This window comes from Pipra filicauda, unplaced genomic scaffold, assembly GCF_003945595.2.
Source record: "Pipra filicauda isolate LSUMZ 115617 unplaced genomic scaffold, ASM394559v2 scaffold19_size4547281_pilon, whole genome shotgun sequence".
Classification (NCBI taxonomy): Eukaryota; Metazoa; Chordata; class Aves; order Passeriformes; family Pipridae; genus Pipra; species Pipra filicauda.
Genome location: NW_024104309.1, coordinates 3,345,084 through 3,406,384, shown reverse-complemented (window position 1 = coordinate 3,406,384; position 61,301 = coordinate 3,345,084). Strand labels below are relative to the sequence as shown.

At 42.1% G+C, this 61,301-nt stretch overlaps 1 long non-coding RNA gene across 2 annotated transcripts; it reads left to right on the top strand.

Annotated features, from left to right (window-relative positions):
* Nucleotides 1–1,696: 1,696 nt before the first annotated feature.
* On the top strand, nt 1,697–15,255 carry LOC114002681. 2 transcript variants are annotated; one of them, XR_003545957.2, is made up of 5 exons: nt 1,697–2,277; nt 2,959–3,043; nt 4,158–4,243; nt 9,721–13,817; nt 15,193–15,255. It is a non-coding gene; the product is annotated as an uncharacterized LOC114002681 (long non-coding RNA). The 2 variants fall into 2 exon arrangements; XR_003545958.2 differs by lacking the exon at nt 4,158–4,243 and having other exon boundaries at nt 9,721–15,249.
* Nucleotides 15,256–61,301: the final 46,046 nt, after the last annotated feature.

The following is a 61,301-nucleotide window of genomic DNA, read 5'->3' as shown; positions in this document are numbered from 1 at the left end:
TGAAGTTTGGAACAGGCATGATTCTTAAGAATGTTAGAATTTAGACATTAAAATACAAATGCATGACCAAATCCCAACTAGATGCAAAATCCTAATGCTGGAAGCAGATTAAATCCTCTTTCAATTTGTATTTAATAGGGAAAAGTCACTTTGACTTCAATAGAGTGGAGATCTTGCCATCCAGAATGGAGATTTACTCAGCTTCTGTGAGGTAGTCTGCGGTACTTTAGTGAGTAAATCAGAAAGCAAGGAAAGGTCCCCATATTGCTGGAGCACTAATGTAGAAGTACTGAGGCTTGTTCTAACCTCAAACATGGAAATTTCTCAATTGTTTTTTGAGTGGTATCATCTTGGGGAAAATATGGGTAACTGCAATGTAGACAAATGCAGTTTTTGAGAGCTGCTCAGTTTTGTGTGGCACATGGTTTGAGTAGAAAGTAGGAGAAAGGCTCTGCTACTAAAAATATGCAAATATTAAAAATAGCCCTTGGTTTAAATTTTATGTCTCTGATTTTTATGACTTTAAAGTATTTTTCCTTGCATATGTCAATGGGTCAAAATTCCAGGGACCTGCTTAAAGCAGGATGCCTAGTACAGTTTGCTTTTAGCCATGAGAAATGCTCATGTCTGTGGGTATGAATGGGTTAACACACTTACAAACAGTATCTTGCAGGTCATTGCCATTTCTCTCTGCTTCAGCATGTCACCACAGTAATTCACACTCTGAAATCTTAAGGCTATAGCTGAAAACGTGCTGCAAACAGAAGCTTCAGCTGAGCTGTCTCTGAAATAATGCTGATCCTGAAAGAGCAGAGGGATCCTTGCTGGTCCTTACAATCCATGAGATACCTGACTGATTTTGTGTTTGGCTTAAACTGAGGATTATGGTGTTGATTATCCCAAAGCTAAAAGATCTGATAAACCAATCATGGATGGCTGGATTCATAATTCCTGGCACCCCTTTAATCTGGATCCTTGGAGATGACAACAGTGATGTGCCTAAAATAGGGTCATGATTGTACTGATGTTAGAGCCAGGGTACCAAACTTGACATTCTCCCTGCTGCCTTCTGCACATTCGCAACTTCTGCTTTTCCTAAGAATATTTTGTAAGTTAAAGGCAAGTGCCCAAGGTGCGGGGTTTGCTACCCTTTGTAAATCAGAAGCTGAGCATTTACCTGGTAATTCTCATGTAGGCTTTTCCAAAAGTATTTTTATGAAAGCATTTAAGCACCATTGGTTTCACTTGATAAGAGCAGAGTGTGATGCAGGAGTAGGATGGAGGCATCAGGATCACACTTGGAAAAGTCACACATGAAGAAGGAGGCACTGAGGAATTTCCAAGGAGGTGTGACATCCTCCATGGATGTGGCACCACTCTCTGTGAACCAGGCTTGACATAAGTGATGCAAAATAGATTTAGACCACTTTGGCCTCTTGTGAACGACATATGAGTCTTGCACTGTCCTTGGAGCACAGAGCTTGAGTCTTCCAAAATAACTGTCCACTAAACAAAAGTGAGGGAAGAAGGATGCTCTGCCATCTGCTATGTAAGTTAAGAATTTATGAATTTTATGTGATTTTTGGTTACTGCCACAACTGAATAAGCATTTTTGGTGCTGTGTGTATGGTTTTGAACACCTTCAAGTAAGCAGCTTCTGACTCCTCTGATTTTATTGTAGAGTATTTCTTCTCTGGAGCGTGTTCCTCTCTGTGCAGAGCGACCTCAGCCTGTCTGGGTGCCAGGGGAGTGATCTCCATCTGTTGAACGCTTGTCAGGTGAACCGCTGACCTACACTGATCTAACACCCTGCAACACCTGCGAGCTGCTCGACCGCGGCCACCGGGCCGCCGAATGACACGGAGCAAGATGCACCCACAACAGCTTGGAGGAAACTGGGTCAATTTTTTATAGACTTTAAAATGAAATATGAATAAAACTTCATTCTGAGAGCAGTAAAGCTGGAAGCAATTCCAAGCCTTCCTTGAGCAGAAAGGCTGCTCTGTTTCTTGACTCCCAGACGCGAACACCGAAGCGTTAGCCTGTCATCCACTGAGCACTTCAACCACAGTAAAGGATGCACCTGGGCTCGGAAGATCAAAGCTCTGCTCAGCCTTCTCAAGTTGGATATTCTGGTATTTCTGGTGCATCTTGCATATGTAGAAACAGCAAAATTTCTCTTGGGGAACAGGCATCAGCACAGAGAGGGGACAGATGGTGTTCGATACGGAGACCGAACTACAGCTCGATCTTCCCAAAGAAAGTGGGTCCTGCAAGGTAGGAAGAGAGGTTTTAAATGAGACTGACACAGAAAATTGGAAAATGAATGCTTTGGATTCATTCTTATGGGATCATTCTTATGCCAAGAGGGATGGGGTGGTTTGAGGATAGCGCATTGGGCATGGAAAATTGGTGTGGGGAGAGCTGCTGCCAGAGGAGCTGGTGCAGAGATCACTACCTTTGAAGACTTAATATCTCATTTTAAACAAAAGTGCAAGTGTTGGTTTAGGTAAGTTCCATGTTTTTCACAGGCAATTTTTTTTCCCAACCTACCCTGCTAGCAGATGTCATTCTCTCAAATGAGAGTTCATAAACCTTTCAGGAAACTTCTGTTTGATTTTCAGGCTTTTTTTACGGTATGTTGAGACATTTTTATTTGCCATGTAATTGTTCTTGCAATTAGAAAAGATAATAGATTAAATGATAGCTACAGTTTTGAGTTTACTGTGTTTCAGAAGATTTCCGTTTATATTTTTCCTTCAAATTTTGCAATTTTTTTTTTTTTTAAAAAGAGCAGAATCTAGGGGGAGTGTTTCTTTATCACCAATTTCTCCGGGTGGTCTGTAGTAAGAGTGGGTTGAGGATGAGTTTGGAAAGGAAACTAATATGTTCCAGGAATATAAAATAATCCCTAACTTCTCCAAGTCAAATTCATTATACCCTTTTTTATCTTTTCAGAGCAAGGGAAGACATCAGTTAAATTGTCACAAATAAGCCCCAACTGTTGCAAAACAGCATCTGATTTCCTAGATTAATCTGAAAGGTATGTTTTCAGATTTCAGAACCCTCTCCTTAACCTCTGTTCCACAAATAGCTTTATGCTGAGATGAAGTGTAGACAAATGCACAATAGAACTTTCTAACAAGAACTGCTGAGGGGTGTGTGCTATATCCTCTCATAGCAACCATAGGCCACAGCTCAGCTTTGGAGGCTGACTGGATCCTGTGCAATGGTTTCCATGGTTGCACAGGGTTTCATGTATCCAATAACATTAATATTCCAGTCCTTAATAGATTAACTTGTACAAAGGCAATTTTTTCCTCTTTATTTCCTATCTTAAATTATTGCTGCATAAATGATTGAATGAAGTTATAACATGAAAGTTATTCTATTAAAACTTAAAATGTTGTTGAGATTGTTTTAACATGAGCTCAAGCCTCCAGTACTTATGTAAGCAAAATTTCAGGTGCCTCCTGAGTCAACACTGTAGGATTTGGCTGGTAAGATAATGGTGGGTTTTTTCTTTACCAGCTTGTTTGTACCACTTATCTTAACAAAAAGTTTGATTGCCACTAAGAAGTTAAGTATACTGTCAATGAATGGCTGACCATTTTTTGGAAGAAGATGGTGTGAGACTGAGACTTACAGGTGGGAGCTCGGTGATAATGTGACTTAAATTTTAAGCCCAGTAAGTTAGGTTGGATCAATGAAGAATTGTTTTTTAAGGGAGTGCCGCCTCCTGTGTTTTAATACTGAGTTGGAGGTGATTATTTTCCTTGCCTTTTTGTGTCATCTGCAGTTTTGAAAGGCTCACCTCTCTTGGAAGTTGTCTGCTACCTCATTTTTTATGTCCTTCTGAATAACGTCAGCTGTTAGTTGTGGTAACTATTACGAGAAGAGCATTTCAGAACCACGCCTTAGCCAAGTGTGAAAGAAAACTCCTCAACAAACATTGATGTCCTTGGCTAACTCTAATTGACTGGGACTTTCCTACAACTTAAACCCACAAGTGCTTGCGCTGTATGAACAATTCCTTTCAAAGTGCCAAAAACTTGCAGGTGCTGTCCTACTTCTGGGACAAGCTATGGCTGAATGAGGGATTGGATCATGGGGAAACCTGGCTGTGGGCACTATGGAACTGTCTGTTTGATTTACAGGAGAAAGAAATATTCTGGCAGTCCTACCTGATGTTTCAAGCCTCAGTGGGTATATCCAGCCCTACTCGAGCATGGGGTGTAAGTATGTAAGTACCACAGAATAAAATATGCAGAGGTCTTAAGAGAGCTCTTCAGAAACACAACAGAGAGCTTAAAGAAATGGACCCAAAGTGTTTGACTTTGATATTTATCATGGTTAGTTGCTGCTGAGGTGTAATCAGTGTTGACTTCTGGCCTCTACTCTTCAACTGAAAGCTTGAGAGAGCGCACAGAACTCTCTAAACCTCCCCGTGATTTATCTGAAGTGTTTATTATCTGGCTTACAGATGGGTATTAAAGCACTGTTTACAAAGAAGATCTCAGTGTGCAAAAACGCAACATTCTTAGCTTGTGTAAACTCTTGTTTTCCCACTGAAGTCAACCAGGTTTCCTTGTGCCATTCCCCAGCAGAGGATCTGCTCTCCAATGAGGATTCAGGATATTGTTCTTGGCTGAGTCCATGAATATTTCAGAGTGTGCTGGAGCTGGGTTCTGAATGCATTCATTCACAGATCACTGTATAAATGATCAAAGGAAAGGCTTCTTGATCCTGTATGTAATAAATCCTCTGCTTTCAGGTTTACTGAACTGGAGACTATCATAGAAATACTCATTCCTCACGTACAGATCAGGAAGCTGGAGTCAAGTATTCCTCCCGTTGGACAAATGCCTCTGAAATTCCATTAATTGCTTGGCACATCTGACAGAGGAGGGCAGAAACATCTCAGCCTTTGTTTACTGTACAGTCTACCTGCATGGATCATGGCTTTGGGGACATTCTTGCTGCTTTAGGTCAAACAGTGGTAGAGGAAGATGAGCATTTACCTGAAAATCTGAAAAAATCAAGCAGAAGGAAAGGGGATTGATTTGAAAAATCTGAATTGAATTAATTTTATTTCTAAAAAGTAGAGGAGTGGTAGCTTGCTAATGAGGAGGGTTTTTGTCTGCTAGCTGGGCCTTCATCAGAAGTATCTATGGCCAGTTTTGCACACAAACTAGTTACTTTTGTGGATTTTTAACACCCCGTGGGTTGTCTCCCCTGTGGAGGGTGTATGCATCTTTTCCATTCAGAATCCAAGCTGGATGAATGGGTACAAGCTGGGCTTTTGAAGTTTTCAGGGGCTTTTCAATCATGCCATGTCCTTCTACATTTAACTGACATATCTAATAAAAAACAAGTGCCAAAATCTGGGAAATTCATTATTGGGTTGCTCTATGCATCTCTGCTAGCCTACGTATCACCCTTCTTTGTGCAGTTGTTCAAGAGGCTAAAGGAGAATCCTGCCCTTTTGAATGGGAAGTTTGCCAGCCACATCAGTTGGGACAAGATTATTGACTGTCTGAGGCAAAGCTTAGAAGATAATTGTTGTGTTTAACTGTTAATTCTTTAGCACTATCCCAGTAACTTGTTGATGCATCTAAGAGTTGCTTGATATCTATATATACACACACCCACGCGCGTGCACTCACCCGCCTTTGGGAATTCCCATGCCCTTGCTAATACGTATGCAAAAGATTCCTGGGCTTTCTTATTTGTAAACAGAAGATGTTTGGACTTATGTCCCGATAAAGGGAGATACTACAAACACAACATGAAGCTGCATTTGTCTCTATTTCAGCTTAGAAGCTCATCAGCTTATCCTTGCGCACTTACTGCCACGGTTCAAGATGCTGAAGATGCAAAAACACTGAAGTAAAAAATGTTTCATATTGCTAAACCCCTGCTACAGGGATAGTTCACCCATTTGGAGAGCTGTGCACAAACCAAGACATCCTTCACTCGGCAGGATCTCTATGATCTGGGAATTGGTACCTGCCTCCTGACATGTCTCATGCCGAGAGACAGGTCTATGAAGTCATGGAGCCGGGCTGTCTGCAATCAGGACTGCTGTACTACATCCAAAGCAAGCTTGCCAGTCAGCAAATGCTGCATTAATCTTTCAGGGAGTGTTTGTTTTGCTTGTTTTGCTAGGCTGAGTTTCAAGCAACTGATAATGCGTTCATGAGCAGTTCTCCTGTTGCAGCCCATTTTTCAAAAAAAAAGAAGTGTGAAGACCGAAGCTCCCAAGGTTGGATAGAACATGGGTTTGAAGGGTTACATGTGATCTTGCTTCAGTGTGTGAGCTCACGGTGCTTTTGAATGCATGTTAATGCAGGTACATTTGGGACAGTGGACTTGTGGTTCTTTGAAGTCTGATTTTTAAAAATGTACCTTGGGCATGGTCCTTCTCTGTTGGCACTAATTCTTCTTGTGGAGTTACCTCACTGCAAATGAGATGTCCTTTAGTTTGCTTAGCAATAGTCAAACCTTCAGATTGCTAAAGGATAAAAGCAGAAGGCCTCTGACAAAAAAGGGTTTAAAGACACTTTATTGTTCACAGGTTTTTAAGTATTGAAATATCTGGAATTTTGGGAGGTAAATGACAGTGGGTCTGGCTTGTTCTCACTTGTACCTGCAGTGCTGCTGCTCTGTCAAACTGCATCACTGAAGTTACAGTTCTCACACAGTGTTAAAGGCCCATCCTTCAAAGTATTTTTACATTTAGCTCCTCTAAGAAAAAAAGGAATTTAGATACCCAAATAATCTTTAAGATCTGAAAAATTCAAGTGTGATTCTGGAGAGTCTTGTATGTGTAGAACCTGTAAATATGAGGCACTATTCTGGACTTCTTCTGGTGGCTTTTATTTTAACAAACTCTGCACTCTTTGATTACTTTGCAAAAAAAATCTGGCAACATTTCCACGAGTGAAGAGAATTTCAACATCCATAGTGAGAACAGAAAGGTGCACTGTGATCTCGAGGTCTTTTAGCCTGCTTATGTGCTCCCAAAGAATGTGACTGGGTAGTCAGGCTGTTACAAAATGATGATTTTTATGGTGTTGGGATAACACAAATCCAGTGGATATTTCATCAAGATGCACATACATCTTCCTGGAAACTTTTGCTAAGAAGAAATCCTTTCTTTAAAATCTGTTCTGCTAAGAGTACTCCAAAGGTAGTACTACACACAGCAGTATTTCTTTTAAATGTATTTTTGATGACAGTATATACGTTCTGCTTAAATTTAAGATGAGAATGTACTTGGAGAAGGTTTTGGGTTTGGAGAGAAGGGGAATAGTTCAGTGCTTTACTGTTACTCTAATCTAGTTCCTTTTCCTACTCACAATATAGGTGATTAAAAAGGAAAAAAAGATATATGTTTTTAAATTCACCAGTTTGAGGGTTGTTTGCACACATTTTTTTGTTTCTTTCTGGTTCTGAATTATGTTTATACTCCAAAGGTCAAATTTCCCGGTTAACATATTGGTCTGGAAGGACACAAGGCTCATGCAGACCTGGCACACAGCAAGCAGCCTGGTTGCATGAAGAAAGCTGTCACTCTTCCTTACCTGCTGCCATGACAATTCCCTTGATACAGGAAAGTGTTGTGGTATTTGACTCAAAATTTATTGGTGTGGTAACAGGATAGTTCCTCCAGGATCAAATAAACATTATAAAACCTCCCTTCCCCAAATCAACCTCTTAAACTGGATACAAGAAGGTTGGGCACCTTGTATTTTGCTGTGTAGCTCTTTGTGAAGAGCAATGTAAATCCTTATCATCAGTCTGCAGTTGTTATATACAGGTGTATATATACTGCAGAATGCCCATGCCCTGTTATGTAGAATACATAGGACAAGAGGAAAGGACCTCAAGTTGTGCCAGGGAAGGTTCGGGTTGGATATTAGGAAAAATTTCTTCACTGAAAGAGTGGTCAAGCATTGAAACAGGCTCCCCAGGGAAGTGGTGGAGTCACCATCCCTGGAAGTGTTTAAAAAAGATGTGACACTTTGTGATATGGTTTAGTGGGTGTGGGAATACTTGGTTGAAGGTTGGACTTGAAGATCTTGGAAGTCCTTTCCAACCTTAATGATTCTGTGATACTCTACAGGCTGCTGACAATAACCTGAATCCTGTCTGGTTCCTGGTGATCCATTCCCAACATGGAAGGGTCACAGTGCAGGCAGTGTATGTTGCGTCAGATGTGAGCTGAACTGTGGGATGCAATGCAATGCCTACAAAATACAAGCATTATTTCTCTTGTAAAACTTATCCTCGTAATCTTCATAAGCAGCCTTTGATTCTTCTGCATGCATCCTAGAAAAATTATTAGAAGTTCTTCTGAAAAAAACCCATAATATTTTCACATCTTTTGGAATTTCTGCAGTGAAAGTCTTCAGACTTCAGGCTGGTTACTAACAGCCCAATGTATATTTGAGGGTGAAAAAATAATAATGTCACTTCTTTGGAACGTGATCTAAAGTTCACTGAAGTGAACGAAAAGGCTCCTGTTGGTTTTAAGTGGATCCAGCCTTTACACAGTGAACAGAAGACGTGTGTCTCTTCTGCTTAAATCTGAAAATGTTATTGGTAATTTGTGTTGATAGAAAGAGCACATGGTAACTTCCTTTCTGCGTTTATATAACAGGAGGCAAAAGCCTCAAGTTTGAAAACATTGAGGATGCAGTTGCCTATTTCCAGCACGATGAGAGACACAACCAAGGATTGTTTTTAATAATATTTGATGGAAGGCAAAGCCTTAGACACTGGTTTCTTGTTAGGTAATGGATTTCTGTTGCCATCTCACCAATAGATGACAACCTGCCACTCCTGGTGAGCAGTGTCAACTTCAAGCTTGCTAAAGAGAAGATGGTTCTTGCTGAAACACCTATGTGGATGTTTTATTTATGGGGTTTTTTCAAGTGATTATTATACCCTCACTAAAACCACCGAGCCAACGAGTGCTGGTGGGATTATCAAGGAATCCACTGCAGATGGGCCAAGCGTGTGTGGCAGCCTGGGGAGGTGACAGTCCCTGGTACAGCTCAATAATGGAGTGACTAGTGGTGGCTTTGGCAGTGCTGAGTTCATGGCTGGACTTGATGATCTTAAAGACCTTTTCCAACTTAAACAATTCCATGATTCTATGACAAATGTTTGGGGGTCAGGGGTAAGTTGTCTTCAGAACTGACAATGTATAACTGCTATTGCTCCCCTGGTGTGATGAACAGGGTTCCCTTGGGATGGAATTAATAAAGGAGTAATAAGAGAAAAGCAGCAAATGGCTGCTACAGAGGTCTGTGATGGATCTTGTATTTTTAAGAAATCTCTGTGTCAATGTGTTTGCAAAGGAATCTCTTCTACAGCCTTGTCTACAGCTGACATTTTGGAGAAGAGATTCTTCAGGACTCATTTAAATTCATTTTGATGCTCAAATAAGTAGGGGTTTTTTTTTTAAATGACATAGCATTCATAATATTATGAAAGCCATGCACATTATTGCATAATAGGAAATTGTGCAGGAACGAGATGGCTGGAGCTGCTCATCTGTAATAACACGATGTTTCTTATGTCCAGTTCCTGTTTTACATTAATGACTTGATTAAAATTAACAGAGTTGCTCTGGATTTTCACCAGTATTAAAACAGGTGAAAGCAAAAGCAGGAAGACCAATTGACTTTTTGTTTTTCTTCTTTTCTTTAGGTATGCTGCTTGAACTTGCTTCTTTGCAACACTTAAACAAATATAGAAAATTAATAGAAATATCAAGACACTGGAAAAAACAACATCAAAATAGAATTTTTATGAACTGATGAGCTGAGAGTTGAGCTGGTACCGGCAGAGTGGGATCAGTCAGTGGTCAGATACCATCTGCTGGATTTCCGTATTTTTCAGCCATCTTTAAGACTGATTCCTTGTGTTACATGAGCCAGAGGGAGCCTGGAACTACACAACCTGTTGTTAAAGAAACTTGCACCATCACCAGGCATCAGCTCCACTCTCCAGAGGCCCAATCTCCAGACAATCAACTCGTGTGCTGTTAGTGCTTTGTTTCTCTCACTTCTCCTGTGTACATATGAAACTGTCGAGCTGAATTACACTTTATAAGGTGATAGGGAAAAGATCTAACATTTATTTTTCCCTCTTACTAATTTTTACAGTGTGGGTAAGCTAATTTTTGCAGCCTAAAAACCAACAAAGCAAAACAAGTCCTGCTATTCTTGACATCTTTCAGGTAAACAAGAAAAGCATTTGACATCATTTGCAATTATTATCACGTTTTAAAAGCTCTGCTTTCATAAACAGATGAGGCATGACAACAAATGATGCTTATTGAAATCTAAATTTTTACATTAAATACACCAAATGAGCACAAAAGTAGAATTTAAAGCCTAGGCAGAAGTCTGGGATCACCTTCCAAATCCCATTTCCCGCTGTTTTAAGGGGGAGTTGAACGTCATGCAGCCTCACAGTAGAGAACAACGTTCCCTGTTAGTGCAGATACTTGAGATCTTCTCTATGATTCTTGAAAAGGGGGCCAAAAGCAGTGATTTTCTTGGTGTTTCACTGAAATTTGTCCTGTGTGGACACCATTACTTTCCAGCCATGTAAGCCTTTTTGATAATGGACAATGGATTTCCAAGACCTGCTCAAGCTCCTGGGTGTGTGTTCCTATGGCAGACAGTGTGTGCTCACTTCTGATTCTTCAGAGTAAGAGATTTGCAGTTTCTGTGCCAAACCAGTCAAACCTCACATCTCATTTCATTCACTCGAAAATGAAAATTGTGAGCTGTACACAACACTGGTGTTTCTGTTCCCTGCCAGCACTTCGACGCATCTGACAGGAAAGTTCCCTCTTGGTGAGTTCTTTCCATGACATTGCTTGAAAAATCCAGGTTTGTCGATTCCTTTGTTCTATTATATGCCCTGCAGCTGGTTCCACACATTTATTGCCTGACTTCTTCCTATAGTTTTAAATGTTCTTGTATTGTACCATTTAGTAAGTAAGTCCCTGCTAAAGTCAGAGCATAAAGCTTGTTCAAGGTGCTTACATTCCTTGAAAAGAGCCAGGCAAGCATTTTCTCCACAAATGAGAATTATTCATCAAATTTATTCCACCTGGGGTTTGTATGTGTGCATGCATTCTTTGTTAAGTATTTTAGCAAATATTAAAATCCCAGGTAGGTTAAGGGGATCAGCAAAATTCCTGCCAGTATTAAATGAATATTTGTGCAGGGTGAATTTTGAGTGTGCTGTGTAAAGCTTATAATGCTTAAGACTATATTCTTCTGCTAAATGGTTAAACTCTGCCCTAAGAACAATTTGTCCAGAACAGTAGGAGAGCAGAAAAGAAGTGAGTTACTTGTAGTGAAGAACGTGCAACCACAGGGAAGGATTATTTGGGAAATTATAATAGGCAGTTGAAGTCTTGGAAGCATTCAAGAGACTTCACTACTTCCAATAGCAAATTGTTTATGGAGAGAAATAAAGCTAAACCTATCCAATTTTTTTCAAGTAGCTCTGGTAACTTGTAAGGTTTGTGTCAGACTCTAAGAAGGAAATTATCACCAATTGTATTCCAAAGAAAGCAATAAAAGCTTAGTAAGAGGAAAGCAATGCTGAAGCTTCTTCAGTCAGCTCAATAGCTTTAATTGCTATGCTTTTTTTTTCAAAGGATATTTTTAAAACTCTGAGCCCATTTTCTTTTCTGTGGAAATATTGCAACTCATCTACAGTGTTTTCTTTTTGGTTCATCTTGTTCTCGTCTTTCTCAAACTTACACTTTAGCTGTGTGCCTCTGGCTATTAACCCTGTGGATTTCTTTCAAATATGAGAAAACTTGATTCTATGAGCCTCAAAAACCACCACAGTGGGAAAACATCCCACTTAGCCCTTGTTTTAATGTCAAAGGGGAAAGCACCTCTGTCCTCTTATATTGTTGAGAAGGCACAGCAGCTTCACTTCTCAGTCAACAGCCTTGGACAGACAGATAGCCTCATTCTTCTTCTATTTTTTGTCCATCTTTCATACCAGGAGGCAGGAATTTCTCCTAAGAAAGAGAATGTTCTTCATAAGCTTATGCCCCATGGACAGTCTGTGTTTTCTTAAGGGCCCTGCACTATCCTCTTTATCTCATAGAGGATACTGGATGTAGGAGGATAAAACCTTCCTGGGGCAGGCAGATTAGAAAGTTTTTCGTCCCCACTGGAGTTAGAGGCCAAGGGAGATTTTACTCAATGGAATGGGCTGTGTTTTACCATCGGTATGATGTGAAGAAATATATCATTAAGCTGGTTTTCTACTCACTGCTTTGATCGTGGTGGCAGGACAAAAACGTCTCCCTTGGTAGTTTGAGTGTTCTTTCACCCAAATTTAGTCTTGCAAATTGGAACTCCATAGCCTTTTAAGCACAAGCTTTTCATCAGAGGACTGGAAGTGGTTACTTGTGCCACTTAGATTCCAGGCAGTCCTGTTAAACTCTAAAATAGGGAATGGCAGAGCCTTTGGATCAGCTGACACGCATTTCAAGCTTTTAAATCTGCAGGGGGAGGAAGATTCCTCCTATTCCAAAAGCACAGACACACCTGCTGAGTATCAGAGAACCTCTTCCAGGCCCAAAGTGCAGGCAGGTTTGCGGGTGGAAGGGTTGGATCCTGGTAGGGTCCCTCTGGATGCAGCAAAATAAACCACTCCTTCATGTTCCCATGAGGATCTGAAAGTTTTTTCTAGTTAATAAACTTCCTCTGTCCAATTTCATTGATCTGCATGGACTTGCCAAGGTGAAGGATCTTTGTTTGCAGGCTTTTAAAATCAGCTAATTTATTTGGGTTCTTTCTTTAAAATTCTCTGCAGCTGATTATTACCCAGAGTCTCAAAAATAGACCTACTGCTTTCGGATTTGGGGGGAAAAGTGAAGCCTATATCTTATCCATAACTGTGTAATGGTGTCTGAAAATTTGTATTTTTTAAAACAAATGTTTTAAAAAGGAGCCTCATGATTTGGGGAGGTTGGATCCTAATAGGGCAGAGGGAAGGAGGTGGAGGGGAGCAGAATTCAGGGAAGACTGTGGCATAAGCTTTTCCTTCTGTTACCTGGAGGCACATTTAAACCAGCTGTTGCTGTATTAAAGAGGGGGTTCTTTAACATCTAAGATATATGTTTAAAAATATGATATATTTATTCGGACAATATATCTGAGTGTTTCGAAATAGCACCCTCTGCTTTAAATCCTTCTCAAAGGTAGAAATGACTGGAACTTTTCTCTTGCCATCTCAGCTGGCAACAACCCATGTGATAAGGACTCCATTGCTCCTTGTACAGGTGAGGAATTCCCAGGGCTTGGTGTCCTCCTCCACCAGAAGCTTTGGCCATGGTGCACAGTCTAGGTTTGTGCTGTCTCCATACCCTGATGTGGATGCCAGTCATGAAACCACTTCTTTTGCCCACCTCCATCTGGCAGAATGAAGCTGAGGGACCAGGTCCCCATGGTAGGCGTTAGTGAAACACCAGTGAAACCAGTGGGACTGCTGGTGTTAAATCCAGAGCCCAGAGCAATATTTCAAGTGGGAGCAGCCAACATGATCAATTGAAACGGTGGGCAATGCAGGACCTCAGCTCTTCCCTTGCTCCCCTCCCCTCATATTTATAGGTTTCTAATTTCCGCTGGATAATGAATATCACTCTTCATTATAATTATGTTAAAAGGTACCAGCATGATGATTCAGAAACCCTTGAAGATATAGTCATATTTTCAGCAACAGATGGATTTAACACTGCAGATGGAGTGTTAAGAGTGCAGGTAATAACAAACTCAGCAATGTACTGTACTGAAATATAATTGGAAAGTATTAATCATATATTGGTTACTTCAGCTTCACTAAGTAGATGTTTAATTTTCATCAATCTTTTTACCAGATTCCCGGAAAGATTTCTGTGTAGACAGAGTGTGGCTTCTAGGTGAAACGATTGCCCAAGTTATTAATGACCAAGGCTTTGATCTTGCAGGCATGTGCCCATGGCTTACCCAGGCATGCAGAATAAAAATCATTTGTGTTAATAAGGCTGTCAGAGGGGCCCCATTCATATGGCCCAAGCTTCAACTGGTGACTAGTCAGTAGTAAAATCCAGACCCTTCTCTACTTGGAGGCTGCTGGAAACCCGCCAGCAGGAATGGCTGGCTGCAGGATTTGGGGCAGAACGCAGAAATTTGAAAAGCCCCATTTATAGAAGTGAACTATCAGTCTTAAGCCTTTGCAGGACTGGTGGTTAGAATGTAGATTAAACAGGTTTTCTTTTGCCATTCCTTATTATTTTCTCTAAGTACAGTCCTTTTGGAACTATCTACATCCAGAGAAATGTCTGCTCTGTTCCCATAAACCCTGTCATCTTGCTGGTTTTTTAATGTGCCTCTTCTTAGAGGTTGTATTGGAAGCCTGGGTTATTCAGGGGAGGTTTTGCTCTGAGCAGACCATGCAAGACCAGGGTAATCAGTGATGCCTTGTTGCATACCATGACTCTGATTCTTTAATTAATGCTATTTATAACTAGGATATCATCTGTAGGACCAGAAAGTGGTCCATGCTCCAGTGTGCCAGCTGGGGACATGGGGAACGGGGACTGTGGTAGGGCACAATTCCAGCTCATGCAAAAATCTATTTCACAGCAGGAATATAGGATGTAAGTTTTGGTGAAAATGGAAACATTACTCTTTTGAATGTATTTCTGTGGATGGTTTGTGTTCACATTCTTCTCTGTGGGCTCAGGCAGTTGGTGAAGCTGCGTCTCCACTGATTTCATTACAAGCCTTCTTTTTCCTGGTGGGAGTTCATAGCCATGGTATTCCATGATGACTATAGACTGATCAGACTTGTAAACAACAACATCATAAGCATTGAATTTCAAGTCCAGTGAAATGCTTTGGCTGAATGCTTTGGTCTTCTCCTGAACTATTTCATTTTCTAGCTATCTGTGAACCTTGAAAATGTAAAGAAAAACTGGAATTATCTCTGGAAAGTTGACTTTCACTTGATGGCACAATATCTTTATCTTGGCTGATGAGGAAAAAGATTTGCTAATAAAATCCAACAGACTGAAAATAAAATTGATCATGACTAGAAACCACAGGTGAACATGTTTAATAATGCAAAATTAATGTGCTGTCTACTTTCTGACAGGCATTTTTACGCCAGGGAGATACAAAGAGGTACTGATCGATTGACCATGATAATCAAATAAAGGTCTGTGAGTATAAATGACTCTAAATATAGTGTCTCTTTAGGGGTACCAGTTGAGAGGACTTGTTTCTAACACAGGTCCCACATGTCCATACTGGTAGGATAGACTTCATTTGACTGGCAATGTGTGAACCCTCATTAGCTCTTTTTTTTTCCCTCCTTACTTATGAGAATTTGTTGAATCAAAAATTATTTAAATTGTCAGGTGTCTTGGTTTTGATGTAAATAGTATGTTTTAAAACTTGTTCTGCATTTGCAGCACGGAGTTCATTCTGCTTGGGAGAGGTTCAGTCTTAGCTTTCACCAGCAGGACAGGACATTTGGTACTTGTTTGTGAGAAACAGGTGGGTAAAGCACTGCATATACACTTAATAATGTAATTTAATACAAATTAAGAAGCTGTCTAGATCTGTAGAGAAGATACTGGGAGGCAATAGATTCCTTTTAATAAGTCATCTCATACTTTGCTCAAAAAGGCTTATGTTCCAGCTCAACCAAATGGCATTGAGTAAAGGGGTGTAACTTAAATCATTGGGACCTGTGAAAGCTGCAGAGCCTCTGTTGCCTCCCCATTGTCATCAGGACTTCTACCTGTCCCTGTTTGCCCTGCATCATCTCAGCATATGCTGCTTGATCTTTCCAATTACTGTGATGATGTTTTTAATTTGTGATTCATGACAAAGTGCTTTGGATGAAAATTGTAATTCAAGTAAAATCACGAACCACATGCTTTATGAAGGCATTTTATTTGCCAGCTCAGGCTGTGTGAAGTTTGCTGGATGTATCAGAAAATAAAGGTAAGTATCTTGTACTTCAAAACTTGATAAATTATTGACAAAGGAAAAATGCCCTGAGTTAATCAATCTGATGTTTTTTCACCATTTGTCCCTTAAGGATTTAGATGTAGTGGATTGTGCTTTAATGCTGGTCTGCTCTGATCATTTGCAAGAGAGAAAAAAAACATTCCTGCATCTCAACTCCTCATCAGTGTCTGAACTTGAATGAATCGGCTATTGAGCTAAAGGAAATGAAATATAAATTGACACCAAGAAAATGTCCTCCCTGCAGCTGCAGAAGCAGCTATGGTTTTCAAAAGCTAATTTTTATCCCTTCAAAGACCAGTATTTTTGGTCACATCATCCTATTCAATAGCTGATCTTTCTATAAAAGTTTGGCCTAAAGGTACTGTTTTAATACTAGTTTTAAAAATTTATTAAAATAAGTTGAGTGAAATATTGTCTTAATTTCAGTTGTCACTTTTGGCACTTATATAGAAAGGAAAATCAGAATACAAGCCACTCTTTTTAAATGTTGCTCCTGTTTCTTCCTCGTTCATTATCACAAACACAGCATTTAGTAGTCTCAGAGAGTAATTTAAAAATATAATGAGTATTTTTTATTCTGAGACTTATAGTTCAGTAGCTTGTGTTGCAGAAGAGCTCGTGTCTGGGGGTCAGGTGGTTTCATTTGCTCACCTTGGTTTTGTTGGCCTGGAACACACACAACTGTGCGATGACATAACACTGTAACTTATTGCACAGATATCCTAATCAAATACTAAATAGTCTGTTTTGGGAAGTGATTTCAAACCATTTAGATTTCTGATCCTGCACCCTAGACCCCTCTTCTGCACTGAATTACCTGAAATAAACTCCTTCAGTGCAGGTTGCCCAATTATCCTTCTGTCTTGTGTGGTGCCATTTTTTCGAATGTTATGTTTTTCTGGGCAATTTCTTTGCTATGCAACTTTCCTGACTTTACTTTGTGCTAAAATACACAGGGGAACATGACACAGTCTCTCCCTGCTCCTCTTCTCATGCATGCTTGGAGAAATGAAAACATAGTAAAAGACAATCACCTTGTAAAATGCATTCATTATACAGGGGAGACAAAAAGAAGCAACTTGTTTGTTGGTACTGGAGAGATGTTTTTGGAGATGTCTCCATGCCAGACCTGTGATCATTCAGTTCTCTATCACAGCAACTACTCTGCTGTAGCACAGATATCAAACTTATTAACAAACTTAGATCATTGCTAGGTCTTCTGTAAGTGGATGTCTCTTAACTGCTCCTCAATAATATATATCTACCTTAAGATCAGCTGCATCAAGCATTTGTGGGAGCTAAGTCTTTCCCTCTTGGATCCTCTAAAATCTATTCCATAAGATCCCTTTGATTTTCTTAACGCTTTTTATTATTATTTTCCTAAAGATGCAGTTTATTTGGGGCATGACAAAAAGTCACTTTGGTACAGCACTGAGACCTGCTCAATTTACAGGACTGAATCCTCCATGCAAACATCTTTCCTTACATAACTGATATTTCTTATTTTAATACAGTACATTTTTAAAGCTGAACTTTGAAGCTGATCTCTCTCTAATGCTTGGTGGCACTCCCTAGCTAAACAGAAGCCTTTTAATATTTTTAAAGGATTTGTACACTGTCAGAGGAACAGATGTATCGTGCACCTGTAGTCTCCACTGGGAACCATTTTTACTGCTACTGTTTAGAACTGTTCGGAAAATTTTCGAACCAACTTTGTGATGAGAGAATAGACTTTTATGTAAAAAAGCCTGAGCGAAAAGCATCTGCTTTGTATGTCTAGTTTGGTTTTATTTTTTTTGCTAGAACTAAAAATTGATGTATGTCTTTTGACTTGAGAATTTCTGTTCAAAATACCAACATAGCGTGGAAAAGGGAGATGGAGAAGATTTATCTGAGGACTTGTCAAAATTCTGTCCAGACATGGTGATGACAACTTCTGTGTTTTAGCTACTTATCATAATTTGTTGATGTTTTAGATACTCTTGTTTGATATTTGTGTTCATATGGCTGAAGTAAATGGCTTATTTGGGGTTTATTCCATATTTTGCCATTGGCTTTAATTTTCCAAGACACTGGCCAGTTTTTTTCTGCTTTATTTTAGGAACTGGCGGATGAGGGTAACAGGCTGGGGTAAGCAAGGCAATTTGGAGACCCTTTAGCCTTAACACTGAGGTGCTTAGTGCTCATATCTCCAATCAATCATGAATTTCCAGCATGAATTAAGTGCTGCCTGTTGCAGAGCACTGGGCAGACATCATGAGGACATAGAATCATGGAATAATTTGGGTTGGGGGGTAAATAAAGTCTAAACTATTTAGGCTAATAGGCAATATTGTCACCAAACCAAACAGATTGAAATCACCAGTGGAGAATTCAGGCCAGCAATTAAAGGATGGTTTCCATCCAGTAGAGGAAAAGTATTGCAAGTAGCTCTCAGAGGCAAGAAACTTCAAAATTGGGAGCATAGTCTGTTAAAGGGGCTTTATGCCCTGAGTGTTGATGACTGGAGGGTACAGAAGGGGACAATCAGATTTCTGTGTGGTCCCTTCAAAACCTTGGCTGTGATTATCCCTCCAACCTCAATGAACCCCCTCAACACAATAGTTTCTAACCCTGTTTCCAGCTCTCATATCAGTTTGTGTGTTCTGCCTGAGTGTGACTTCTGGTCTGCTGCTCTCTGCTCCTCCCTAGGCCATGGTTCTCGTGCAGACTCCTTTGCTCTGTCTCTGACACAGGGACAAGTGCAGCAGCTGTTTTGATGAAGCTCTTCCTCCACCTCTGCTAGCTCCTACTGCTCTCCCAGTTCATAACCTAATTGCTGCATCCCTTGCTGCAGATAACCATTGGCCCAAGACTCATGTGGGTACCTTGTGTAACATGATTTCACTTTCATATTTAACCTAAATAACCACCTGCATTATAATTCTTCAGTCTGTATTTAAGCCTGAATTGTTTAAGGTCAGACTGCAGTGACAGGACTTATCTTGAGTACAATCAAAATCGTGCTGTTTCCCCAGTTGTGAGACCCATCATTTAGCAGGCAGAGACTTTCACACTCACCAACTGGATTGCATGGGAGCCAGCAGCAACACTCGGCTGCTCTGGAGATGAGTCATGCTATTTTCAAACTATTTGGCTAATCAGTAAATTGAGATCTGCTGCTTTACAGACAATATATAATATTTGCTTTGCCTTTGTGAGCTACTTTACATTTTGGATCCTTTGCCATTAGGATTCGAAGCATATAGACTTCATCTAATCCAATTTATCCTGTTCATCTTGGCAGTGCTTGCAATGCTGACAGCTTAAAGAAAACACTTAATTTGACTAAGTGTTTTTAGTTTGCTTCTCAAAATATTTGAAATCATTAAAGCCAGAGTACCCCTGCACTGCAATACACACAGTCCTGACCCACTTCAGCAAGTTAATTACAATTTGTGTGATCCTACGGCCTCTGATTATGCTGCAGGCTGAAGTAGTTTACCTGGTTAAGAAAGGGCTTGATGTTTCAGAATAATTCTCCAAGGTTGCTGCTTTTTAATCTGACTTTTAAAGAGGCTCTTGGAGCAAAAATGAGGCATATGGAGGACTTGGTGAGACACGTCGTCTCTCCTGCCTCGCTGGGCAGGGCACAGGGGGCTGAGTGCTGAGCTCCCCGTGCAGATGCTCTCCTGCTGTAAGGCTGTTCAACCTATGTATCCCTAGCTATTTGTATTCATTGCTCCCTGCCAGAGGTGAGGCAGAGCACAGGGATATAGAGCAGCCCTGGAAGTGCCCTGGTGAGCACAGGTGATTATGAACAGTGGCTCAGCAGCACTGGAGCGTGCCAGTGCTGATGGGGTCACGGGCTGCATCCCCTTCCTCTGCACTGTGCTCTCAGGTCTGAGGGCTTGTCACAAACCCCTCTGTGGTGGCATCTCAGCCTTACCCTGCTGCAACCCAACAGGAAGAAATGTCATCTAGGCTTGCTATCAGTGCCAAACACAGATCCCAGACACTTGAGCACGATGGAAGAGAAGGGAGAGGGCACACGTGAGGATAGAGCTGGATCAAAAGGATTTATTGGTGCAAGCTGTAATGTGTCATACTAGTGTGAGTCAAGTGAGGTTGCAAATGCCAACATAGATAACATTGAGGCAGCAGAAGCATCAGTACATGCTAGTAAGCAGAAAATATATCCTGAGCTGCTCAGTGCTCTCACACCTTGGCCAGCTCATCCACTGTGTCTCTTCTGCCAGTGCAGGTCACAACAGCTCGCTTAGCTGCTGCACCTGAAATTTTGGGAGATGTCAATAAAGTCCCAATAGTCTGTGTGTCTTCCAATCTGGTTTGTCATTTGGATTTGTGTTTACTGCACATTGATTCAATTGATTAAAAAATTATGAAATAGTTATCCCAATTTCTTACAAAGATTGCATTAAAAAAATCCTGTTATGATTGGCTGATTTTACTGATGGAGGGGACCAGATGATTCAATGTCGTGGTTTGGTAGTGCTGGAGCATCTGTCTGAGATGATGAGGCAGCTGAAATTTCCAGTCATTGCAGGGCAGGTGATACAATCATGCTACAGCAACACAGAGATGGCTTGATTTGGCACATCAGTGTGATATAATTGTCCTCTCTGATATGTTTTGTTTCCTTTTAAATTATTTGCTCAAGGCTTCCCTTTCAGAGATGTGTGCTGGCAAGTTGCAATACCGCAGAGAAGGGAAGGTCCAGAGCTGCAGCAGGAGTAAGGAACTTGGAAAAATGCAACTGGTGCGGAAGAGCGAGCAAGGTCACTGGTGACAAGGCTCTGCTCCATCTGTGCAGGCACACTCGTGAGCAGAAGCATTCCAGCAACGTGGCATTTCGTCACGTTATTCCTTTCCTTTTAAATTTCAATAGCTGGTTATTTGCCTGCCTTTGGTGAGGGGACAAAGTCCCTCTTTATGCAGCCGAACAACTGCAGTTATCTTGTGTAAGGGAGAAATGAAATGCAAATTTTTCCGATAAGGCAAGAATGGGGCTTGTCTGGGAAAGAAGGAAGCATTGTCCAGCCACAGGAGCAGAAGAAGTTGGTGGTGCCCAGTGCCTCTGTCATTCAGTCCCAAAAGGGAGAAGAAGCCACAATTTGGGGAATCTTCTGATAACATTGACATGAAAACTTTCCATATCTCCATTTCATATTTCATAAAAAAGGGACAAAAATTACTTTGCTGTTTTGTGCAATTCAGCAAAGCATTTTAACCTGCAGTGTTTTTTACACAAGAAGATGCCATGTCCAACTGTCTACAGAGAACACTACACATGCTAAGGCATTATTTACATGGGGTCTGAGCACTTGAGGACTTGGAGACATTTAAACGAGGAGCATAAAAATTACTGAATAAGAAACTCTTTTAAACATCCTTTTTTTTTTTAATCCATATTTCAAAGAAGTGGAAATCTTTACATTAAATCTTAATATTTTTCTTTATCTTTTTTTGTTGAGGCGTGGTACAGAGTAAATGGCTAGTTAAAAAAAGGTAAAGTAAAAAAAAAAACTAATGCTGGAGGAAAGACAAACCTTCAAAATATCACTCAGAAATTCATTGGTTCAGTATTAGCACCCTGATAAGAGCAATACTAATGTGCGTTGTGCATAGGAAGTGCTATTCAGACTCTAAATTAGTGACACAGTCAGGGGACAGTTTAACCTCTGGCATTAGCTAGAACTGGGCAGCGATAGGAGCCAGTGCAGCAGTGCTAATTAATGCACCCTGAGGGGACACAACGAGGCATTGGCCCTGTACACCTGAGACATACTTCTGTCAGCACTGAGGTGCCAATTACTGTCCTCTCATAAAAATAACCCATGTGAAAAAAATAACAAAAAGGCAAAATTCCACGTAATATAGATAAACCAAGATTCAAGATTTAGCCATAAAACTATAAAGTGGACTCAGTAATGCATGTCCCCAGTTTGTTAATACAAGGCAGGACAAGCTCTGCTGTAGCTGTCGTTATTGAAATGCAGAAGCTTTGTTGCTGGGCTGGGCTGGGCAGCAGCATCTTTGCTTAGCTCATTTACCCCACCTGGTCTGAGGCCTGACAGCTCTCACACACATCATCTTGGAGCAAACTCCTTTGGAGAGCAAGGATGAACATCTCAGGGGCACCAACACTGCCATGAGCATGAGGGTGCCTGGGAGAGGATTTCTGCCCACACCAATGATGGACACAAAAAAAACCCGGTTTAGAGTGAACTAGAAATAAGGAATTCCTACTCTACTTCTAGTTTAACATTAGTAGTTCATTGTCCTTTGTAGGTGTTCAGTTTCAATTAATTTAGGAATAAAAATCCCCAAACACTCAGCAGTCCTCCAGCAGAAAACCAAGATGTTATGGGAGTATGTGCGAGCTCTTGGCTTCATTGGGTGACCTGTTCTTGATAACTGAGGCAAGGAAGAGGTTTGTCCAGGCCAGATAAAAGCATGTTATTGTGGACTGGTTTCAGTTGATGCTTTTGATTTGGGGTGAATGGGAGATCTTAAGCATGTGTTTGTTTAAAATACTCCATGTTGCTGATGAAGACCCCCAAGAACCTTAACTTCATTTCAAAGGCAAATTCTGAATTACAGATGACTAGAAAATGCTCTTCCTTTAGTTGGCTCAAGAAGGTCAATGCTGGGATTGATAGAAGTAACTACATATCCCACAGTATGCTACTACTCCTCTAAAAAAATATTTTATTGGAGTTTAATATGGTAATAGTGCATGGTTGTATGGGGCCCTACTTTACAACTGCCTGGATGGTAGGAGAGAGGAACCATTTGGCAAATCAGGCCAGTCCAAATAGCATTCATTTGGTTAATCACCAGCTATTAAAATAGCATCAAATCATAGCAACCTATTTGCTTATAATTCAGTGCACAATTTTCTGCACAGTATATTCATAACTGCTGTACCCAAGCTAATTTTAAATGAGCCAACAAAGCCATTTTCCAGCCCTCTCTTGGGAAATGGATCTGTGGACTGATGGATCTCTCTGCTTCTGGGTCTAAGCCCCCACAAAATCTGAGCTGATGACATTGGTGTTTAACTTTGAAACAAGCTGATTTAGGATTTAGACTATTTTTTAAAGCTTTGTGTGGTTTTAATCTCTTGCACTGCTTCAAGATTCATTTAACTTCCAGTGCCTAGAAGGTTATACACACTATGTTCTCTCTAAACATGTGAACATTCAGTTATCATTGCAGCTCGCTTTGTGAATTCTATTAGAGATAACCTTCAACAGTTACCTGGTAGTTCCTCTCTTTTTCACAATGAATTTGGCAAATGATGAAATCCCTTTTCTTCCAATTCAGGAATATATCAGTAACTTTGATTTTGGTCTTCAAAGTGCTGGCCTTTCATTTCTGAGAACTGATAGCTCACTGCTGGAGTAGGAGCCCTTTACAGTTCTGGGAAGCAGAACAGTAGAGCTGTGGCCTGTGCAATGATTAAATGACTTTAGCAGTGAGATGAGGAGGCAGGTGAAATTGCCAGTCATTGCAGGGCAGGTGATACAATCATGCTATGGCAACATAGAGATGGCTTGATTTGGCACATCAACAGGATATAATTTTCCTCTGTGATATGTTTTGTTGAAACTGATGAAGGTGTGATAGTAATAAGTAAACAATGAAGTTTCATAGTTTGTAGACGTTGTGAGCAATGTTGTTTTTCTGTACTGAAGTAGAGCTTGAGATTCTTACTGATGAACCTCTGGCCTCAGCAAAAGCTGAGGAATGAGTGGTACCTGTCCCAAATACTTTTTTTCTCAGAAATAAATAAATAAATAAATAAATAAATGGAGAGTTCAGAATTTCTCCTCTGGAACTCTTGGTGTCCTTCTAATCCAGCTTCCTCACCTTTACCATAGCTGCAGAGAAATGAGGACAAATTCTATCTCTGAAGGCAGATCTAGACTTGCACATATTCCCACTGTGTCCACACTGTTGTGTCAGTGAAATAGGTATGTGCTTTATTCTAGGGCTGTGATGGGATATGACGGGATACAATGAAACCTCAGAGCCATCTTAAGGCTAGCTGAATCCTTGGCTTGGCATTTCATTCTGCACGTCAGTTGATTGGTCATTTTATCACCAGTTATGAAGTGAAATTAGATAATCTCGCTGCCATATGGTATACAGTATTTATAGTTTAGTATGTTTTCCATATATGTGTGCTAAAGCCTGCTTCAGGGATTTGTTACGGTCCTTGTGTTTACAGGATTTGGGTCTTGGGTGAAAGAAGAAATTGACAGTTGCTAATGTTTGATTTAAACTGATACTTCGGAGGCCACATGAGTGAGATCCCTAATTAAAATCAATTTACACTTTCTGTCCTTTGCCAGGGAGGCTGGCAGGGCTCCCCAAGACCAGAGCTTGTGTCCACCCAGCTCGGCTGCCTCTGGTAGCCATCAAGAGGGGTGACTCCAGGGGACAGGGGGAGAAGCTTGTGGGGGGCTGGGGATGCTTAACCTCATCCTCAGCTCCCCTTCCAAATAACCAGGAGTACCCAGTGACTCCTTCAGGACTCTGACACAGACTTAACCCTGAAGTGTCCCTCCAAGGATTATTGTCTGCACTAGATTTAGCTTCAGGTTTCTTGTTTTCCATCAAAATGCTCTGTTTCCCTTGAAATCTTGATAAATAAGGAGATACAGGACTAATTATGTGGGACATTAGTCACTCAATATGTGTCATTATTTTCTCAAAACAAGCTTAAATGAGCACCACAGAAGGGTCTTAGAGATCTGCATTTGGAGCTGACTCAAATGTGATAAAACACGAATGTATTCTCAAACCAAAATATTAGTTGCCTGGTACGGACACCAGCGCTGGGGAGTTGTATGGTGTGAATACCTTTCATACAATTTTTTGACTGCTTCTCATCAAAAAAGATCCCCATGAATATCTTCAGCTCCAGAAAAAGTAATGGCAAAGCTGTGCTAAGCTTCAGAGCACTTGTGTGGGTCTGCTTGAGACCTACATCCCACTTCTCACCTGTCTCTGCTGCCATGCCTTGGTAACTCTAAGTTGTAATGTCAGAGACAACAGAAACTGGCTGAAGCTGGACCAACAATTTTTAAATAGTGCTAAATTATAATAACGAACAACAAACCCTGAGAGAGGAGAAGCAACAGTCAATCACCCTGTGAGAACCCTGCGAGCACTTGAACAAAGAGGAGTTAATAAATGTTACAGTCAGGTTTTTTTGGATAGGATTCTTGCAGAATATGATTTCATAATCCCCTGTCTCTGGTGAACAACAAGACCTCTGTAAACACTCAATATTCAAATAGAAGATTGTTTCTTGTAGGCTTCCATGGCACAAAATAAAAGCTCTGTAAATCTGGGCCTCCATATGTGGCTCTCAGCTGGTGTAAGTCCCTGAATGAATTACATGTGAACAGAGAAATTAATGCTACACACATGGTGGCCAAACTTGAAAGCAAAAATTGCAACTGAGAATATACTGCAGCAGGATTGTGAAATATTTGAAGATAAATGGAAGCTTGAGTCCTTGTTGATGTAATGCAACATTGATGCATTTCAAGGGATACACAACTATCACAGTGAGACACTACAATACTGAGATCACATTTGCTGGAGGGCAAGGACTCTCTCTTTAAAATCAAGGACTGAATTTAAAATCAAGGACTGAATTTAAAATCAAAGACACATATTCAATACTGTTTAATGTAATTTTGAACAAAAAATTGGGTAAAATACTTCCCCCTTTTTTAAATCTGTCAAGTTAGTGTGGCAGTAAATGTATGTCCTATCCATGTTTTGAAATGATTGTGCTCTAAAGCCACTTTTGTTAATCGCTCAGTGTTGATGATGAATTACCCAAGAGTTCTGGTACTTTTGAAACAGTTGCAATCTTTTTGTTGTTGTTTTTTTTTTCCCCCTCTCCTCTGGACAGAGGAGGGAAGAATGTACATGTTACAGTGAATTGTAAATGAGGTCTGTGCTTCCCCTGTTTGCAAAAAGCCAAGCAAAGCAGTAAAAATAATAAATAAAACAAATGAAACCCTCTTTAATCCATTCATGAGCTCGAGTGTTTCAAGTAGGCCATAATATTAAGACACAGAGCTCTGAAAGAGATGGATCAGAGGAAAGGGCTACTGCTTAAACAATGCCAGCCTATTTAATTGAATTACGTATTTGTCAGCACTGTATTTTCCCATGTCCAGGATTCTTACTGTTGATTCAGGGCTTAAGGCCTAAATAGAAAGGGCAACAACTGCCGTGTATTTTGGTCCTGAACAAGCCGTGTCCTTTGAAATGCCAGCTCTCGATGTTGGGAAGAATGCTGGAATGCTTTGCAGCAACAGAGAGCACCAGTAAAAGAGGCAATGAAAATATGTTACCCCCCTGGATTCGACCTTGCTGCAGCATACTGAGGAACTTAACTGAGAATTTTTAAGCCTGGTGTTATTTCTGTAGCAGTTTATTTGTATTTATCACAAGGGCAACTGGAGTTGTCCTTGAGCAAGAGGACAGGAGCCAGGAATTCCCAACTCTTTTCTTTGTATTGATTTGGCAGGGTTTTTTAAATTATAAAATCTATAGTTTAGTGAAGGGCATTAGCAAATTCTTAACAAATTCTTCATTGTCTTGTGATCAAAATTTTAACTGTGTTCTTTGATTTGTTGCACAAAATAAGCACTTGTGTATTCATCTCTTCCCTCAATGGATATTTTCTACCTCATATGCCACAATGATCATTCCTTTGTCCCACTCTTTGAATTGTCTATGACATAAACCAACCCATATTATGAGCAAAAGTGTTGTCAGGCTATCCTGACTTCAAGAATGATGATACTACAAAAAGGATGCTTGAAATTGGTCCCTCCATGCAACTCTGCTGAGTCACTTTCTAAAATTCAACCAAGTACTCTGTGACTCTTGCTGAGTCATATTTGCCCAATTTACTATGCCCAGACCCTCAATCACATTTCATTGACAATGAGATTTTATAGCCTAGGTACCTTCTCTTCCATTGCATTGTACTCCAAATGACCACAAAATTCCTTTTTTTTTTAAGGTCGTAGCAGCTCTTCCCAGATTAGTATATGAGTGACACAGAGGATTTTTCTTGAAATTATGCCTTAATGAAGGTTACCAGGCTCAACAGAGCAATGATTGGAAGAAATTATTTATGACCATGCAGGTGTCTGGCTATCTTAGCTGATAGATCTTAAAAATCTACAGTGCTTCAAAGTACCCTTCTTCCTGATAACACACCCACCCATCTCTCTGCCACTCATATCAGTTTTTTCCAATTTTTCCATCACTAAAAGATGGAAAGACACTAAAAGAAGTGTCTTCATTTTGCCTAAAATTCAAGGTGAGATTATATTTCTTTCAGCTGGCGCTAGTTCTTTCAAGCTGTGTCAAAGCATGGCTTTTCCTCCTGCTGAACGTGCACTTTTAGCTGCATTAATTGTAGGCAATTTTTAAAGTGTTAAAATAGGTTCCATAAATAGAAATGTTATGACCCAAGGAAACGACTTACCCAGGTGGAAGGACCTGCTGCCTGTGCATCTATTACCCAGTTCCACAGAAAATGTGCAGAAAAACTTCTCTGGAATTCTAATCTGCTCATACATAGAGTGGTTTAATTTTGTAGTTCCAGTTCCACGAAGGCTGGGACCACAAATTCAGCTCACAGGGCTGCTTAGGACTATCTAAAAACCCCGCGTGGTCCTGCAATCTCTGCGTTTGTCCTCCCTAGGGTTGTAGGAATAGAAGTGCCATCACCTTCAGTCACAGAGAAAGAAGTGGGATGCAAAGAGGTTAAAGATTTGTGTGAGCTGGCTCAGGGATGTTGCATTGAAATAGAAATTCCAAAATACCAAGATAATCACTTGCTTGTCCTTCTATAATAGAGTAAATGATCTGGGTGACAACAGTGAAAATATGAAAGACTTTTTGTAAAATCGGACTGAAAAGCTTTTGCCAGTCTCTGGCTAACCAAATCCAATGGCAAAAATGTTTCTGTGGAATCTAAAGATTTCATTTGCCATCTTGCCTAATTGTTTTCTTAAGTCGTTAATAGAAATTTGATTTCAAATAACACCTAAAATATTTTCTTTTAAACAGTCTTTTTTTAAAAAAATACAACTATTTCATACACTTTTTTTCAAGTTTGGGCGTATTTGTATTTATTGTGATTGAAGCACTTCTTTTTTATCCCTTTTTTTTGCATGTCATGCAGTTCAGGGGCATTTTAAACAGTTTCTGCTCATGTCTGAGCTCTGGCTCTGATGTGTGCAAAGAGCACGGCTGCTCTGAACCTGCCACATGTTAAAAGGATGAATATTAACTTTTGTTTTTTCAAAGTGACTCTTTAATTGAAAAATTAAATATTTAATGAGCTATTTCCATCCAGAAGGGAGAGAGAAAAAAAATCCTGTGGTTCATTCCCAAGAAAAACTCATGCTGGTGTCTGGTCTGCCATCAGCAGTGAGCTGGCAGCAAATTAGTGCTAACACAGCCTGTACACAGGACACCCTTGGGGGCGCCGGTCTGCACCCCCTGCCTTACCTACACCCCTGAACATACAGCCTGTGTCCAGTATTTCAGTTGGAAAACATCTCTGGCTGTGGCTCTTTATATGAGTCCTTATTCAATGTATTAGGGTAAAATTTGGTTCTACTCACATAAAACCTCGTAATCAAAACAAATGGCATTTCTAATTGAGCAAGGCCCTCTTGGTAATGAAGGGCAGCAGGGCTGCTGAGATCACTGGTTTGTGTTTCTCTCCCTGTTCAGAAGACTAAACTAATTTATTTATGAAATCAAAGCAACCCACCAGATTAGCCATATAACCAGCTCGCTGCGCTGTTTAGATTCACTCGTTTGCTCTCTCATGACATCCAAGTGAACAAGCTATATGTCAATGAAAGCGTTGGCGCTCCATCGTACATTATAGACTAGTTTGAAGTGCAAAAAAAAAGAGATGCTGCAGTGGGGCTACACGCAATAATTTTTTTTAATTTTTTTTTTTTCCAGCGAGCATATGCTGCGAGTGGGAAAGGACCGAGTAATGTAAACGGAGGTTTCATTAGCGATGATATGTGGCAGTCCCTGGGTGAAGGGAGAGAAAGCAAATCTGGGAGCACCTGTAGAACTTAGCAGACTTGTACCCATAAGGAAGAGGATGTTCTGAGGGTAGTTATGGGATCTGCTCTCCCTTAGCCTCCCCTTGTGCCTCCTGGTAAAGGCAGGGCAGGGTCACACACTTTGGATGTCCCTTTCTGTGCATCCAGCCCCCAGAAACCAGTTTATGCAAAGAAAAGGCAAGCACTTGCTTCCACTGTAAGTTTTCACATTTCTATCAGAAAGGAAGAGGGTCTGCTAGAAGGTTTTTTTTTACTGAATATCTCCCATGTACTCATAATTTTGGTTTTAAAAGTTCTTGTTTAACTTTTCCACAAATCTTGATAATTGGCCTGGTTGTATTTCCTCTCCTCTGACTTCTTCCTTGCAGCAGATCGGAGAAGGTGTCCAGTATGTTACAGGACTGACCACACTGAATGCTGAAGACCTTGCCATCCCCATGGGTGCACCAAGCATCTCCATCCTCACCCTCCCACCAGCTTGTGGACTCTGTGGTGGAGATGCTGGTGATATGCCTCATCAGGGTGAGGCCCTGGCACAGGTTGCTCAGAGAAGTCGTTGACACCCCATCCCTGGAAGTGTTCGAGGCCAGGTTGGATGGGGCTTGGAGCAACCTGGTCTCACAGAAGGCGTCCCTACCCATGGCAGGGAGATTGGAACTAGATGAGCTTTCAGGTCCCTTCCCATCTAAACTATTCTATGATTCCGTGATTCTGTGATTCACAGCTTTTACCATCTAAGCTCCAGCAAGGTGTGAGTGATGGCACTTTTTCTTTCCTCCACTGCCTTCTATTGTTTAGCTGCTTCTTGCACAACTGTGATGAGGAGCGGCTGAGGGAGCTGAGGGGGCTCAGCCTGGAGAAAAGAAGGCTCAGGGGGGACCTTCTCACTCACTCCAACTCCCTGACAGGAGGGTGGAGCCAGGTGGGGTCGGGCTCTGCTCCCAGGTAACAAGGGACAGGATGAGAGGAAACGGCCTTAAGTTATGCCATGAGAAGTTTAGATTGGACTTTGGGGAAAATTTCTTCACAAGAAGGGCTGTCCAGTCCTGGCACAGGCTGCTCAGGGTAGCGGTAGAGTCCCCATCCCTGGAAGGATTTAAAAGCCGCGTGGATGTGGCACTTGGGGACATGGGTTTCTGGTGGGATTGGCAGTGGCGGGGGAACGGATGGACTCGATGATCTTAGAGGGCTTTTCCAACCTAAGCGATTCTGCGTTTTCAGGTCTCTGGGGGTGACAGGAGGCGGGGCTGGGGCGTCTGTCCCTCACGGCCCGGCCGGGCGGGGAGCGCGGGCTGCGCGGGCCGCGGGGGGCCCCTGCCGGGGGCCGCCACTCACTGCAGCCCGGCCCCGCCGCCTCGGGGCTTACGGTGGATTCGGCTAATTATTTCAAGGAATCTTTTCAAGGAATGGTTTGGGTTTGTTTTTTTAATCTAGGCTTTGCAATTCAAAAACCATTCGATTATTTTTTTCGCCAGCGTATTCAAGCACACTCTGGACGTATTTACCTACATAAACTGCAGAGCCGATTAAGCCCGTTCCGTGAACAACTCGATCCCGTGTTTCCCCATTACCTTGCCCTAAAACCGGTTGAAAAGCCGCACATGGGTAGGAAGCGGCACCAGGTCTCCAGGAGCATTGTTTCAAATCTTCGTACAGCCACTGACTTTCTAGGTTACTTGTTAAATTTGGCTTGTGCCCGCCTGTGTTTTCCTGCCGCATCGAGGGCTTGGCAAGCCGGGGCTGCCAACCGAGTGTGAAGCACTTGGATGCCGTGGTGACAGGGACAGGGAATAAGGAATTTAGGGAGAGCTCTAGCCCTGCAAAGCAGATGTGCTGAAGAACACATCATGTATGAATCTCTTTTAAGTGCCCCCAAAATTTACCGAAGATACTGCCAGTATCTCACTAGCAATCGAGGCCTCCCATGGGGACTGCTCCAAAGCGTGCTGAGCTTGGCTCGCTCTCTACTCCGTAAGTTAGCTGGGAATGACTTCCAGAGCCCTGCTGTGCTGCTTCTGCTCTTGCATTTGCAGGAATCGCAGCAAGAATAAAGGATCCACCCAGGGCTGCTAAACACAGACTTAACCCCTTGGGAGGGGTCCGAGCTACAAGTCACCACAAGGTGGGAGACCACAGATGAAAAATATCAAAGCCTTGGAAGGGGCAGCTATGGGAGAGAGCAGCAGTGGGGGGACACTGTCAGAGGAACAGTATCCTGTCTGGGTGCTACATTGGACTGTAAGTTGTATAGGTTTGCATGTGGCATCCCACTGCAGTGATGGGCATCAGCATCACAGTGGTAACAAAGATTTCTTTCAGTGGAAGTTAGGTGGGCTTTCTGAATCTGTAGTGTTTAAAGATCACAAGTGATATCTTAAATTCCAGGGAGTTGTGGGCCTTTTTTGGGGGAAATAATACAATCACTATGTTTTAATATTTTAGAGAATCCAGGGTTTTCATTTTAATTTTCCCCTCTTTCCTGTAGGACTGATGCTGCTGTACATGCATAATGACACAGAAAGCCTAGAGGATAGTTTTACCGTGCAGCTGACAGATGGCAAGCGCACAGTCCAAGGGACACTTTACATCTACATCATGCCAGTCAACGATGAAATCCCTCATCTTTCCAGGTTAGCCATCTAAGTGACATTCGGTGCATAAAGACTTACAAAGAAAAAAGAAAGAAAGAAATGGAACCACCCATCTCCCCACCATCATCTCCAAGCCCACCCACAATACAGAGGAGATCTTGCTTTCATTGTATGGGTTATCCCTGAAAGCTGGTTTGTAACAAGGCTGTGCATGCTGCTGCCTGGTGTAGGACTGTGACAAGCCACACAATACCATCCAGCAAAACCCATTCATGCAGAAATAGCTCATTTGTGATCTCTGAGCGGAGGCTTGTTTGTATTTAAGTTAGTGGCAAAACTCTGGTTATCTTCAATTAGGCCAGAGTTGCTCCTTTTTCACACTGTCTCTCTCCCACTTCCTTTATTCCCTTCCGTATGTTTTCTCCATTCTCTTTTATCTATTTTTAACAGTGAATCTTGTTGGGAAGAACATGGTGTGGGTTTTTGTTTTTTCAATATTTAAGGTCCAAAGCCAGTTGAAGCCAGTGTTAATAATCACGGTCCTTTCAAGAGAGCCAGAGTGCCATCTCTGGGAATAAGGCTTCAAATAGGGGGAGGCTACATGGAGAGTGATATTAATTAATTGTCTCTGTTTGCCAGCAGTAAAGTCCTTCTGACATCCTTACACCATAAAATAGTCTATCATAAGGTTTCTAAATGGTATAGCAAGTCTAAACCGTGTCCTGAGCATTTTGTTTATTGGTCTGAGGAAGAAACAGGAAGAAACCTGTCATGTTGTGAGGTGATGTGGTTTCACATACTTTATGACAGTAACACATGTTTTAGCCTAATTAGGGTTTTTACTAGTAACAATTCACAAATTGAAAAATAAAATAAATCCTGTGGACCTGCTGAATCCCTCCAGAAATGCCAGATCCAGTCTATAAAAAGAAAAATAAAATATTGATTTTGCTTCTTGCCTTATGCAGACCGGTTAAAAGACCTCCGTGAGCTACAGGGGAAGAAGCACCAGCAAGGCTAATACTTCATTGCCCTCTCTGTGTGGTGATGGTACGACATTTTCTTGACCCAAAAAAACAGTTTGTAGAGCTAAAAATAGTGTATATTCTTATCCTACAAGAACTTTTAGAACTTGCAAAACAAAACTTCTACCTCAAAGAGAGAAGCATATTAACCACGAACTTGTATCCAGGTCCAAGTGTTTCCACTAGCAGGGTTTGAAAATACCAGGTGAACTCTTAGATCTGAGGATAAGTAAAAGATTTCTTCTTGAGGCATAAATTGCAGCACATATGACATCCCACGCTGTTGTGTCTGGGTGCCTGGAACCCCTTTTCTGGGTCCTTTTTGCAGGGAAAAGCAGAAAAATCCATTGTGGTTGCCCCTCTCTGTTAGCAGCAGCCTGTGGTGTGCACAGGGGTGGCATCGACACTCAAAACATCTTTGGTTTCTTTCCTAGACCATCATGTGTGTACCCTGAAAAACTTCATAGAAGTAGTAAACAATGAGAAGTTATAAAATGGACACATGTCCCTGCTTCCTAGCAGTGTTTCCTTAGGAGCTCATGGGTGAGGAGCCATCAAGCCCCTTTCCTCAGTGGGGAACATTGGCAGCCTCCCTCTTCCCTCTCCAGCCAGGTCTTCTCCTTGCAAGGCTTGGTCTGTCAGTCTGTCTTCTTCATCCTGCTCTTCTCTGCCTTGGTCTGATTTTCTTATGCTTCATGTCTGTTCTTGGTTTCCCCCATTTCTTCCAATTTCCCTCTTATTGTCTATCTGAGGACAGTTCCTTGCTGCTATTTCTGTTTTCATGCACGTGAAATGGCTTGCCTGGATCCGTATGTTCTCTCCTTCCTATTGTGAGCAACCCCACGGAGATGCCCCTTATTTAGTCTTTTAATTTCCATGTTATTTTCTAGTCCGTCAGAGGCAATCTTCGTATCTCAAATCTTGTTTGTGCGTTCCCAGTCTGCGGAGCAAATTGAGCCCGTTTGCAAGGGAAGGAAATGTGCCAGTATTACCATTTTCCACCAAGCTATGGAGCTGGAAGTGTACTGTTCTTCTGCACAAAGCCATGAATCCGACTTATAGTTTCATCAAAACCTGTGAGGCTGAAAAGCAACATAAGAAAAAATGGTGTGTGTGTGTACGTGGCAAAGCTTTCTGTCCCAGACCTGCAGGAGCAGATTTGTTGAAATGTTTTTTAAAAATTCTATCTGCTCCATGCTAAGAGGAGCCTGTTCATGCTTAATAAATTGAAGAAATTGCTCACAAATACTTCATCCATATGAAAGTGCGAGCCCTGTACTGCTGCCAAGAGACGTGAGACCTGTGGTGTCGTGCCGAGTAAGTGATGGTCACATGAATCAGAAAAGCTTAGGTACAGATCCCTCGCTACCACAGTTTTCCCAAAGATGTGAAAATATAACAGGGAAAATACTAAGCAGCATTCAGTCTTTCCAGCCAAATCTGCCTCTTTTGGACACAATCATGGGCCGCGTACCAAGCGGTGCAGGAGAGACCAAAATAACATCTTTAAACAATCTGAGCTCCCTCTTCCACCACTTTGAAATTAGAAGTAACTAAGAAATAAGGAGCCTCAGGAGCGGCTGCTGCCTGTCACCCTGTGCTGAGTGTTGTACCAAAGCATCAATGCTATTCCTGCTGCAGCTCATGCAGAGAAGCCAGTGGCCCCTCAAAATACATTCACGTATTTTAATTATTCTTACCCAGCTTCATGAAGTTAACTAATTTTTGCCCAGCCTCTCTCCATGGTACAGCTGCTTTTCCAACACAAGTCTGGAGAAGTCTCTCAGTTCCTAAGCACTCCAACTTGCATCCTGAGGAGCAAAAATAGTGTTGGAGACGTTGGGACACAAATTATGCTTTAAATTTGGACAAGAGAGTGTGCGAAGTGAGTTACTTCTGTGCAACATGGAGACATGCTGAGCTAGAGGCAGTCTGGCTCAAATCATTAAATCCCCCTCACTAAATGGGCAGTGACTGCTGCTGGTTTGTTTTTTCATCAGTATCTCCATTCCTGTTTCTTTTTAATTTTGTTTTTCTCCCCAGGAGTATGGGTTTGGAAACTGAAACAGCTGAGAAAAGCCATTCCAGTACTGGGTCAGAAGCAGACACCAGAGGATGAGCTCAAATGAACTGTCCCCATGTGCCCCAGCTGGAGGCAGAAGTAGCTTTAGGGCTTTTATTTCTCCTTTTTCCTGGTGATGAGTGAAATCCCCAACCAGCTTCTACAGCAGCAGGGTTGTTCTGGAAATGGTTTAGTTCATGACTTGGCTTGGTTGATAGGGTAAGCAGTGGGACCAAACACAGGTTTTTATTTGAAACTTTCTCCTGTGTTGAGGTGGCTCTGGAAGGTCTCCTACAGGATTTGTTTCTTGTTTCCTCCTTGCCTTTGCTTCGGAGGTGCCCATAGCCTCTGCCCCTATCCCACTTGCAGCAAACACAACACACCTATGAAACACCAGGACAAGCTAGAAGCCATCCTCCAGCTTCATCCTGCAGCATCCAATCTGGGGAATAATTCAGAGGAAAAGCTTTGTCTCTTGGGCTCAGATGCTAGAAACTATTTCTTGCTGCGCATCTCCCTCCACCATCCCTCTCCATAATGACATGTTTTAGCTGACTTTTATAGTGGTTCACTAAGCCACTGTGCTGTCTTCTTCCTTTTATAATTAAGCAACTGAAGAAATCCTTTGAGGTCAATAAATTCTGAGGAGGCTTACATAAAACAGAATATAAAGTGGAGAGCCCTGCCATCAGAAGCCAGTAAAAGTCAGCGACACCTCAGCAAATGGCATTATGTCATTGCCTAATTTTAGTAAGAAACAGTAAGATTATGTTTTTTGTTCAGAGCTATAAAAAGTAATGAGTCTCACATACTCTACCGAAAGGAAGGGGTGGGGGGTGAGCATGAGAGGGGAGGAAGGTGATTGTAAAAGTGAACTTCCATTTTTTTGGACATCCTGAGTGCATTAGGAAATCTAGCTCATAACAGCCAAATAGACTTTAATGTGCTCTGTCCTGTGAATTTAATTTATTTTGTTTTGATTTGCTTGCCAGGAACACACACACAAAACCTTTCAGGAGTCAGGTCGTCTCGCTTCAGTAACTACAACATAATAATCAGAAGCTGGAAAAAATTACAAGGAAGCCAGAGAAGGACTCTTCATCAGGAACTGTACGGATAGGACAAGGAGCAATGGGTTCAAATTGAGAGAGAGAAAATTGACATTAGATATATGGAAGAAATTCTCCCCTGTGAGGGTGGTGACACACTGGAACAGGTTTCCCAGAGAAGTTGTGGCTGCCCCATCCCTGGTAGTGTCCAAGGCCAGGTTGGATGGGCCATTGAGCAACCTGGTCTGGTGAAAGGTGTCCCTGCCCATGGCAGGGGGGTGGAACGAGATGAGCTTTAATGCCCCTTCAACCCAACACATTCTAGGACTCTGTGATTATGGGGTGGATGAGAATGGTGTTATTCATCCTGCGTCACAATACAGTGCTGCAAGTGTCTTGGATGCTGCTGATCCCAGCTCGAGGAAGCCCACAGCATTATTCTCAGTCTTCACAAACAGGGTGAAATATTTCCAACGCTAAATATTTACTCACCATAGCAATGTAAGTGCCCAACCAACAGATCTGTGGAGTCATTCATTTGGGAAGAGGAAGGAAGTGACCCTCTAAGGGAGGCTTTGTACTCCCAACCTGAATATACAGGTTGTGGGGGAGTTAAATATGAGCTGTGGGGGCTGGGGACACATCAAACCACTGCCCTGCTGTAAGCCACTACATAATCTGCAGTAAGGACTGGGCTATACAGGGAGAGCCAAGCACAGCAGGCGATGGCTCGTTGGCTTTTCACCCTTCTTGGTCCTGGTGAAAGTGGAAGTGTGTTGGAATGGGATGGGAAGAGAGCCCTGCAGACTGCACTCAGTAATACCAGTACTAAAGCTCTGACTGGAGTGAGGGGGGGAAATATTTTAGCAGTGATATTCTGCAACCAAAGGATAGGAAGGATTTTTTTTTCACACACCATAGCTGTTCACTAATGCATGCATGAACTAACTGTCCTTTCTGTCAAGCTCCTTCATTAGTATTCTTTTTCTTTCTGTACTGGAGTTAGACTGAAAGAGAGATTATACAAAAAGTTGGCTGGCTATCAGTTGGTCCAATTTTATGTGTTTTAAAATGTGTGCTTTTTATAGGGCTAAAAATTGTTCCAGAGCCTCTGTGTAAGCAGCAGCTAGTAGGCCTGGTGGGTGTTAGCTCCCTCTTTGGATCCCCGATTCATTCTTGTGTGCTGTGGGATATTCATCTCAAATATGTGCAAAGTCCCTCAAACATCACAGAGATTTTCTGGAGCTCATCAGTGCTGATGAGTAGGGAATAGCACAAGAGCCATCAGCGACAGCTAATGTTGGGATGCAAAATATTCCATATTAATGCACGGAAAACCAACAGGTATGATGGCAGCCCTATGTAGATGGCAGCCTGATGAGCTATAAATCACAGAATTATTTAGGTTGGAAAAGACCTCTGAGATCATTGAGTCCAACATTTGATTGATCACCACCTTGTCAACTAGACTGTGGCACTAAGTACTATGTACAGTTGTTTCTTGAATGGTTCTCCGTTGAAAAAATGCAGGTTTTAATGCACAAGACAATGTTCTGCTCACTTCTGCTTCTCCATGTTCCAGTGACACCATGCTCCTGTTCTCCTCAAGGTACTTCAGTCCTGCTCTCCCTATGTTTGTCTCAACTGATCCCTCTCTAATTATTTCCAAGATCACTACTGTTTTCTGACTTGTCTTCCTGATACCTCATAATTTTTCTTACCATGCTGTGGGTGGCAAATATAAATGGTCAATAAAGGGTGACCTTCTTAGGTCCATCAGAGCTGCTCTTGCCCTTATCCCTTTCTCCTGAAATTTTATCCAAGAAGTGAGAACCTCTGGATTTTCCCAGAGTAGCAAGGTATAGGACCACATAGCAGGTGTGTGTCGGCCCAGCACCTCTGACAATGTCAGCAAGGGCTGTCAGCCCTCCAGAAATCCTGCATGGGCCACAGCATATACAAAGCATGGCTTTATAGCCCACACACCACCAATCCAAGGCTTTCTCGAGTGAGTCAGTGCTGCACAGTTGCTCTCCACATGTGTCGCAGGTTTGGCACGTCTCCGAAGCGTTGGACCCTGCTCGTACGTGCTGCTCAGAACGCACCCACTGCAGACAGCTGGGAAGCCCCCGCCAGCCAGATGGTCGAAAAGCTCCCTGCACCTGAATCCTTAAAAGCATTTGTTCTCCAAAAAATTGTTTGTTCTGCAAAAAGGGTTTAGCTGAGACGTGGGCAGCTCTAGCTCCATGCAGGGGGCTGGTGCGTTAAACCACACTGCGTCCCTTCGCCCATCCACTATGAGCGTTACTGTGTCACCTGGGGTGTGAAGCTGCTGCTCGTGGTGTCTAGACTTGTGATTACTGAAAATTAATTAAACTGAAGGAAATTAGGCTGGAAGGGGAGTAGGCTCCTGGGAGGGGAAAATGGAAGAGAAAATAGGATACTGGTGTTAACCCTTTCCGGCTATTGAAATAGGAAGGGCTCATAAATGCTCTTCAGGACACTCGAAAACATGCAGACAGTGGGGTGGTGTGATTTCAGGAGCTCTGCTCCTTACATGTTCAGACCTGTACAGACAGTGTCCATAGCCCAGGCAGGATGAGCACATCAGAAATGGACAGCCCATTATCCCCCTGCCTGAGTCTTTTAAATAAGTTACTTTATTGCAGCCAGACCTGAAATAACTTGCAGATCACGAGTAGGTTTGAAATGAGCTGATGTGACAGCGGATAAGGTCAGAGGAACGGAGATGCTCAGATGTATCTGACAATAAATCAGAGCTTTATGGGGACGGGACAGGAGGCTGGATGGGCAGCAGAGGGAGGTGGTTGCAGGTGGATTGGTCTCCTCTTGCTTTTGCATAGGCTCTTACCTGCTCCTCTATCTCTTAAAGTCTGTCTTATATAGCTTTTCCACACGGTATCCGAGTGCTTTGTGCCTTCCCCTTGGCACACAGCCACCGTCTGGCTAGCGAGCAAGTACAAACTGTAACACCTGGGTGTCAGCTATGAACATTAGGGTGTGCTACAATGGACCCATCTGTAGTACTTGGCACATGCCGGAGATTTTTATGTGTGGTTGGCTGAAAAGCAGGATCAGAGAGAGAGAGGAGGGAGAGCAGGGGATGAGGGCTCCACTGGGCACGCAGAGAACATCATTTTGGCAAAGGTGCCAGTAGTCTTCTATGGGCTTGTCTGCTTCTTCTCTCAGCTCATGCATTCAATAAAAATATCCAGGTTGTTTCTAAGAAAAGCAGGAGCAGATTTCCCCGAAGAGCGAGTTTAGAAGCCTCATTCTTTGTCTCTGGAGAACAAGACTTATGCTTTAACTAGATTTAATAAAAATACATTTAATAGTAATAGATACAATAAAACCCTAATTTAATAATAACTAGTTTTATTGTTCTTCCATGTGAACTGGGTCACGTTGACTGACCCCCTGAGCACCACAGGGTTTCTAGATGGGTTTGGAGGGAGGAGTGCTCTGGTTTTCAGGCTGCGTCAGCTTTGACAGCATTGCGTCCTGGAATAAACTTCAGTCGGGAGAGTATGGACAAGGGCTGCCTCTCATATTTCCCCGATATTTCCATTGATATCTTGAGCCCAAAGAGTTGTGCTAGTTTCCAGTTTTATTCAATGAACGAAAAAAATATTTCCCCACCTGAAAATGCCTATGTATCCCTGAGAAATCCCAGGAAAGGTAGGAAATGGGTTTACAGCAGTAAAAGGAGCCACAGCTTCTTGCATCAGGTTCACCTAAGTGAAACTGCAGTGCACAAAAACCAGAGGAAACATTTTTTTTTCCCCTTTATGTGGCACTGATGTGTTTTAAAATGCATGGGCAAAGTTTGTAGTTTATTTCCTCCAAAGGGGCCAAGTCCTCCTGGCATTCTTATGAACAAGCTCATTAGAATAAAATCCATTATGCGCATAACTAATGACACAAATTTACAAATCTGTTGACAATTATGACCACATCCCTCACTGCATTTGCTTGTAACTCACTGAAGTGACCAGGTGAAGGAGTTCAATCCAGAAGTTTTACAGCTCACGAGCTCCAAGTGCAGCCATGTGAAATTATTTCCCAACTGGATTACAAAGCTGTCATTAGGCAGGGCAACTCGGGAGGACCAGGGCACGAGACCGTAAACTGTCCTCGGGAGACCTAAAATCATTTTGAAGGCAGAGAGAGATATTCCTGGCTGCAGAGACCGTTATATTTTATAATTTTTTTTTAGCTGGGAAGGGGGGAAACACATGCGCATGCACACAAACGAGGGCTGTTCCAAGTAGTGCCTGGTGTCCTCTGGAAATGAATAGAAATCAAATTGAGACGCTGGTGTCCTCCGAGTGTTAAATATTTCCAAGTTCTTGCCAGGCGGGTATAATTTATTGAATGTAGGTTTTGTGAAATAGTGCTCCTGTCAGGGGGAGATTGGCACCAGAGAAATGAAGGCGGCTAATTCTCAGGGGGTCCTCCCTGGCAAAAACCCTCTATTGAGTCCTCATGCTACTTGTGCTCATAACTGCCGAAAAACCAGGAGTGCCATCTGCAAACTGTGATTCATAAACACTCTGTCAGTCTGCCATCTACCCTGACATCATAAAATAACAAGAAGCAGCATTGTAATAAAGAGAGGAGGTTTGCAGTCGACCAATTAAATGCATCTAATTTATTTCTGTTACAGCTGAGGCTTTATTTATTAGTAAACAGCTGCATTTGTTACACTTCCCCCCCCTTTTTTTTTCTCTTTAGTAGGAGTGTGCCAACTGGCACTTTTGATAATCCATTAATCCTAAATAATCATCTGGGTACTTCATGGTTGGTAGGAAAAAAAATAGAAAAAAAAGGGTTATTAAAAGTTAAAATGTAACCTTGCAAGGAGGCTGGAGAGCACTTCTCCGCTGTGGGTTTGCGTGAGTTATGGTGAGCTTAAGTTTGCAGGCCAAGTCCTACACTCAGTTTACACCTGTGACTAACTAGCGTGACAGCTAGCTGAAAGGGCTATAAATCTGGGAGCAGGATCTGGCCTTGTGGAATTTTTTTTTAGGACAGCCTGTTTGTGGTACAAGAAGAGCATTTTGCATGTTTGGTTTACTTGCCTTCTCCTTTCTCAGAGTTAACTTGATTCTCAGCAAAGCTAAAAATCTGCTAATTGGTTGTCAAAGTCTAATTAGCTGATATTACACTAAAAAAATTTTTAAAAAGGAGATAAGTTTACCTTTTATAATTGGAGCTGACCTCCACCCCCACTTCCCCTCCCCTTGAACCCCCTGGTGTGTGTTAATTGAGCTCCAGGACTTTTCAGTGTATTTTAATGCTCTCTCCTTTTCAGTGCCCTGGAAAGCTTTGCAGTTAATGAGACAATAATATGTATAATCAAGTAAAAATGTAGTAAAAAACAGGTGAAGCTGTATGGAATCAGGATGGTGTGAAAGTGTGTGGATGTGTGGAGGAAGGGAGGTTCATCAGCCTCCCTAAGCAGCCTCATATGGTCAATAATGTCCTGTAATTTTTAATTTTCCTTCATGGGCATTTCCTTCCCCTTGCATGGGACTTTGCTCAAGGATTTGCTTTAGTTAATGAAAGAAGGCTGGACTCTGTTTAGTAGTCAAATGAACATGATGAGGATCCAAGAGGCCAAACTAGGTGAAACACAGCTGTCTACAACTTCTCTCTAGTGACCAGTTGCAGGACCTGAGGGCATGAAGCTGTGTCAGGGAAGTTTAGATTGGATACTAGGAAAAGGTTCTTCACCCAGAGACTGGTTGGGCACTGGAAAAGGCTCCCCAGAAAAGTGGTGATGGCATCAGGCCTGCCAGAGTTCAAGAAACATTTGGACAATGCTCTCAGGCACATGGTAGGATTCTTGGGGCTGTCCTGTGCAGAGCCAGGAGATGGACTTTGATGATCCTAGTGGGTCCTTTCCAACTCAGGATATTTTATAACTGGTCTCCACTATATTTTATTCTCTCTGCATGTGTTTCTACAGCTATAAATACAAAATCCCCCCTGTAGCCAAAAACCAAGCTCACCTTCAGGTCTATATGGCTTCTCACACCTCCATCCTCTCCTCTACCATTCTTCCCATAAGTTCCCAGAACATTCCAGTGGCGAGTTAAACACTGTAGAGAACATCTGCCCCGCACTCCTCTTCCTACAATCACCTCTGCTGGAAGCAACATGCTCTGCATGCCTTGTTTCAGTTGCGCAATTTTAAAGCCTATCCCTTGTTATATGTTAAAAAAACAATGTTAAATAGAATTGAGCACAGGTGGGTGCTCTATATATGGGTGCTCTTTTTCAATATGTATAACATTGAATTTACTTATTCAGTCATGTTTTCCCCTTTCTCCTCCTCCCATCTTCCTCCTCCACACCTGTTTTCAATCAGTCCCCTCTGCCCCGCCTGTCATCCTATCCTCTCTGCTGCTTTTACCACAAACCCACTAATGTTATATTTCAAGTCAAACTTTCAAGCCTACGACATTTAAGCAAGTGAATCAAAAAAAACCCAAGTGGCTTTACCAGCCTTGCAAGGCAGGAGCTGGCATGGCCCTGAGGAGCGTGCGGGGGATGCCGGTGACCGCTTGAGCTTCTGAGGTTGTGGGGTTTCACCCATCCTAGCTCTTGAAGTCTGTTTTTCCCTTTGAATCTGAAAGTGCTTCTTGGTTTTGTTTGTTTGTTTTTTTCTGGAATCTATAAAAAAATGAACATATTAAGGCCAAATATTGCTGCTAGATGAACAATTTCAGATGTATGTGTCTGCTTGTCATATGTCACGTAGGCTTTGCATGTTTAACCTGACCATGATGGGTATCAGGCTGAAGAAAGATAAAAAGAAGAAGAGTAGTGAACCTGGTTGCCTAGATCAGATGAGTATTTATTTATTCTTTTGATTATTGGCATAAACCGGGAGACTTTTTTGTGAAGTAATTTGTAGCAGCTTTACAGTACCTTAAAGGGGCTACAAGACAGCTGGAGAGGGACTTTGGGCAAAGGCATGGAGTGACAGGGCAAGGGGCTTCAAACTGATGGAGTGTAGGGCTAGATTAGAGATTTGGAAAACATTCTTCCCAGTGAGGGTGGTGAGGCCCTGGCACAGGTTACCCAGAGAAGTTGTGGCTACCCTATCCCTGGAAGTGTTCCAGGCCAGGTTGGACGGGGCTTGGAACAACCTGGTCTGGTGGAAGGTGTCCCTGCCCATGGCAGGGGGATTGGAACGAGATGAGCTTTAAGGTCACTTCCAATCCAAACCATTCTATGACTGATTATTTTAAATAATACCTGGTTCATGATAACCAAACTGGTGGATGGCTGACATCCCAGTTCAGCACTGTACTGGGATCAGTGTGACTTCAGTGTGGGCTTGAAAGCTTCATCCTTGGGCTCATGATTAAGGACATAAGGAGCCTGATTATTCCTCTAGTGTTAAAGAATGGGAGTGTGTGAGCTGCTATTCAAAGGACTAATCAGGAGAGTCTTCTCCATGTTATGGGGTTTGGGGCAAAAAGACTTTGAAGCCCCTAATGGAAACCTGACCTTTTTTCCAACATGCACGAAAGTGAAGTTGGGTTAATTGCACTTGTCTGTTTCACTGTTACCTCCTTTTTAAATCTTATTTATTTTAATTTCTTGTAAGGAAAATGAGTCAGCATGAGCACTGCATCTACTTAATCAGCTTCGGTTTGAAATATGGACTTCTGTAACCCCTGAGAAAAGCATACAGCAGGTTGGTGTCCAGCGTCTCTGGCTGCATCCTTCCTTTAAGGAGAGATCCCTCAGCTGCTCTCCTCCTTGATCTCAGATCACTCTTGGAAACAGTTTGTAAAGGAGTCTCCATTCAGTGAGATTTCCTAAAAATTTACGGTCCTTCAAAGGTGCAACCAAAATTAAGAAACGCCCAACTTCTATTGCAATGCAGCACAAATTATTTGTCTAAGTGCTCCAAAACTGGTGGGTTCTGATTACTTTCATTATGCTGGGGAAGGGGCTGGTTATTTTCCTTTTTGTTGATTTTTCTCAAATACAATTACAATTTTTACTATATGAAGGCAAGCTAGCCTACATATAGATTGTACTTATAATTTGAATTACCGTGATGTTCTTAGACTAATTTTCTCAGATAACAATCACTTCTTGAATGTATCAAATCTCAGTCACACTTTTCATTTGCCATGCTAGCTGCAGAGGAGAAGTGATATTAAATGGGTTAATAACAAAGGTGAGCCATCAAATGGACTGAAAAGCATGAAAATTGGTGCACATTTTGTTGTGGAAATAAAATTTTAAACCCCCCAAGCCCTGACAACCACTATTCTGAAATGTTGCTGGAAGCCGTCTCCATTTAATAGGAACCTGTTGTTTTTAAAAGTCAGTTGGCAACGTAAGAGACAAGAAACAGAATAGAAAAGCTCCTGCAGAGTCCAGACGAGAAATTGTATATTGTCATCAGCAGGTTGACTGACAGCAAGGGAAACTGATCGACATTATTCTCTTGCTCTTGCAATATCCTCTGATAAAAACTCGTCTCTGCTTCTACCTTTGTCAGATCAACCCTTGTGCTGCTCCCCTTATTCAGATATGTTTTTAAAAGCAGGGAGGGTTAGGATCGAGAAGGATGAAGTGGATATGACTAGGTAAATCATTGCTACTCCTCTTCTGAGAAGACAAGTTGTTCATCCTTCCAGCAACCTCAATTTTCTGTGGCTACTCCTTTGTATATGTGAAAATTGCCCTGGCCCTTGGCCGATACAGTGGAACTCCTCATAAATAAATCTAATGGAGCCAGAACCTCTGTTGCTGAGGCTACAGCAACACTATCAGCTTAAAAAAAACAGTGTTTGTGCTTAATGCTTAGTTCATTAACACATCCTGTCCATTGGCTCATTTGGATCTATTAACATAATTGTTCTTTCTAAACAACTGGGTCATTCGCTCTGCCCAAACAGAAAATCAGAGCTGGCTTTGATATTTTGGACAAATCACGCAGCCAGATAAATACATGGGCTCCTCTATAAACTCATCCAGGCGGAGATTAGATAAAAATCTTGTGATTCCACTTAGCATCAGCCTTGAAGTGAGACTCACCATGGGGCATATTTGAAAAAAATTGAGATAGCTCTGCAGCTTTTTCTGTTGTAAATGTCCTGTCTGCCTCTAAAATCTAAAGCAAAAATATTTTCCCAAGCTATTTTGAGAATGTTCTTCTCCTCACCCCAAATAGAAGGGCTCGCTTTTTTCCTATTCTCTGCTGGTCTGGGATGTAATAAGGAATGATCCTCTTTTTAATTTCTCTCCTGTTGGTTTCCCCTTTCACTCGTTTCATTTTTTAGGTGACATTGTTCTACTCGCCAAACCTGTAACTTTAACAGAGGGTGACAGGGTGACCTTGACGACAGATGTTCCTGTGGCAACAGATGGCACTAGCAAACCCGAGAAGCTGCTGTATGCCGTCTCCCTGCCACCTGTGCATGGTCAGATTGAGCACATCAATTATCCCGGCGTGCCCATTTCCAGTTACAGCCAGTTGGATGTGGTGGCCCAGAAGGTCTCCGACGTCCACGACAATAGCCATGGGGCTGGTAAGGAGTCACTCAGGTGAGAACACCTCCCCTCTGCACACCACCGCGCTGAAATCCCTCATCCAGTGAAGGGTTAAGCTTGGCTTTCTTTCTCCCCATACCAGTCGGTGCAATATTTAATGATTGATATGGTTATGGGGAAGAGAATGCTGCAAACAGTAACACTATGTAATTTTATCATCACGGCAATTACATACTTTATTAACTGTAATAGTGAAGTTGTACGGCCAAAGGCAACAGGAGTCTCAGTGGCTTGGTATTGGGGTGTACCCAGGTAGGCTTTTGTGATCAATTAGCAAGTGAAAGTCAAACAATTTAGGTACATATAAAGAATTTATCGCATTTCTCAAAGCTGCCAGCGGTGGAAAAGGAAAAGCAAAAATTTCCCATCTGCGGCTGTTGTTGCTTTCTGGGCAGTTCGTTCTCCTGAAGGGGAAAAAAAAATAATAATCGTAACATTGTCTGAAATGATCAGGAGAACTTAATCCAGATGGTGGTGTCATTTCTAAGAAAAAGCATATGTTGGCCATTATGATACTTAAATATAATGGTTTTACATTCCTCTAGTGGGCACAAAAGGCACACAACAGAGTTGGCGGGGTTTTTTAATCTTCTGAATGGTGGCAGTGGTGGTGGAGTGGTGGGAGATTTTATCTTCCAAATGGTGTGTTCCCCCAAAGAGATGGCAAATTCAATTGAGGAGAGTCTGCTGTAAAAGCCGTGCTCCTGTGGAATGTAAATTTGTGCCTTCCTCTAACCAGTAACAGTGGAGAGGTTTAATTTACTGCCCCCTTTGGATGATCATCATTTTATATATACTATTCTGGTTTTTCTTTTCTCGTCTTCTTTTTTTTTTCTTTAACATGTTTTTCTTTCCGATTTGCTTTAAAAGTTATTTACGCTCCCTTTGCAGCAAAATGGGCACTGTAACTAATTTCATTCTTACCATGATTAACTATGAATAATTTCCTAAGAAATGAGTCAAATTAACAAGGGGAAGAAGGAATCAATAAATCATGAAAGCAGCCTATTTCTAAGTGGGGTTAAAGCCACCATTAAATAAATCACAGACTCTAAATGATAACCCACTTGCATATGAGGGGGGGAAAAATGTCCATTTAAATTGTGGTGAAAGTAAAAAGGAAAGTGAGGGCCAGCTGTGGCCCCCACACACTGCACAAGGAGGGGGGCACAGGAGAGGAAAGGAGCTTCAGGGAAGGACCCTGAGTTGAGGCAGAGATATGATTTTCGTGTGTTGGTTGCCACAGGCCAGCTGTGGGGAGGCAGCCAAGCAGGGATCAGAAAAGCTCTGGCTTTTGGACGTGTAGGCGTAGATGTTCTTTAATAGCACCTTCTGCCTCATTCCCTGCTCTGTGCAGGAGCTCAGGAATGCAGAGGCTGACCCAGCCTCACTCGAAATATCTCAAATATTTTCACTCTGCTTTGGTATTTTATTTTTTTTCATTTGCCTTCATAGGGTTAGTCACCATTTAAACTACTTGGAGACCTTTCCAGAATCAGTCCCATCATACTTCTTAGCTGGTTTACGTTACATCCCTTTAATCTTGCATTAAGGATCATACTTTGCCTGGTGGCATGTTGAGTGCAGTAATGTTACCTAGGGCTAGATTTCCATCTTTCTTGTTCATTGAGACTTATAAATCTGAATTTTACACAAGGAATGCCATCACTTTTGCAGAAGAGTGGCTTGTCCATCTTTACTCCAGTATGTAAGGACATCTTTAAACTGTAGAAATTAGGCAAACTTTCTTCAAGTTTTCTATGGAAAAGCAGGGGTCAAAATGCTTATTTCTTAGTTAAAAGGAAAAAATAAAAAAAGGAAGGGAGAAGCAATTCTGCTTGTAACCTCCCATTTGCAATTCTTTTTAAGATCTTTTCTCCTCCCTGAACACAGGTATGAAATGGCACCAGCTCCCTGCTCACCGGGAAGGGGGTACCTACTGCCTTGTGTTATGGGCTGTTTTGTCAGCTGGTTTAAATCAGGATATCTCCATTTGCTGAAATGATGCTGTAGCCATTTAAACTGCAGCTTATAAAGTTAGTTCATAAAGTAGCTGAGAGAGTCTCTTTCCTAATGCACTTTGTGGTCATGGGAGCTCATCTCTGGTTTTTTGTGGGACTGAGGAATATCCTGTCTATTCAAAGTGATGTCGTGTCTCAGGACCTGTTTATGTTCTCTCTCTTTTGCCCACCTGGCTGCTGTGGGTAGAGTTTGGTGCAGGACTTTTGGCAAAGCTGTGCATGTGATCAGAGGGCCCCTAGGCACAGCAGTCGCTCCCTGCCCACAGGGAGTTCACCAACATGAACCGGTGAAGCTTTGTGCCTTCATCCCTTCCTCCAGCACTGAAAGAAGGAAAGCACATGAGCATTGTCATCCCAATGTCCTCCACGGTGGTCTCAGTGGGTGAATCGTGCTTATCCAGTGCTTGTGCACTGGTTTTATTCTTGGTCTCGTTCTTTAATAATAAATGCTACTGAACAGAGCAGTGCTTACAGAGCAACCAGGAATGAAGTCTGTTTTTTCCTAAGCACCGTATAAACACAGCCCAGTGTGTGTCCCTGGGGCAGAGGGACATGTGCAAGGAGGACTGGATCCATGCAATGGCCTCAGAGTTCATTTCCTTCTGCTTGTGGGGAACAGAGAGATTGGAGACTTGGAGAATGGGCAGGGAGCAGAGGAGCAGCATCAGGGCCAAGGAAAGGATTGTGAAGGGTAGAATTTGAGTGGATTGGCTAGTTATCCTTGCAGGGTGCCATTTCTTCTTCCCTTCTCTTCAGATTTCCTTCCAAAAAATGGAATTTGTGGGTAGGTAGGAGACTGCCTAGCCCAAGGGGCTCAGTGGCCAAGTTGCCTCCATGGAACCTTGGCCTCTCTCAGATATGAGGGAGATGCCCATAAAAAGGAGGATGTAGGAGGAAACCAAAGGAGAGAGCACCCGCTGCCTGCCTCAACCACAGGTGTGTGTAGTGGGTCCAGCAGCTCTGCAGGAAGATTGGGGTTCAAGGAAAGAGGTGGGGGCCTTGTCTTTCAGACACGAAGGAGTTAAAACATAAGGATTAAAAAAAATCTTTAAAAAAAACCCCACACTCACATACACTCACACACTCTCACAAAACCCTGCACCCTAAATTAATTTCTGCTGGTAATCTATATCGGGTTAAATAACGCCTCATTATTCTGCAACACAGCTGAGGCTTCTCAAAATGTTTATCTTGTTTTGTAACTGGTACCTTCTGGCATATTCCAGTGCCAACTCTCCTAGCTCTTGCTATATTTCATTCTCACTATTTTTGGAATGGAGCTGCTGGTTCCAGGTGATTTAATAAATTGCTTTTTTTTGTGTTCCTTTTAACTTACCCATCTGCTCAACACATGCGTAACTTGCAATCTGTCGGCAGTTTGCAGAAAGACAAACTGTCAGAGCTGCATGCATTTGACAACTTTGTTCCCAATTAGATTAGTGGTAATTTTAACAGATTTCAGGGCAATCGAAAAAAGGGATGACATGTTATTAAAGCATCAATTTTGACAGACCCAAGCACATACAATTTCAGTGTAAATTATTTTAAATGCTTTAATTAAAGCTATGAAAGATTTACCCTTTTAAGTGGTAAGTGATTGCAAGACAAATATAAAGGGAAAGTGGATAACAGAGTTTCCTAAATGGTTTATGCTGCGCGTGGCAGTCCACAAGTCACCACCACCATAATCTATGACTGTAATGTTGGAGGCATAGTTAATTATTCATAGCCTCATCTCTGGAGCAGACGTGATTAAGAACATGAGGAGCATTCAGAGATCCAAGCAGTACCTATGAAACCAGAGTTCAAGCCCCTCTTGGATCAGATGCTGTTAGGAAACAGTTTAGGGGTATCTAAATGGTGGATAGTGGTGGATATGTGGGTATTTTTATAAACACACTTTCCTTTTTGCCCCAGTTCTGCTCTGGTTTAGCTGGCCAAATCCCAGTGGTCAGGGTAATTTGGGATTTAGAGCAATTGGGAATGTTCTGTACTTAAAGACACTTTACAGGCTATACAAGTCCTGTACAAAAAAAAAAAAAAAAAAAAAGAAAAGAAAAAAGAAAAAAATACATCATTTATTATTTAAACAGAATACAGCACTCTAAATTCGTCACTCCAGGAGCACTCTGCCACATGTGTAGCCCGTTTAACCATTTAAATGATTTTGTGAATCATGGCCTCCTTCCAGCATCCTTCATTCAGACAAGACCGACCTTGGCTTCGTGGAGACAGGGCTGGGCTTGGCCCCTCTTAGCCAGCCTTTGGGTCCCAGATGGAGGATCTTGGGCCTTCCTGCAGTCACACCTTCATTGTACACTCCAATGTTGGTCTGAATTGAAGCCTAAACCTTCCAGGATGGTCGCTCCAAGGGTTTTGTTTATTTTCTGCATGGCTGGCTGTGCAGAGCAGAGCTGTCTCATCTTCAGATTGTTAAACATGAATATTGCTTTGGTGGGTAAACTGTTGGTCCCACAGCCTGTACTGAAAGTTTGTTTCCTTTTTAATTCAAGGTTTGTATGGCTTCCTGATGTTATTTAGAGTAAAAAACAAGCACACTGTTCCCAACCTTCCCTTAAAACCAAGCTTGCATGCATCTGGTTTGGGTTTTTCTTGTTTTCTTTGGAGTTGGGTATGACTTGGTGTGACTTTCTGAATAGCTTAGAAGTTTTTCTTTGAAAGTTGCTGACCCAAAGGTTGCAGTACCAAAATGCAATGGAAGTGAGAGAAGCTGCTCTAGTGAGCACTGCGGGAAGCTGGTCAGAGCCTGTTTGACTGTTGGAATGTGGAGTGATTTGTAACTGGCACAACAAGCCCAGCAAATAAGACAAAATCCTAATGGAAGTGTTTCACCACCTTTGGGGCTGTTTTTAATCTTCATGCACATAATGCCAGGCTGTTCTCTGCTTTGCAGGTCTGTGAACCAAACTTTAAGGGGTTTCGCAGTTTGGACAGGTCCTAAATCCTCTCAAATCCCTTCCTCTAGTCCTCAGCTGGTGTGAATCAGTGAGGCTCCGTTTAATTCAATCAACCTACTCAAATGCGCACTGGTTTAAGATCCACCTCATTGTGTGTCGGTCAATGAGCACTGGCCTCTTGGGATGCCTGAGTTTGTTATGAAAAATCACCTTCCTTCTTAAAAAGGGAAGGAGATTGTGCATCAGGGATTAGAGTAAAAGACCAAGATTCTCCTGGTCATTCCCCAAATCCATGATGTTAGAAGGCCATCAAGAGGGCCAAGTGATTGGTAATGACCAAGCAGATGAACATGGGCAACTGGATCAGATTATTTCTATGCTGATATCAGACCACTCACACATATCAAAATGCCTTCACGGTGGACAATGGCATGGGAATCCGTCCTAGAGGTCCTTTGCCTGGCAGAAGCCTCTCAAAAAACCTTCTGTATATATTTTCTCCTTGCCTTGGAACAGCCATTGTATGTGAAAGAGACTGTTGTACATTGAGGCCAGTTTAATAAGGTGCAAATACTCCACTGGCACAAGGGAAGTGCCAGGAAAATCAGAAACTTTTATTTCATTAGTACAGAGTCAATCGTGGTTTTCTTGTCAACAGACCAAGCAAGGAGCCAGTAGGATCTACAATGCAGGTGAGTCACTGTCTACAGGGGTCTTCTGATGCAACACCAAAGAGTATTGAATGACACGAATATCATGTAAAGGCTAGGAAGTTTGGAGAAATTTCTTCAATCTCGTGGTCTTCTACTTGCTCATTAGTGCTTCCCCTTCTGAAGGAGGTCTAATCATTTTGATTTAAAACGCCATACGCTGTAGGTATGAGAGATCACATCTTCATTCTGGACTAGGGTTGTGATAGGGGCCCAAAGAGCTTAAAGTTTGAAAAATCTTTCAATTTTTAGTAGACTTAACTGAAGACTGTGGGCTCATTAGGTTTTCTAAAACCAAATCACTGGTGAAGGTGGTCCTTCTAAAGTAAGCAGAAACATAGAATTACTTATTTAGTCAAGTCACATATGAAGCAGAGCAAAAACCCCTGCTTGCATATGTATCGAGCTTTTCTGCCTAATCTATTTTATAATGTTTTGCAATTAACAGGCCAGTGCTCATCAGCTGATAAATAATTAACAGCTGTTGTTGTTTCTAGGGCATGACGTAAAACGCTTACATAGGACAAAAACTAGCTGGAGTTGTTTGCCAAAACTCTGACCAAACATACATTACAACTGAACAAAAGCAACTTCCTCTGAAAAATGAACTTCCTCTTTAAGAGTTTTCCAAACTCTCTAGAAAAAAAGTATTGATCTGCTCTTTTTATCAGCCAAGTATTGAAAATCTGAGGTGAAAGCTCCTCTTTTTTACTGGCATTATTCAGACAAATCAAGAATTCAATTGTAAACACAAAGGATTTTTTTATTATTCCCCTACATCTTGCTAATATCTGTAGTTTTCCTGACATTACACACATAGGCTTGTTTGATCTTTGCTCAAAATCCTCAAATCTGGGAGGAGAGAGATCTGAATTTGATGAGATATAACCATCCCTATTGGGTTTAAACAACTGTAGCGATCTAGTTGTTATTCATCTGAAATAACTAAAAATTGACTTGCAGTAAATTCTGGTTACAAATGAGAAATGCAGAAAACAGATCATTTGAGAACACCCTTTAAATGCATCTTGCTGACTGTCTCATCAGCTTGCAACTCTTTATTTGCTTACTTGTATGTTTTGAGTGAGAGGAGTGTCTACATGAGCTATGAATGCCAACAAGAGGAGTACCTGCAACTGAATACGTGCTGGAGGAGACCTCAGTGGCTTCCTCCGAGGCTTTCTTTATTTATTTATTTTTATACCACACATTCATTAAGCAATTACAGCGTTCTTGGCTGAGAGAGGGGGATGATTCCTGTTTACAGCACACACAATCATCTATGATTAAGCAAGTTCATACCATGCTCATGCAGAAGGCTTCCACTGCACCAGAGAAGCGTATTTCTTGTCCGTGGTTTTTATCCAACGGTTTCACACAGTTTTTCAGATATCCTAAATTCAGGCAAAGGAGCATCAGAAAGAAAAGGGTCAAAAACTTGAACACATCTCCAAATTAAAATTGTGAAGCTATTGTAGACAGTTGGGGATAGATGTGATGTATTTGTGGCAGTGAGTGTCACTGAAGAGGTTTTCTGTAACATTTTGTACTGTTTGGAGTTTCCTAAGTGTTGCAGGCTTCATGCCCAGGTATATCGGTTTGCTGTAAAACAGCCAAATGACCAAGGTGTGAAAAACTAAGGCCAGGTCAGTATCTGCCAGGATGGGATGCAGTCTCCCAGCCAACTGGGGATGGTTGGAAGTGATAATTGCTGCTATGAGAGAGCTGAATGTACTTGTGGATTCTTCTTTTGCTTATTTTTTTTTTTTAAATAGGAGCTCAAACGTGAATGCATGTTTTAACCACAGACTCCTCCAAATTCTCTCCTCTGCGTACTGACATCTCCTGTCTGCTTGAGTTCAACTTCCTACCTGTGGTGAACCTCTCAGGATATCTTGACTTAGCACTGGAACCTCATCCTGGTATTGGCATGATTGCATATGATGGAAAATAGAGATATTTGTTTTCTGTGCCTTGCCAGCACTGAGGCCACTTACCCTCAGTTGTATATAAATATTGAAAGAGCAGGAGATGTGTCTTGGTTGATTTGATGCCCCAGGGTGAAGATACAGGCTCAGACTTTGTTCTGGACTCATGTTGCTTCTTACAGGTGAGACGACAGTACCCAATGTAAGTGATTTTGTATAAATACAGAGAGACCTGGAAGGATGAGACTGGATCATCTTCATCTCCATAGACAGGATAAGACCTCAGCAGAGCTATTTCAGCTGTGGGTCTGTCGTGAGTCCAATTTGTGCTAGACTAAACCATAGGTCACAGCAAAACAAACAGCTTCCCAGTAGTCCAACTATCTTGATCTGACGTCAGAGGGTCATGGTGGACATCAGTTTACTAATGTGTGTAGATGGGACTTCTTTAGGACTGGTTGTTCAAAGGAGCAAAGAAACACTCCTTTGCTGTATTACACCAGGACTGTTTGGTTCTAGGTGTTCGTGACTCTTCCTCCAAGCCGTGGTGCTAAAATCAGGATTGTTGGTGGCTTCTGTTGACTGCTTGTCTCTTATAAACTGTGGAGTAACCACTGCAGTAGTGTGATCATAACCAGTGCCCTCAAAATCATCAGGAAGGCTGAACATGTGGTCAAGAGTCTCTTAGACCAGAAATTACTTGAGATCCTTAGCCAGGGGTTGCCTGCATGTAAACACAAAATCTGTAAGGTTTTGCCTCTTCTTTCTTTTTTGTAGAATTTAGTTTTTATTCTTTATCTTACAGGTGTCCTACATCTCTAGCTTCCCTGAAATCAGATTGTGCATCATCCTGCAGGAGCAGAGCTCTGTCTTTTAGAAAGGGGATATTTTGAAACTGGGTAGCTCTCTCCAACCCACTGGGATAGAGAGAACCTACTGTCAATGGGGTCTCACCACTGTCCCCAAATGTTCATAACCCTCCTGGTACATATGCAAGCCCTTCATCTCACCCAGCAAAAGAAACCCTGTGCCTTTAAACGCCCTCCCCATGGCGGGTACACACTTTTCTGCTTATTCTGAACTGACAGGTTTAACATGTCGTTTGCCTGGTCACCGGAGAGAGGCACCTCTGGCAAAAGTTCAGAAGTCAGTGTTTTGGAAAGATTGGTTTGACCAGCTCTCAAGCGAGAGCAAATCCCAGACCAAAGGCAGTCAAATCTTCAACGACATTTAACTACTGTGGTGCTGTAGCTTGCTGACATCCTTTTAACCTGGAGAGGAGCATTCAGCGCACTTAAACCTTCAAGTTTTATTTATTGTTTCTTTTCTGCTCTCTTGGCTGGGGAACTTGGGGTGAAGACAGAATGTTTTTACTTAATTCTAGTTAATTAATTAGCTTGTATATGGTTTTGGCCCAAGAGTAGGGGACAAACAGCAATTTTTGATCTTGCCTTGGTATCTAGACTTCTGTAATATATAGTATTGCAGTAAGGATATATATTCCCTTATTGCCTCTTCAGGGCTTGGTATTGAAGGGATCGTCAGATTTACTGCTTTGTAAAATTTCCAGTTCACAAACTTTATCTCATCCCTTGGTATTTACATTGAAGGGTAACAGTTTTGTAAAAAACAAACAAGAGCATACAAACAGTTAATAGCAAGTGGTGCCCAAATTACATATTTCTTAAACTCGTGGCCTACTTTACTAATCAGTTGTCATAAGATGTCAGATGGGGACCCATCACTGAAGAATTGTAGAATGCAGCCAGTGAAGCAGCTAATTAGTTGGGCAGTGGCATGGAGGTGTGTGTCCCCAAGGAGCTGAAATGATCAGAGCAGGTGAAGAAAGTTTGGACAGATCGGTATCTCTGTAGTATAAACCCCAACACTTGGCTGAATTCACAGGGCTGCCGAGGGTGAGGGCACCATGGGTCCTCACCAGGGACCAAGCATGGCAGGGAAGTGCAGTGCTGCTGCTTCCAGAAAGGCGAGTCAGCTGAATGCTTGGAGGAGCATGACCTGAGATGTGCAGGGATTAGAATAGTTGAGCAGTTTCTGGTTTCATCTGGGAGAGGTGTAGCTGCCTGACTTACTCTCCAATGGCTTGTAACTCATTCCCGAAGCCTTTGCTTCCCAGCTGCTGCAGGAGTGGGAATTGGTTATTCCCTGTAGGCACCAAACATGCCTCCCATCACAGGTGGGTCATTGAGCCCGCAGAGCAGGGGGTCCATTGGCTCCTGCAGCAGCTGGGTGCAAAAGGCCTCAGGAACAAACGTTGAGCCTCTACTGTGAGCTAAAAGATGTAAAAGGCTAAAGCTTATAAAGCATAGATGTCCCGTACACTCCTTTACAATTTGTCCTAGGAGTGCTGCATGACTTTCTTTCCTCTTTCCATCATCCCACACCTATACAGGTGCACCCCTGCTGCATTCATGGAGTTCTGTCTCCCTGTACAAAATCTATGGGTGCAGCAGTGAAACAAATTCTCTCCAAAACTCGTCCAATGGGTGAGCCCCACCACGATGCAGGACCTGAGAGAAGGTCAGTGTGGAACACCAGTAACCCCTTCACATCAGCAAGTCACTCACTCTTAGCAAAAATCAGGATCTCAACTTCAGCCTCTTCTCTTTGGGTACACGCAAAACCAGGTATTTGACTTGGGATCTTTAGTGCAACAAATCCCAGGAGAAAATGTTCTTTTTGACGCTTTGATTTTCAAAATGTTATTGCACACTGTGGGAGCAGTCACACAGTAGGATTAGAATTGTTGTATGAAGTATTAATAAGAAATATTTATCTGTATTATTGTACAGATTAAAGATGGCCATGTCACAGGAATTATCAGAAGATGCATTCCCAGACCTGGAGGTCACTTTTGGAGCCTTACTCATGTAATTGCTTGGTATAGTGCAGTGGGCAATTTCTACCAAATCGGATGATCCAACATTCAGACTGGATCCACAGTTTCAGGACTGACACCGCCCAAGAACAGGAAGCTGATGGAGGACAAAATGATCATGTGGCCAGGTTGTCAGATGGGCTTGGAGGATGCCTTGTCAGGTAGCGTGCACCATGTGCCCTGGCAGAACCACACTCAGCAAACCCACACAAATGCTGTCTGGAGGTGTAAATGTAAAGAGGCACGAGTTCTTTCCATCCTGTTGAATTCAGTCAAGGTACTTGCTCAAAGGACAGATTCTTGGTTCCAAAAAAGCTGCTTTGACCTTTGAGCTGCTAAATTCCTTCCCCTTTTACCCTCCATCTTTCTTCTAGTGCAGCACAGATACTCTGAGTCATTGTTTATCTAATTTAATTAACATTTGCTAGTGCCTGCAACCTAAAACACTGTCTTAAAACATTTGCTTGAAAAGCTTCCTTGTCCCAGAGCTGTCATTTTTAACATGATGGATAATGGATAGAAATAATTATCCTGAACAAGGTTAGACAGCTTAAATGATTTGAGTTTCAAGGAATTAGTAAGCTTAGCTAAACATCTTATTTTTCAAGACACATTAAGAATAAAAACACAGTGATGTCCACAGCAGACTGTAAAATCTGTACTCTGCTAAAATGTATGTGATGTCTCACAGGTAGCAGTGTCCTCAACACCCTCGCTATCTCATACACAGAATCAGAGAATATCCTGAGTTGGAAGGGACCCATAAGAATCATTGAGTCCAACTCCTGGCCCTGCACAGGACAACCCCAAGGATTACACCATGTATCACTATGTACATCATCAATCCCTGCATTGCAAGGACTTTTGAATCCCAGATAAGATTCTTCCAGGGCTGTGAGTGCTAGTGTCCAATTCAGCTGGTCCAAATGGGAGGGCAACGCATGCCCAGGTTCTTGGGAGGACCTGAATCCAGAGAAAGTCAGTGCTGCATCTGCAGCCCCTGAAACAGCTCTGGAAAAGGCCAGAAGAAATCAGAAGGTAAATCTGGTGCAAACAGAGTGAGCTATTTCAGCTTTACAAAGGTATAAAGAAGTGTGGAATTGGGCTCACTGCCTCTACATTATTTCCCCAGTCCATAATTTTGGGGAAAATACAAGTTTTGAATTAATCATTGACCTTTAGCTTCAAAGAAAAACAGAACTTCGGCATGAAATTGCCAAAAAATGAGAGTAACAATTTGCAATTGCTTAATTTCCCTCCTAGAAACCCAGGTGCAGCCAGGCCTCTGCAGCGCTTTGCTCTGTGCAGAAGTGGGCTCTCCTCCAGGGAACCTCAATCCAAGGCAGACAAAGAAAACATGGAGAAAAACAAGCACCTGGCAGAGAAGTGCCAAGCCACAGGCAACGGGACATGGGAGATGTCCCCTCTATGCCCTGCTCATTGCACTGTGACACCTTTCGAATAACAAACCTCCTGCACCTGGTGAGATGCACAGACCTGATGTTGTTCCCCTCAGTGCAGAGCAGAGGGTCACATCCTGCTGCCCATCAGCCATGTTTGTGCTCTCAAAAGACACCCAGACACCCCACATGGACCCAGCCCTGGGAGCAGAGTCTGGCTTATAGGCTCCTGCAGCCTAAATTGTTAGATGCATCAATATGATGGAGATTTCCGCTAAGGCAGATTTATCTTTTTTTAAATTCTCAATCTATAAGTTTTATATTTCTGGGGCCTTTTTAAATAAAAGTCCTCATCCAAGAAAAAAATGTCCCTTTTCACTTCTGAAAGCAAAGAAAAATTTTCTTTATAAAGATGGAGAATTTGCAGACCCACTTGGTAAAATCCAAAAGTTTCACTTTGACCCTCACTTTTTACATTTTTAGATTCGTGTTTTAAAGATCTCTGCATTGGTTTAGAATGATTTAAAATTCCTCCAGCAAAGTGCAGTTTTATTGCTCCAGAGCTAGCATAAAGCTGAATGGGTGGCTGTATTTCAAGCAAGGAGCTGTGGGAGAGTGCAGCTTGAAAGTGGCAATAGAGCCCAGAAATTGAACTCTAGCCTTTCTATTCAGTGCTCTTTTTATTATTAAGTCACAGAATAAGTAAAATGTTACGGGGACACTTTAAATCTACACTTGTTTGTACAGCATCCAATGAATATGTGATGGGGAAAGAAAATGAAAAATGTGGGGATGTTAAAAATAAGGAAAAGATTGGATGCTGAAGAATCGAGTGTGGTAAATTATGAGACACAGTTATATCCATAATTTTAACCTGAAATGGAAGCTTTGGTGCACACTCATGTTTGTGGGGTGTCTTTGGAGTAGCTGCTCTCTGTTTGGTGGCTCAGAGGATGGGACACCTCTGTGGCATGAAGGAGGCAGAGATGGCCAGAAGTTGACTCAGTTGTAGCAAAAAACTATTATTTTAGTATTGAAGATCCCTTCTGTTTTGATTGTTTTTTTCAGAATTGAAATAAAACAGTCCAGAATTTTTTATTATGCTTGTGAAAATGTTGGCACTAGTGGCAAAACCAGGTGAAAGTGTGGAGCAATCATTCCCAGCAGCATCAAGGTAGGATATGAAATAGGTTTGGTTGGAGGATGCCTTCAGGCTGTCATTAGCACCTCTTAATGATATGAAGCATGTCTGGTTGATGCATCTAATTTAGACTAATGAGCCTTGATTAGTTTTTAAGGGCCAGGAAGTTTCAGCAAGAGCTGGCTGAGGTTCACCTGCAGGACTACAGGTTGCTGGTCCTTTCACTGTAAGATAGTGCAGATGACCCGATACCAGCATTTACTCATTGTTTCCCGTCAGGATCCAGCCTTGCTGAGTGTTTTGGGTAAGTATCCCTATCCAGTGAGGCATTGGCACCTCCCAGCATGGAGAAAGCAGGAAAAGGCAGGGGAGCATGGCCACTTCTCCAGACAAGGACACCGGACAAGCACTCCTAACGCTGCCACCATGCAGGCTGCAATTTTAAGAAGCAACCTGCAATTTTGAAGTCCTTTGTTGTGCTTTTGTAACCCTGGATAGAAGATACAATGCAAATATTGCTCCTATTCCTATGTCCTCGAGCAGGGTGGAAGAGAAACTTCCTGAAAAAAAGGTTTTCTGTCCTCTGAGCTGACTGGGGCCATGGACAGATTTCTGTTTCTCACCAGTGCCAAACCAGGTCGCTGCTGACCACCACTGGCCCTGGTGCTCCTATACTTACCTGCCTCTTCATCCTGACCTCCTGACCGGAAAGTCATGGTGATTTCCCTGGTGGGAGGAGGTAAGAATCTCCACACCAAATGTGCTGGGAATGAGTGGAAAGAGCAGATCCTCCCGCTGTAGCTTCTCACCTTATTTTACATGTGGTTTAAATTTCACAAATCCATTGTAACTGGTTTTACCCCTTCTCCTACCCTGAGAAAATAACACAGTGTTAAATATCTTTTCTTGACAGTGTTTTTAACATGCAATAGGAGGACAAATGTGAACCCTAAAGAGCTTTTGCTTCTTTGTGTGTTCTGTGCCTCAAATGAGGAGCAAGTGATTCATGGGCTGCCCCATCATTTCTTGTGTTGTAAATCCCCACAGTTTGTGTTTTCTTTAGATCAGAGACAGGTGGGTCAAATGGAAGAGGCCACTGAGGCAGACAATCCCATGGCAAAAGATGCCCCCATGGAGGCAGCTGTTTATCTACCACAAAGGTGAGTTAGATGAAGAGGGATTTGGATCCGGCACCAAACCTGCCAACAGCCATTTGGGCAGTGGCTTGAGACACAATGGTGAAAAAAATTACATGGAGAGCTATTAAAGCTGGGGTCTATGATGTAAATTTTGGTGTACCATGGGTGAAATCCTGGTGCTTAAAATGTAATTCCAAAGTTGTTATTGTCGATGGACTCTTGCTCCACCTCTTATGGCACCCAGGATCATGGCAGCACTGTGGCCAGAGTTAGCTGGAGAGGAGCAGCAATAAGAAAACCAAATCCAAAGGATGGGAAAAGCAAGGTGTAGACAAGATCCATGGATGGAAAAGGTACTCATCCACAAAGCTACCCCACAGAGCAAGAGGAGAGACAGCTCTGCCTTTTTATCAAAACCAAAATTGGATCAAAGAAACCATAAAACACTCTGGGTACCTGTTCCTTGGGTTTTTCTTTCAGTAGTGCAGTTGAGTTTCTGATGCAGTTTTTTCTCATGCCTGTGGATATGTAATATGAGGCAGAGCACTCCGTGTTGGGGAGCCACAACCCATAGATGAACAGCACACTTGGGTGCCAGTGTTAGCACTGGCCCTGTGTAACCATTATGTTGGTAACCTGCATTAATTGCTTGTGGCAAAGTCAACAGATTGGTTTTCTTTAACAGTTACTTTGTAATTACACAGTGAGCCCAACAAAAGCAGTAGTAAAGTATCATGATGTGGGTGCTTTTTTTTACAGGTACCAGGTAATTCTCGGAGATTATATATAGATATAGATATATAATTAATGTGTTGCTGCTGTGTGCTGGGTTGCTGAGAGGAGCTGGGCTTTGGAGCATGAAGTAGCTGCAATCTTCTCTATTGCTGGTGTTTAGGAGGTGTAAAAGCCTCTGCTCACCCTTCTTGACTGGGAGGAAATGCTGCTTTGTCCCCTGACTTTTGGTCATGTTGCTCAGCCAGTTCTTGTCACGCCTCTGCCACCTCCTCCCATCTGATGGCACCTTTGCTTCTTGCCTGCCCTGTGTCTGTGTAACTCAAGCAGTTCTGATTGTCCTGCTGTGATTTAGCCAAAAAAACATGGCAAAAAGTGCCCTTAAACACATTAGGCAGCACGAGGGAAGACAGGTATGAGCACAGAAAACTGCTGGTAATACAGATGTATTTTTATAGACAGAATGCAGAATGGACGCAGTGGATGTGCTTTGATTATATGCTGACTCTTCTGCATTGTGCATGATGTGTAGAGCAGATTTGTGGGTATTTGTGTTTTGTTGTGTTTTTTTTTTTTAATTAAATAAATAGCTAATTTCTGTGCAAACTTAAATTTTCCACGTGAAAATCTCAAGTTTGCTACCAAAAAATCTGATGGGGCCAATCAAAATGCATTCTGGGTTCACACCAATTGCCAAAGTCCAGCAGCTTCAGCTGAATGTTCTGATCTGAGAACATCATGGTGCTCCATTGTATGTCCCATCAAACATAAACAGTTGTGCCTTGATTTTTCTTCAATAAAAAAACACCAGTATTTCAGCATTCAGCTGAAAACAAATGTCAGTTAATGTTCTTTATGTTTA